The following is a 72,089-nucleotide window of genomic DNA, read 5'->3' as shown; positions in this document are numbered from 1 at the left end:
CGCGGATTGGGTAACGCAGAATGGACGCGGAAGCCCACAGCGTGCGTCCGCGTGAGTTAGGGCACAGAGTTGGCCCAAAAGTGGCACCACTCTCTGGTCCTTGACCCAGAAAGCTAAAATGTGCAGCCTACGCGCGCGCGCACTATGCGCTTGCGCGTGGCTGGTGACTTTTTTTTTTCATGAGCATAAAAAAGAGCTCAATATCCTCCTAATCTCCTCTAAGACTCTAAAACCAGCTAAGATGCAAAATTAAGCACATTTTGAAATATTGGGGATTTTTCAAACAAATTGAGGAAACTTGCAATCCAAGCAAAAACTCAAACTCAGAGAATCATCCCTAATTAAAGCATAGAATGTATAAACACCTTAGCAAGCAAAGCAAAATATACTAAGAAGTAAAGAAATTATATACAATGGAATTCAATTCATTCATTCATTATATCTACAAGAGAATGGAAAGAGTTTACCATGGTGGGGTATCTCCCACCAAACACTTTTGGTTTAAGTCCTTAAGTTGGACAATTGGGAGGCTCCTTGTCAAGGTGGCTTATGCTTGTATCCATCCTTGAACCTCCAAGAGTGCTTGTCCTTCGATCGGTTGTCAGAAGTTCCAACCATTTTCACCAAGCTTGGGTGAGGTTCTCTCCAAGATATGAGCTCCCAAAATTGACTTCCGAAGTGTGATCCAGGATCTCATATCTTATCTTCGCACCCGTCTTCTGGTTGATTGCCTTGACTCTGTCCGGGTGACGAGAAAGCAGAATTCTCATGAAAGTACCAAACTATTCTCCTAGACCCATTTAATTGAGCATTACACCAATCTATGCTCTTCAATTTTGAGCTTCCAACCATAATGAGTCTAGACTTACAACGCCAACCACTAAACATCCTCCTCTTTCGCTTAATTCCACAAAGCGCCCTAAGTTGGCCATCCGTTTCAAGCAAACCATACTCAAGTGGGATAATAAAGCTGAGAGTTAGAAGTTTTACCCACTCAAGCAAAGGATTGGATGGCGAACTAGGTGGAGGAGTTCCCAAAGATCTTGATAAAGCATGCTCTACTCCCGTCTATCCTCTTCTAGAGGCTTCCACCACTTGGCAAGGTTTTTCAAGTTTCTCCTCTTGCCAAGCTTCCTCAAGTTCACATTCTTCTTCACCAATTTCTTCTATCTCTTTCCCATCACTCTCATCATAGATAGGAGGTCTTGTGAAGTCTACCTCATCATCAAGTTTAAGCATTGTGGGGAAGGACTCTTCAAATTTGAAAGGATCATATGTTGATGCGGAATCATCATAGATAGGAGGGCTTGTTGCTTGGAACACTGCTTCCGGTTCTTCACTTACAATAGGTCTTGGAGGTTGCACATCCTCCTCAACCTTGCTTTCTAGTCCACTGGGAGAAAGCTCAACAAGATCGTCAAGGGAATTGGTAAATGTGGGCAAAAAATCACTAGTGATGGAATCCACTCCTTGATCAATTTCCTCCAACTCTCCGTTTACTTCCGCAACTTTACTCTCCTTTTTAACATCTCTTCCAAACTCCTTGGAAGATGGATCTTCAACTCGAGATTCATTAATGTGCTCAACATATCCCAAACATCCACCCACTACTTCCTTTTGTTCGCTAATCTCTACCTTCTCCTTTTGTTGCACTTCTTGCTTCAACTCTTCTTCCTCACCATGGAGCTTCAAGTTCACTCTCTCACTAGGCTCCTTGATTGTTTCTCCACATTCAACAATGGGGGTACTTAGGGTACATAAGCTTAGGTGGGATGTTAAGTGACTCACGGCTTCTACTATGCCGGCCATCCTTGCTCTTAGCTCCTTAAACTTAGTTTCATCCTCCTCTTGTCGCCTTAAGATACGAGATTCAAGGTCTCTCAGTTCTAACATGAAGGCTTCATCGGGAGGTGGTGGTGGAAGATAGGGTTCATTGTTTGAAGGAAGATTGTTAATGTTGGAAGGTATTTCATATTGGTGGAATTCTTGAGGTGGTGTATGTGGAATTTGTGGTTCTTGGGAGTATTGGTGTTGGAATGGTGGTGGCTCTAAGTATGGTTCATATGGTGGTTGGTATGGTAGGTATGGTTTAGGATCATGTGGAGGTGAATGGTGGTATGAGGCTTGTGAGTATGGTGGAGGGCTATATTGAGGAGTGGGATCATATACATATGATGATTGTGGTTGACAACCACAATGAGGATCATCACACACATTAGATTGGTATGCATCAAGATTTGAATTGTACCCATAAGAAGCCGGAGGAGGTTGTTGCCAAGAAGGTTGTCCATAAGCTTGGGGTTCCTCCCATCCTTGATTTCCAAATCCTTGATGTATATCCTCATTGGAGCTTCCATTTCCTACAACATAGTTTGAACTACACTCATAGCCAAAAGGATGAGAATTCATAGTGAAAGAGAAAATAAAAACAAAGATTAATATGAAACAAAGAAAATAAAATCCTAAACTAGCAAAAACTAGCAAACAAACCAAGATTCAAGCTATTCATAATATATACAATAGCCAATAACATAGCACCATTGTTTCCCCGGCAACGTTGCCATTTTGATGGACGAAAATTTGTCGTGTCGGTCTAGAATTTATCTTCTTATAGGAAAGAATTACTTCGTTGTGAGCATAACTCCGAACCGACAAACAATCCTCGCAATTAAAAATTTGTGGTTCTGTCACGAATAACAAACCCCTAATAAAAATTAACCGAAGTATTTAGACTCCGGGTCATTTAGGGGTAAGGGGGGTTTTGGTTCATAAGAGGGCAAGAAAAGTAAATTAAGCAAGTAAGTAAAGAAAGCAAGATAAAGAACTCTTGGCTAAGACTTAGGTAACTGAGATCACCATCCTTGTCAACAAATCAAATATTGATAATCATGAGAGGCCAACCTATTAAGTCTACTTCCCAGAAGCCTTAAGTAAGTAATGTCGACTCCTAAGCTTGAAGTACATCAAATAGATTTGATCACTCAACCCTTAAGTCCCAACCTACCTACTAATTAGCTTAGTAGTGGGTTAGCGTCAATGGGTATCAAATTGATCACCAAGGGTTCTTAAATCATCAAATCCATCATACCCAATAACTCAAGTTTACCTAATTCCCTTGGCTTAGACCAAGAGTTGACAAAACTACTCAAAAACTAAAGGAAACATTTCATCAAACACATAGAGTGCAATAGAAATAAACATCATAAATTGCAAGAAATAGTAAAATCTACCAAATACTATTGCAAGGAAAGTAAGATCACAATTCAATTTATCAATAAAATGAAACATCAACATCAAATTGCATTAAATGTAAACCAAATTCAACATGAGTTCATCTTCACAAAAGAGAGAAAATTGAGAAATTAACTTCACAAATAAGAGAATCAAGATGTAGAAATGAGAAATTATAAAACAAACAAGATGAGATCAAGTTATTGAACATGGATCTAAGACAATCTAACATAATCCTAACCTAATTCTAGAGAGAAGAGGGAGCTTTTCTCTCTAGAAATCTAACTAAAGGCTTATGTTGGCTAAACTAATTGCTCCCCCTTTGCTTGGACTTCAATTCTGCATGAAATACACTCAGAAACAAGTTAGATTTGGGCCTGGGCAGCTCAGAAATCGCCCCCAACGTTTTGCCTTTAAGTGGGCCACGTGAGAGTATCGGCGTGTATGCGCCATGTGCGCGTGCACGTCGATTGGCAAATTCTTCATCCGCACAGACGCGTCATGTACGCGTGCGCGTCCATTGATGCATTCCCAATCCTTGTTTCTTCATGCATTCTCCCCTTTGTATGCTTTTCTACTCATTTCTTCCATCCAATACTTGCCTTATGAACCAGAAATCACTTAACAAACACATCAAGGCATCGAATGGAATTAAAGTGAATCAAAATCACCAATTTAGGGCCTAAAAAGCATGTTTTTACACTTAAGCACAATTCAAGGGAGAATTACAAAACCATGCTATTTCATTGAATAAATGTGGAAAAAGGTGGTAAAATCTCCTAAAATAAGCACAAGATAAACCACGAAATCGGGGGTTATCACTCTCTAATACACGGACCGAGTCCGTGAGATTATGATCTTCGTGGTAGAGGCTAGAACCAATTGGCAGCCATTCTTGAGATCCAGAAAGTCTAAGCCTTGTCTGTGGTATTTTGAGTAGGATCTGGGAAGGAATGACTGTGATGAGCTTCAAACTTGCGAATGTTGGGTGCAGTGACAGTTTGCAAAAGGACAAGAGTCCTATTCCGATGCTAGCGGGAACCGACAGATGATTAGCCGTGCGGTAGCTGTACTTGGTATTTTTCATCCGAGACGAGAAATCCAACAGTTGATTAGCCGTGCAGAGATCGTACCTGGTATTTTTCATCCAAGAGGATCATACAGCTTGCCATGGAAGGGAGCACGCATGATTAGAAGAAGGCAGTAGGAAACCAGAGGTTCAGAAGCAACAAAGCATCTCCAAACGCTTATCTGAAATTCCCACCAATGAATTACATAAGTAAATTTATTTTATTTTATGTTTTATTTATCTTTTAATTATCAAAACCTCATAACCATTTGAATCCGCCTGACTAAGATTTATAGGATGACCATAGCTTGCTTCAAGCCGACAATCTCCGTGGGATCGACCCTTACTCACGTAAGGTATTACTTGGATGACCCAATGCACTTGCTAGTTAGTTGTGCAGAGTTGTGAAAAGTGTGAATCACAATTTCGTGCACCACGTATGCAGACATGGTCTCGCGTACGCAGACATGCAAATTTAGACGCTCGCGTATGTGAGCAGTATATGCGACACAAGAATCCCCCACTATTTTGAAATCTCGCGTATGCGGACATAGTCCCACGTACACAGAACCCCTGTTTTGGCCAAATGTGATATTTTTGAATGTTTAACCAAATCTCTAGCTTTCTAAACCTCTTTTACACTTGTTTAAGGTCTGTTAGTGAGCTTTTAACCCTTAGAATGAGGATGAGTTTGTTAAATAAGTTGAAGAGATATTTGGAAGGGTTTTGTGAAGTGTTAACTAAATAAATGAGGCATTGGTAACATTGAATGAGAGGAGATTGATGAGGATGATGTAAGTAATGATGAATTGTAATTAGATGAGATATATGTGACCCCGGGTAAGAGGTAATGATATTGTCCCACCTGCTTCTGGTAAGAGATGAGGAAGAAGAATGATGAAAACTGAGTTTAATTATGAATTTTGAATGAATATGAAAGAATTGAAATGTTATTGAGAATGAAGGATGACGAGGATTGAATTGAATGATATTAAGGTATATGTGATCGGGTAAGATACAGGGGCGTTGTCCACCTACTCCAGGTTAAGTTGAGACTCCAGGTAAAATGTAGTGGTATTTTCCACTTGCTCCGGGTAAGAGTCGAGACTCTGGGTATGATACATCGGTGTTATCCACTTGCTCCGGATAAGAGTTCGAGACTTCGGGTAAGAGGCAAGGGTTGAGTTTTGTCGCTGCTTGCTCTGGGTCGAGAACTATAACACCGCATGGTTAAGAGGCAAGGGTTGCAGATTGGTCTCACTTGCCTCGTGTTTGGTGTTCTGTCTAGGGTTAGCTACCGGATATGTCAGGTTTGGCTTTCTAACCGACAGATGAGACTCATCGGCCATAAGGCAGACATGCATCATGTGCATTTGTGTGATTTGTTTGAGTATGATTTTTTTTGCTTTCCTAATTTGTTTAACTGTAATCAATTTCTACTTGTCCTATCAGCTGTAACTGTTATCTATGCTTGTGCTTTCCTTGTCTGTTTTGTATGTGTTTGCAACTGAGAGATCCCTCATGCTGGCAGAGGTGACGCTGAGGGTAGTTCTACCGGTGTTCAGAGGGTTGGAGAAGACGTGAAGTGAAGTGTTAGGTTAAAGGTAGATTTAGAACTTGAACACCTTAGATGACTTACCTAATTTATGGTTTAGAATACTTTCTTAAGTTTAATTCTGAGTGTCGGAGTTCTAGGATTGTCTCTGGCTTTCCCGGGACCTTTTATATTAACTATGTGGGCACCATTACCATGCTGAGAACCTCCATTTCTCATTCTATACATATATTATTGTTTTTCAGATGCATGTCGAGAGGCACCTCGCTGAGCATCTAGAGATCTCCTGAGCAAGCGAAGTTTCAGTTTGGGATGTTTTATTTTGTTCTTATACTATGTATATATGTATATAGATTCTCCTCTGTATGTACTTTGTGTTTGTCTCTCTTAGAGGTGACTTGGAGAAATAGGTTGTCGGTTTTCTATTTTGTGATTTCTGGATATATATATATATATATATATATATATATATATATATATATATATATATATATATATATATATATATATTTTTTTTTTTTTTTTCCGGCCAGTCTTAGTTTCGCAGGTCGAGTCTGGAGTTCGATATTTTGTATCATTTGGTATTCTGCTCTTTATATACAAATGCTTTAGCCTTTCTTTTTATCCGGTCATTCGTTTACCTGGGCAATGCACTTTTCTTTTTGCGAATTTTATTTAAACTCTTCTTAAAGGCTCCTAGTTACGCACTCTTTCGACTATGTCTATGAATATATTTTATTTTAGAGGTCGTAATACCTCACCATCTCTGTTTTACAACTTAAGCGTAAAATTTTGAATGGTAGAGTATTACACGGTGTATAGTGAAAAATTTCTATCACTTTAGTGGGAGCAGTGATAGAGCTTGAAAATAAAATTTGAGGGGCCAAACGCCAAAACATGTCAAATTTGAAAAAAAAAAGATTAAAGTGAATGAGAAGAGTTTGCCATAGCTGGATGTGGTAGTTCATTTGATTTTTGGTCTATTGCAATATGTCGAATGTGAGGGAATATGTTTTCAACTTGTCAGAGCCTTAATACTTTGCCATTTGCTAGTATGATGTATTAAGTCAAGAGTCAAGACTGATGCCATGGTTTTGGCAGGCTAATTAGTGTAGGCGAAGCATCCTTCATAAGTCTTGCAGTACTTTTTATAGATGACAATGCTCCTATTGAACAGGTTAGTCTTATCTTTTTCATTTCCATCAGAATTAGGTGAATTTAATGTCTCCACCAATCTAGAGTTGCAGCTTTACTTGTATTTTTATTGATGGTAGAAAACAGCATGGCTTGCTACCTTCTATATGTATATACCAGCTGGGACAGCTTTAGGCTATGTTTATGGTGGATTGTAAGATTAATACTCATAAAATCTAGCTTGTTAGATGGTTCTCTTATTGTTTTCTTAGTTTGCTGGTTTAAATAATCATTTTATTTGTCATGAACTAATGTTGTTTGAGTATTAGTATAGTTGTTTATGAGTTCATTTACTGCAAATTTATGGGCTTGTGTAATGCTAACTTAAAGAACTGTTCATTGAAAAATTTTCTATACACTTCGCATCTATTATTTTTTTGAATGTGTCATCTGCAAATGAGCCAGCTTCAAAAATTTAAATAATGTGTAGGTTGGAGGCCAATTTAATTGGCATATTGCATTTTGGGTGAGGCAATTTTGATGCTTCCTTTTTCTAAACTAATACTGACATCTAACGAATGTGGAGATACTGTCAACTCTTGACAATTATGTTGGTAAAATTATTTTTTTCTATAACCTTTGTTGTCTTTTAGAATTTCAAAGGGTAAAATGAAATTTATTTTCTGATGCTCAAAGTTAGAGGTTTTCCTTATAGATGGTGAGATGCTTGTTGGAGATCAAGGCTTTATCAAAGGATCCAAGTGAGTTAAAACTGAAAATCTAGTAAATTTAGAGGAGGAAATTTATTAATAGAGTGGATAATATTAACTTTAAGAAAATTTTCTATAAAATTTTTATGTTATAGTTTTATTTTACACTCATTGTGTGTAACTCATAAAAAGTTATTGCAAGTTTGAGACAACAATGACAATTATGTTACAAATAGACCAGCTAAAATATTATATTTTACCTTTATGATTGATATTTATGTTTCTCAGGTCACTATTCATATTGAGGGATCACATCACCAGGTTCTCAAAAGATATGCTGGAGCTTTTGCATGACCAAGTGTATGTCATAAATATTCTAGATATTTACTTTTTTACTAACTGGGAGATAATTAATTTTTTTCATGAAAGTTTTATTGACAATATTACCTGAGGAATCAAAACAAAATTTTAATTGAAGATTTGATAATTGAGTCGTCAATTCAGAACAATTTCAAATATTCTTACTTAAAGAGTTTAATCATTGCTAGATTATATATCATACAATTTTATTATTGGGCCTACTCGTACTAGGGACCAAAGGCAAGATATAGCATTTATCATATAGTATGATAATGCGCTTAAATATCATATACTTCATATCAAATATTAGGAGAATTCATTACAAAAAGATATATTGGATGGAATGGCACTTTTATTTTATTTTATTTTTTAATTTTATAAGATAATCTTGGTCCTTATGTCAAGATATACCCTTGTTAGTTAATCTCACTCTTCCTAAAAGTCCCAATGCACTTGGTCGAATTATGATTTTGCGTAGGCTTAGCAAAGTTTCTCAAATACAGAGGATGGTCAATGATTCTTGCATAAATGTGAAGGTCTTTTATTCTTCATCCCAAACTAAATTTGTTTTACACTTTTGTTAAGTATTATGTTAATTTTCTTCTATTGCTGCAATTTCGTACGAGACATGCACTTGAGCAGATTATTACTTTTGGTGATAGCTAAATCTAATCAAATCCTCGGATACAATCCCTTTGGCACAAGCAAAGATGGGAGATTTCAATAGAAATTGTTTCTTTTTGTATTTACATATATTTTGTGTATATTGCATCCTGCATTCAAAATCAGCTTTCAATATGGTACTTTAATGTTTTTCAGCAGATGATGTTCAATAGGGCACTCTGTTTACTGATTGTGGGAGTCCCGAAAAATTTTCTTAGAAGATGAGAGTTTTCTATTATGTCATATATCTGATTGCTTCTTTAATGTTTCCCTTTCCACGTGTATCAAGTTGCATTAGAAGATTAATGTAGATTTACAAGTTTAGTGTTCTAAGATATGAGTAGTAAATGTACCTTGTACCATGAATTTGGATTGTAGATTATAAGCCATCAATGTACATTTGGATTGTGGATCATAAATTTAATGTATTTATGAATTTTGTCTCTTTTAATTTCTTTATTTCGATATGGATATTGTAAATATTTATGAATTTTTGTCTCTTTTAATTTCTATATTTCGATATAGATACTGTGAATAATTAGTAAAATTCTATAATTAGAAAATCAGTAACAGTGACCGATTGAGAGACCAATTTTATATTTTCAGGTCAGACATCAGCGACCGATTTTATTAGCAACCGATTTTTTCAGCGACCAATTTAGCGACAAAAAAGTAGTCGCCATTTAGTGACCGATTTTAATTATTAGCGACCGATTTAGCGATCAATATCGTTTGGTACTAGTTTGGTAGCATTAGTTAAAAATCGGTTGCTAATAGTTAGTGATTGAAGTTAGTTGCTATTTTTAAATTAGCGACCACTAGAATCGATCGCTAAATCGATCGCAAAGAGTTTAGCGATTAATTTTTAAAAAATATCAGTTGCTAAATCAATCGCTATTCTAATAATTTTTGATAGTGAATGAGAGTTGAACTTAAAGTACCTGAATTAATTATACTCTTTCATATAATTCTACTAGTTCCTTTATAAAATGTTTTGAGGAAGAGGGATAGCCCCATTGTCTATGACGAGAAACTCCGCGCCTAGTGGAGAAGATTGCAGGTAGATAAAAGAAATTATATCAAATAAAAATAAAATCTAAGTTTGCATTTTTTCTTTCCCACACTCTTAATAGTTACTTGTTATTTTAAAATAGTGTGAAAAGTATAACTCTTTATAATTGTTTGAGGTTTGTTTGCAAATTCTAAAAAAAGTACAATTGCGTTACTATTTACTTTTTAATTCAAGTGGTACATAAAAAAATTAAGTATATGGTCTAAACGTTTTTGAAATTTGCTTATAGAACAAAAATTTATGTTTTGTTTTTTATACTCAATTCACCCTTCTTAAGTATATTTGTGCATTCTAAATTCAATTTTACTAGAAAGATAATAAAAAATTTTGATAATGTGAATAATGAATTGGATGTTTAGTCTAATATATATATAAAAATACTTCACAAATTACTTAAATTAAAAAATCCACTCAGTTATTCCAAAAAAAATAATCATCCTAAATCTTAATTTACTAAAATATTTTACTTCAATACTCTCTTTTTTTTTAATTGGCTGTTATCCCCATCTTTATTAATAATTATTCCACTTCACCGTTGCTACTTGGCTTGTCACACGCTGTCTCCGGCATCGTTCACCCTTAGTGAAAATAACCATTTACTTAAGGATAAAAATAATCATCTGCATACCTAGTGAATAGAACATCCAATATATTTTAATTATATATAACTAACCCAATTCAATCAAAATAATCATCCACATAATAATTAAAATAACCATCTACATACCTAATAAAATGACCATTTTAAACTGGCCATTGAAATAGATTCACTGAAAGGCCATGTTAAAAACGACGCAACGACTATAGTTGATGATGTGATAATGAAATTAAATTGATGAATAAATGGTACGTATATAATAAGATCTAATAATCAATCTAAGAACTAGTTGAATAAATCTATAGTTAGAGTTTGTGGTGAAACATAGTTTGAAGGACTAGGCATGACGAAAGCGGCACTGTTGTGAAACATAGGGCTCAAATCATGAAAGAAGCTAATTATGCTTGGATTCGAAGAAGAAGAAGAGCATGGTGGTATCATCGGTGAGAAGAAGCTTAAAGGAATGGGAGAAAGTGAAGCCGGTTTGGAAGAGTAGTGTGAAAACAGCAGTAACAGCATTGGGCTGAGCATCGAAGGGCGTGCGTTGGGCTGACCAGCGGAAGTGAGAGCAGTGTCAGCGGGAGGATGCGGCGGCATCGGTATGGCCGACGAAAAGTGCAGCGGCGCGAGGTGAGAACCGGAGAAGATGATGGCGAGTTTTGGACGTGTATTGGAGGTTATGGTGAGATTATGAAGAACCGTACGTAGTGAAAATGAGTTTAAATGCTAATTCTAATTTTTTAAATTTTAAAATTTGATATTAAATAATTAATTAATGATCTCATTTTTAATTTTAATTTTATTTTTTTTAATTTATTGTTCACATTGTTCACAATTAACATTGTTTTTCCATACTTTCTCTTCTGAATTAATACGAAATAACGTATTTTACTGGGACTAAAAATTTTTTAAAATGTTTTTTTTTTGTGACTTAAAAGAAAACAAATAACAACAAAGAAAGAAATAAAAATAAACAAGAAACTGGTTAAGAACGGCAGTACCGCTGAATACTACTCTCAAACTCCTTCCAAGGCAACGGAAGCTCCACTTGAGGAGAAAGGGTCCTCATTGCAGTCTTTGTCATGATGTCTGCTACTGTGTTTGCATCTCTCAAGATCAACCGGAGATCAGCACGCCATTTCCAAGACATGATATCTCAGATTTTTAACACCAAAAGATCAATAAAATCAGAATAATCCTGTAAATTATTGACAATAGTAAAGGCCTCTACACAGTCTGTCTCACATATAATGTCTCTTTGTCCCGAGTCTCATGCTAAAAGAAAGCCTCTCCAAGTAGCAAACAACTCTCCTTGAAAAATGCTACGACTCTCAATTGTTCCCAGACAGCCTCGTTGCCACCTTCCCTTCCAATCTCTGCTAACACAAGCAAAACCAATCCGAGCACCATTGCCAAGATAGCTAGCATCACAATTAATCTTAAAGGTACCCACTGAGAAGGGAATCTAAGAGCCACTAGTGGTGGAGGTGATAGACAGTCGTTGCAATTTAAAAATATTCAAAAGCTCCTTTTTCAAGGATAAAGCCATACCAGTCACCTTGTCTGTGGTCCAATGCTCGTGAGGATGAAAGATCTCGTTATTCCTCGAATGCCAAATCCACTAGAGACTAGAAAAGAATCTAAAGGGGCGCTGTTTGCTATTATGTAGGAACCAACTCATCAAATCCACTGGTTGACCGGAGATCCCAAAACTTGCCAAACTAGCTCGACTTTTGGACAATTCCGAATGCAATGTAAAACCAATTCTTGACCTGAGAAACATCGTGGACAGCTATCCGTGTACGAAATGCCCCTCCTAAAATAAAATGCAGCAGTAGGAAGAGCCTCCCGAAGACATAGCCAGGCTGAAAATTTGTACTTTTTTGGAACATGTTGACGCCAAAGTCATAGTCAAAGCCAATTACTCCTATCCTCCCAACTAAACATCTTCTTACTGAGTCACAAATAACCACTACGAGTGTCATAAACTTTTGAAGTCGCATCAGTCCAACACCAACCGACCTCTGAACCAGCTTGAACATCCGGGTTGTAAGAGTTAATGTTGCTCTGCAGGGACTGATTCAGAAGAAAATAGATATTCTCAAGGTTCCACTGTCCAGATGACCAAAGGTCCAAGATCTTGAGATCCGAATCAGAAATGTGAACATAATCCATCTCATGACACAGTCACCCCTCTCTTCTCCATTTATAAAATCAAAAGTTCTGTTCTAAATTCCCAATGCACCAAATAAAACCTTCCTTCAGGATATCCCAAACTCAACATATAATCTTCCAAATATAAGATTCCGTTCCTCGAGACCGACTGAAACAATCATCCTTAGAAAAATGGTATTTCTCCATCAACAGTTGAACCCATAGCTTGTCAGGATGGTGAAAAAGTTGCCAAACTAGTTTTTTAGGAAGAGCAATATTAGCACAAATAGGATCTCTAATTCCCAAACTCTCAAACTTCTTAGGGGTGACCAACACCTTCCGGTTAACTAGATTCATGCCTCTACCATCAGCCTGACCCTTCTATAGAAAGTTTCACATCATGGATTCTATCTTATTAGTTACCCCTTTAGGGAAGAGAGATACTTGCATGCAGTAAGTAAGAATCGCAGTCACTATCGAATTGAGCAAACATAGTTTACCTGCCTTATTAAAATGTTTAAAATGTTTTAAATGGTTTAATGTAAGGGGAAATGTAGATAAATATATTTTATAAAGTAATTCTTCGGTTCTTCCTTGAAGAAATGGATTCAGTATCTAATATCTTAGTTAAATAAGGAAGATGGTTGACAATATTGTACATAGTAGGTAGCTTGTTTTCTATATAAGGTCCTACATGGCTGAATGTTTCTCCCCATCATTCGAAATCATCATCATCTAGTAGTGTTTCTTTAGTTTCTCTAAGAGATGGCACTTACTGGTAAGCTTAGCTTTGAAACTGTGATCCGTTCACCTGCTGCAAAGTTCTTCAACCTCATGGCAAGGCAACTCCACCATCTTCAAAATATTTGTGAAAGAATCCATGCGGCGAAACTCCAAGTCGGTAATGACTGGGATAGTGTTGGTGGTTCAGTTAAACACTGGACTTATATCATAGGTAAATCTTAAGCTTCTATAATTGATTTTAGTCTTTACTTAACTTTAATTTTCGAAACTACTCAATAATGGAAGTAATTGTTACAATTAAATTTTACCTCTATTAATCAGCACTCGCATAGTCAAGTTCAACAAATTTATGTACTATTTCTTTTTGAGAAATAATTCATTAATTTTCTTATTTAATATAAATTTAAAATTTTAAAACTAATTAACCAAGTTTCAAACATTTTTTCAGATCTTTTAATAAATTAGTTCTAGGTGTTATTAATTAACAGAAATATATAAAAAAATATAAAATTTAATTTTTTAATGTATTTGTTATTTATTTATTGAAGTAAAATTTTTATTAATTTTTAATAATAATGACATTAAAAAAGTGAATGCAAAACATTTTAAACATTTTTTCTTTCATCCTCTTTCTTCTGTTCGTTGATGTTGATTATAATAACAGATGGCAAGGTGGTTACATGTAATGAGACGATTGACATCATTGATGAGCAGAAATATTTGGTGATATACAACCTCTTTGATGGAGATATCAGTAAAAACTATAAGGTTTTTAAGCTAGCTTTTCAAGTGAGTGACAATAGTAATAATAGCGGCACTTTAGTTACCTGGAGTGTTGAATATGAGAAGATCAACAATGATGTTGAAGCTCCATATGGCTACATGGAGTATCTTGACAAGTCCACTAAAGAAATTGATGCTTATCTTCTCAAGGCATAAGGGTGATTATCAAGTTAATTGCTTGTTATGATCTAAATAATCAGTGTGAAGAATAAGGATGTTTCCAATGTTTGTTCAATTGTCCTTCCTTTGAATGTCTTAATATGAAAATACAGGTGCAGTAAATTTTATATGAAGTTGATAAATGAGAGCCATTAGATAAAAATTAAGTCAAATCAATCAAATTATTTAACGGTTCTTAACTATTAACTTCATATAAAATTGACTGTAACTGAATTTTCACTATGTTTTAAACTTGAATATGTGTATGTCATCGATAGTGGATGATTCTCGTTGATTGCGTTATGTGTTATGTGTAATAAAAATAATTGGATATTTATTTGTTGTCGCAAGCTTTTAAATTAAATTATAAATAGTTTTACCTAGCTAATGGTATTTGCTCAACAATCGGTAAACAATTAGGACATAAAATTAAGGGATTAATTAGTTCGTGAAAATATTTTTTACTTTTATTGAAACGTGATTAGTTTGTTGAAACATGTTTTGTTTTCAAATAGAAAAAATATTGAAAATATGCTTGATTTTAGTCATTTTCAAAAAAAAGAAAAATCAATTTTAAAACTAGAAATAACATAATTATATTTTTAATAAAATTATAGAATGTATGAATATATTTTAGTTTCATAATTTAGTTAATCTGCTACAAATAATTGTATTATGTTATTAGTTTGATTGCATGAATTCAAATCAAAGCAAATGATTTAAGAAAAATTGTCATTAAAAATTGTTATTTATATCCAGTGATATTGGGATGTAGACAAATTAAAAAAAAAATAGAATTTTGCAATAGAAAAAAGATAATTTAAACAAGAACAAAATTACTACTAATCACCAAAAGAATAAACAAACAAATGTAATATAGTTAGTTCATTTCTTGTATTTTTTCTGTTTAATTTTTTCTAATTTAAAAAATTTTATTATAAATTATTTAGATTGCAAGAATTTATTCCTTTCATAAATTTTATCATGTGTATAATGATAAATTATTAATTTTAAATTTTATTTTAAAAATAAAGAGGTAACAATAATACAAAATAATAATAAACTAAAAAAAAGGGTAAAAAACCGTAATAAGCTAAGGGTAGTTTCGCATTACGTAAATAAGCCAAAAGCAAAATCGTTTCAGCAATGAGCCAAGGCCTATTTTTATGTAATTCGAACCAGCCTGGTTCGAACTACATTCCTTAGTAATTCGAACCAACCTAGTTCGAATTAGGAGAAGAAAAAGTTGAACGTAATTCGAACCAAGGTGGTTCGAACTCAAGCTCCACATAATTCGAACAAGGCTAGTTCGAATTATGCATACTCTAGCAAACCATGTAATTCGAACCAACCTGGTTCGAATTACCCTTCTCGTGGCTCCTTAATAATTCGAACCGAGCTGGTTCGAATTACTAGTGATTCGGCTATATAAGGAGTTCGAATCATCCTCATTCGAACTATTCTTCCCTTCCCCTACCCCACCAAATCCCAGAGAAAACGACCCAGATTCCATACGACGAAGACCTGAACGGAATACTCTGCTGATGGGGGACGATCCGGCACGGTTACATCGCTTGGACGGAGTTGCTCATATAGCCGGGGTCATCAACGAGGAGGTTAGTACAGAAAAAACTTCGTGGTAGCGGTATATGTGACTTAGTGGTTTTGCATGCAGGTTAGTTGGTGGTTTACTTGGTGGTTTATTTAGGTGGTTTATGTTAGTGGTTTATGTTAGTGGTTTATGTTGGTGGTTTATGTTAGGGGTTTATGTTAGTGGTTTATGTTGGTGGTTTATGTTAGTGGTTTATGTTAGTGGTTTATGTTATGCTATAGTTGTTTTATGTTAGCACTTTTAAGTTAGTGGTTTATGTTGGTTTCTTATGTTGGTGGTTTATGTTAGTTGTTTTATGTAAGTGGTTTCTGTTAGTTATTTTATGTTATTGGTTTGTGTTAGTTGTTTTATGCTAGCTGTTTTATGTTAATGGTCTTAGTTAAGCTGTTTTATGTTAGTGGTTCTACTTAAGTTGTTTTACGTTACCAGTTTAGTTGTGCGGTCTATGGGTTTGTTTTGCATGTGGTTGTTGTTCATGTATTTTTATGCGGTTTTATTTAGTATAATGTTTTGTTGATGATTTATCGTGTTGGTTATGTCTGTCGTTTGTTATTAACCTGGTTCTAACAATGCGGTGCATTTCATGCGCAGCCTCAGCGATGCATCAGGAGCATGCGGCGGCAGCAGGGCATGCGACTGGATGACAGATACGTTCCGTACTTGCAGATGGCCGGTCTATACCATCTTGCAAGGCTGAACGATAGATGGTTCCGGTTAGACGAGGCCCTTGTTAGTGCATTCGTCGAGCGATGGCGTCCGGAAACGCACACGTTTCATATGCCGTTCGGAGAGTGCACGATCACACTCCAGGACGTGGCATACCAGTTGGGTTTGCCAGTGGACGGGCGTTACGTGAGCGGCTGCCTATCAGAGTTCCATATATACATCCAGGGTGGGCGTCCACCCTGGGAGTGGTTCCAGGAGTTGCTTGGAGTGATACCTCCTCCTAGCCAGGTTCAGAAGTACGCAGTGAACTGCAGCTGGTTTCAGGAGACTTTTGGTGAGTGCCCTGAGGGAGCCGATGACGAGACTGTGCGCCGATATGCCCGTGCATACATCATGATGTTGTTGGGCACGCAGCTGTTTGCGGACAAGTCCGGCAACCGCATTCACATCAGATGGCTTCCGTACGTAGCTAGGCTGGAGGAGATGGGTACCTACAGCTGGGATTCTGCAGCACTGGCATGGTTGTACCGGTGCATGTGCCGAGTGGCGAACAGACATGTTGTCAAGCTAGCGGGACCACTTCAGCTACTTCAGTCATGGATCTTCTGGCAATTTCCTCGGTTTAGGCCTGGACGGTATGAGACGTTCAGCTGGCCATTGGCCTCGAGGTAGTATACTAACCCTTCTTTATTTCAATTTAATATATATAACTCCGTGTTTATTAATAATGTATTACATACCCTAACCACACATTTAAGTAGCCGTAACACATGTTTATGATGCAGGTGGTCCGGGTACAACCCTTCCGGTAGCGAGAAGGGTCCTAGAGTGCAGATGTGGAGGCAGAGGATAGACCAGTTACAGGACAGGGAGGTTAGTACGCTACTTAATAAGTTTCTCTATTTAACCACACTTTATGAGTTGAGTCCATGAGTTGCCCTGACATTGGGGAGTTCTCCGTGCAGTTTATCTGGATGCCGTACAGCAGCCCTGACGTACTTCAGGTTGTGCATCCAGAGGCTTTGGAGCCTCGGCATATGGCGTTGTGGCGGTCTGTGACGTCCCTGATCTACTTTGCTGTCATAGAGTGGCATCAGATTGATAGGGTTCTTCCGCAGTTCGGAGGGGTGCAGCCCCGTCCGAATCCCGCCCTGAACATCGACTTTCTGATGTCGAAGGACGGCAGAGGCGGTGATCGATGGTTTCCGTACCATTTGCAGAAGTGGCATCTATATTGGGATGACCGTGCGGAGACCGTGCTGAGGTTCGATGTTGTTGCCGACCCTGGACCATCGCATGAGTTCCTCGAGTGGTGGAGTCAGCATGGAAAGACGTTCTTGTCTCCGGATATGCACTTGGGGGATCCGAGAGCCGTTCCTATTCCAGTTGAGGCCTCACAGCGGGGTGCTGGGCGAGTTCCTGACATGGATCGTCCTGAGGATGTGCCGGACAGACGGCGGGTTGAGAGGAGAGCTCGTGTGGGGACACGACGGAGCGGGCATGACTGGAGATGGCTTGAGCATGCTATGGACGATGATGACGATGCAGGTCCCGCTGGAGCCAGACGACGAGGCTAGCGAGGGAGACGGAGAGGGCGTGGTGCGGCGGAGCACCCTGGTTGTGACGACGACGACGATGACGATGATCAGCATGGGCCCGTGGGCGGGGATGGTGCAGGGGCAGTGGCAGTTGCTGGTGTTAGTACCCACGATGGCAGACATGGAGGTGAGTGGTATGGGTCATGTATGGGTGACGGGGCTGACCCTGGTGACGCTCGACTCGGGTCGGGGCCTCTTGGAGATTACTTCGTTGGTGTACCCGCCTATGACCAGCCTCAGCAGGAGGGTACCCCATGGGTTATTCCGGGATCACAGTGGTCAGACTTCCTTGCCTCAGATACGCTTGATGCAGACTTCGGGGGTCAGCAGTTTTTAGAGGAGATTACCACCATCATGTAGGAGGACATGTCGGCCCGGAGACGTGGTCAGACCTCTGGCACGCAGCCACCTTTAGATGTCGATCTGAACGAGCCTCCTACGACATCTGTTGCCGACCATTTTGGTTTGGGAGGTACCCCACCCTCCGCCTACACTACTGCATCACATTCAGTTGCCGGGCCGTCTGTGGCACCCATCCATTCTACGCCACCTGCACAGCCTGCCCCGGATGAGGAGGAGGATGAGATCGAGGACGAGGAGCCGCTTATCCGCAGAGGTCAGAGGACACGTGTACCCCGTCATTGCTTTACGGGCTCGCATCTGTTTAGATGATTCATGTTTCATGTATGTTGGCCATGTTTACTTTTGTTGTTTTCTTAGCCAATTTCACTTTTGTTGTTTGGCCATGTTGTTGTACTTTGAAAACGGATGTTTAGAGGTTATATCATTGAATATCAGATTCATTTGTAGTACGCCACAATGTAATATTTTGATTTACTTATTAAAAATTGCATTCACCAGACTTGTTGAAAGACTCAAAACGAAACATAACATATTCATTAGTTAACGCACAGCATGCACAATACAACACACAAAGCTCAACAAGTTACATGAGTGCTTAAATAAAACATCGAAACGCGAAACTTAAAAAAAAATTCCAAGACTAAGAACATGGCTACTAATGGCCCCCTATGTGAGACGATCCAGCTAGCTATGGGCAACTCCGGCGTGTGTGCCTGGGTTGGCGACATAGGCCACACCTCTTTGGTCGGTTCGGATCCGCCTCATCCATATTCGTCCGTATCCTAGTGGACCTTGGACGACCCTCTCTCGCACGCCTCTTGTTAGGGTCCGATATCACAGTGGGCCCGTCGTATGGTGCCCAGAAACCCTCCGGGATCGGAGGTGTGAATCCAATCCGATACACACTGAATACCGTACTAATCCGATAGACGCCGTGAACATAAGAGGTCCAGGTCACCTGTGAGTAGGCACAACATGCAAGTGCGTGCTGACACAGGAAATGAAGTGCCTGGAAGTACCCGCAATCACATGTCTGAGAGGCAAGCGATACTCTGTAGCTACCCAATGAGAAAGATCCCGTCGGAGTGGTCTCTGCTACGGTGAACTCGGAGTTATCCCGGTCATACAAAGTCACTGTGAAGCACCTGGCCGTCTTCAAGTTGGCCTCAATACACTTCACCAAGTGCTGACTGGATTGTTGTCCGGTCCCCATATGGGCTTCAGCCTCTCTCCCCTTGCGAACAAAGAGTTCCGCAAGCCTTCTATATGTTGCCTTCACCAGAGAGCATACAGGGAGGTTCTGACACCCTTCAGAATTGAGTTCACACACTCGGAGATATTAGTCATCATGTGACCGAATCTCCGTCCCTCATCACGATGCTGAGTCCACAAGGAATAATCAATCCGGTTCGCCCACTCACACATCGCCGGATCTTCAGACCGAAGAATATCAAACTAGTAATCAAACTCAACCTCGGTCTTGGAATATTCCGCATTCACTAGAAGCCTTCGTGCGTCTTTGCCCTTGAAGGTAAGGGCAAAATTAGCCGCTACGTGTCGAATGCAGAATGCACGGTATGCAGATGGAGATAACCAACCTCCGTCAGGAGCCTCAAGCGCAGCCTTGATGCCGTTATGCCTGTCCGATATAACCAACAGACCTGGCTGCGACGTCACGTGCTGTCGAAGGTGGGAGAGAAAGAATGACCAAGACTCTGCATTCTCACCCTCTACTAGTGCGAATGCAACAGGTAGAATGTTGGAGTTCCCGTCCTGTGCAATTGCGATGAGCAAAGTACCCCCGTACTTCCCATACAGATGGGTGCCGTCAATGCTAACTAGCGGCTTGCAATGACGAAATGCCTCGATGAGCGGTGGAAACGTCCAGAAAAGTCTGTGGAAAAAAGCTTGAGACTCGTCTACTTGTCCACCAACTCGAACGGGGCTCGTCTGTAGGATTGCAACAGTACCGGGCATCGTCAACTGGACTCCCAACACCCACCTGGGGAGCTCGTTGTATGACTCATCCCAGTCACCGTATATGAGGGCAATAGCCTTCTGCTTCGCCATCCAGACCCTCCTGTAAGTCGGCCTAAATCCAAAGTGTGCTGCCGTGGCATTTAGGAGCACCTTGATGCTGACGGATGCATCAGCCCTAACCATTGGCATAATGAACGCCGAAATCACATGATAATCCAAGCTCATGTGGTCACTCGAGATGGAGGTCGCAAGACAAGTGTGAGGTCCATTGTACCGTTTGACCTCCCAAATGCCCTTGCGCTGCCGGAGACTCAGTCGAATCAACCATGTGCACCCATTCCCAAACTCAGAACACTTGCCCACATAACGGCGATGATCAGACTCCACTACCTTGTACTGTACCCCTCGCCGGATGCTATAAGTCTTCACGCTTAACAGGGCCTCATCTTTATCCTGAAATTGCTGACCAACCTGGAACTCTGTCAGACCAGCAGTCCCTTCCGCATCTCTAGCTCCGAATCCAATAGAGTGCCCTGAAACACCCTTCTGCCTCATGGCATCCAGGTCCAAAGAAGAAAAATGTGGTGGATACTGCTGTGTGCTAGAACTAGAACCACCGACCGCCAATGCAGGCTCAGTCGCTCCAACTTCGTCGCCGCTGTCATCCTCAATCATATCCGGCTCGACGTCGTCCTCCTCTACATCACCCAACAATCCGTCTCCGATGCTAACCGGTAGAACGCCCTGTAAAGCGTTCGGCAAAATATCAAATGATCCTGCCACGTCGCCTACTCCGTCATTGAGATCAACAGCAAAAGACGGGGAGGCGACAGGTTGGACTGCTGGCTCGTACACAGGGACGAACGAAGAAGCAACGGCAGGCCTGGAACTGGAACCGGCTGCCGTGGCTACAGTGGTGGTATTCCGGTTCGAACCCCCTGAACTGGATACCACATCAACCAGCTTTGCCAACAATTCAGGTGTCCTCACCTCCGGAAACTGCCTCCGACAAAGAAACATGACTTGCAGGTCCTCATCACTACCAATCGTGAAACAATCATACTTCACGGTATCCTGCAAGACCGTGATTGGAATGCAATAGAAAAACTTCTTAACCCGCTTCGCACCTTCCAGACCAAGTTTCATCAGCACAGATCTAACAAGGTCATCATAGCTCGTCGTTGGGTTCACGACAATACAGAAAGGATCCTTATCTGTGAACTTCACACCGGAACGAGTTTTCCTCTTAATGGATCCTCTGTGGTGAACCAAAACAACAAAACTCTCCTCACTAGTCATCTTACACCCTCTAATGAGAGCAACTCACGTTTACAACCTTATATATACTGCTCTGTCTACCACTAAATCGAACCAGCCTAGTTCGAATTAGGGATTGTGTAATTCGAATCAGCTTGGTTCGAATTACTTGATGCATATTCTCTCTCTATAATTCGAACCAGCCTGGGTCGAATTATATGATGCAACCTTCTCTCTCTATAATTCGAACCAGCTTGGTTCGAATTACTAGCATTGATAAATCGAACCAACCTTGTTTGATTTACTTTAACCAGCTTCTCTATGTAATTTGAACTGTATTGTTTCGAATTATATAAATATGTGGTTTGGCTCATTACTGAAACGATTTTGGTTTTGGCTTATTTACGTAATTTAGGCCTGGCATTGGTTTATTATAGTTTTTTACCCTAAAAAAAAAAAACTCAAAATGAAAGTGGATGGAATTGAACTCTCATCAATTACACGCGCACCTTGTTTAAAAGTTAAAACCCACTAAATAAAGTATCGCATTGTGGAGAAAAAACGTTAGTTCTTTGTGGTATAATGCAAAATACTGTACTTTCAACCCAAAATGTTTTCAAAAAATTTAAACTTAAATATCTAAAAATACTAATTAAAACACAAAAACATTGTTTTCAATTTCATGTGAGTTTTTGAAAATATTTTTTACATACTTTCAAGTTTCTTTTTTATTTTTACTGAAAATGAGCAAATTAATCATACTCTAAACTTTTTTCTTTTTCAAAATTGAAATAATTTATTAAAGTTGATTTTTAAAATATAATTTTTTAAAAGCGATAGCATTAATAGTGTTTGTTTATATGAAACTAAAAATGATTTTTCATCAGTACAAACAATGACAATTATATTTGTTAAAATAATTTTTAAATTTAAAAAGACCATAATAACTATAAATAAAAATATAAATTTGGATATTTATTAAACTTTTTAATTTAATAAATATATGTTAATTTTGAAAATTAAAGCATGCCCTTAAGTACTTCCTAAAGAACTACTCTTAACTTTCAAAAACAATAATTACAAGCGCATGATTTTCTTTTTTGTCTGCTAACCACAAATTAAGAAGCTTGTGCATTTTAAAAGATTTCGAAAAAGTTTTACCGAATCTAGCTAGACCTTAATTAAACTACACGTATAACCATATAAAAAGTATGAAATTGTTTTCCAAACAAGAAGTGCATGCATGACATATATATTACATTATAGAAATACTTTATTACACATAATTTTACATTTAAAATATAAAACAGAGGTGGTGAGGCGTTAAAAAACAAAGGTGGTGAGACGCTATAACCTCTAAAAGTATATATATATATATAAATAAAAGAGTTTTGAAAGAAAATAAGGCCTTGTCAGTATAACTTTCTTTTGATTATATAACTTTTTTTTAGAATTCTACTTTCATATATCTGTCTCTTGGTTTTTTGTATAAGTTTTTTATTCTTCTGTTTCTAGTAAGTATTGTACTCTGGATTTTGTTTTCGTCGTACCCCTTTTCTTTTAAGGCTCTTAGATATATTATTCTTGTTATATATACATAAATATTTTTATTTTTAGGGGTCGTAGCGCCTCGCCACTTCTGTTTTATATTCTAAGTGTAAAGTTTTGTGTGACAGGGTGTTACAATACTCATATGCGCCTAATCTTTTCTTTAAATTTAAATATTTTTCTTTCTTTTTTATTCATAATAAGTAATTAATTTTGAATTAATTTAAAAATAATTCTGATTTTTTCTTATTCTAAATTATATGTTTCTTTTTTTTATTTTATATCAATCTTATTTTAGTTGTTATTATCTTTGACCGGCCAAGATTTTATTATAACAAATTTTAGATTATAGTTCAAATAGATTATAAATCATCGATTTTTTTAAATTTAAAAATAATAATTATTTCTAAAATATAATACATAATCATTTATATACTGTCTTTTTTCATTTTTTTAACATTCATTTTTTATTATATAATGTGTATTTTATTTCATTTTTAATTCTTCTGCATTTAAAGATGTTATATATTAACACAATATATTAAAAAATATTAACATCTATATTTAAAAAAAAAAATAAAAAATTGACCATTCATATATTCATATTTTAAGTACATAACTTTACATGAGTAAAATAAATAACATTCAAATATTATAATTTCATCATTTTTAGATCACAAAAAAATTTATGTGAAAATATAACATCTGAAAATTTAAGATTTAACATCCAAAAAAACATGAATAATAACATCCAAAACAACCAAATCCTATCACTTCAACTTCTCTAAATTTGGCTAGGTCTTGCTTATGTGTCACATATTATCCCATTCATAACTTCTATTATATATATAGAATAGAATGCATTAGCCACCAACTTTTTTTATAAAATTAAGTAATTATATTAATTAATTTTTAAAGAAAAAAAGATACCTAGCTATAACATTAAGGTAATTAATATCTAATATCATAGGATCTTCACATAAAAAAATATAAATATAATATAGTATAACATTTAAAATTTATCATTTTTAACATCCAAATTTCTCAATTCCAACATAAAACAATATAATGCACCATAACATCCAAACGTCTTATTATTAACATCCAATTATATAACACATTAACATCCATAAATAAATTAATATTTTGGTGTAATTAAATTCCACAGTACCTAAAACAATTATCTACAAAAATAAAGACAAATAATAATAAATTAAATCTGTTCTCAAAGTGGCTGAAGCCCTCTCTCTGCCTTGGAGTTTTACTCGACCTTTTTGTGCAATAATTACGCCAAAGGCCTCCTTTCAAATTGTTCCACACACTCTAGAAACCTCCTCTTTTCAAATGATTTTGGATATGAGATTGGGTAATGGTGTGAGTAAGAAAAAATATAGAATATTTGATTGATGACAAGCATAATAATTGCCATAAATCTAAAAATAACCGTTTATTTATTATTTCTTTAATCATAGATGTTACACGCGCCTATTGTGAATTTAGGTTTAAAAACATAACAAATTAAATATAAGCTCATCTGTGACCTCAATAAAGATTTGATTGATTATTTGTTAATATTTTTTGGTTACTTAGCACTATTGCATGTTAGAGAAACAAAAAAAAAATTAAACTTATTTTATTTAGTATTCATTTATTCTAATAACAATTAATAAATGTTAGAATTAATGAATATTTAATAAGACAAATTTTAATTATTTTTGGATTTTAAATTTTAAATTTTGAAAAAAGAGAATTTTTAAAATTAAAAAAATTAATCAATATTAACTAATTAAAAAATAATTTCCTATACATGTTCTTAATTTGTTAGTAGCTTCTCAAATGAAAACTACCATAGATGGCAATGCCAAATTGCCAATAAAAAACTATGTAAATGCGATGCAATTTGCAAGAAATTGGAACCGACGCAAATTAAAAGGGGTTTGAAGTGTGAAATTACCAAAATTACCAAAATTTGCCAATATAAAATTATTTATTGATTGATGACAAGCACAATATAGAATATTTCATTCATGACAAGCATTTATAACCGTTGAAAAAGGGAGGAAATAAACATTGCCTTTAGTTGTAGATTTACAATTGGTCTAGCCTTTTGCCGTGGCTTAAATGGGTAAGGAAGGATTTAACCGAACGATAGTTAAAAATGGACAGCAATTAAAGGAAAATAAGACAATCTTTTATATGGGGAAAAAATCTACGAGCATTATATTATAGCGTCAACTAAGCATTGATTCTGCTACGGTAGAGTTTGTTGCTAATTAGTGACTATCTTTTATAGGGGTGAACACAATTTGGTTTAGTTTAGGTTTATGATAAAATTAGAATTGAACCGATTAAAATATAATTGGTTTGGTTTGGTTTAGATTTATATTTTTTTATATATATACTCGAACCAAACCAAACCGATTAAAAACGGATTGATTCAGTTCGGGTAATTGGGTACTCAATGACTTTGAAATTCATAAAAAAAAAACTAAATTTTTATCTTAAAAATTTAATAAGTACAATAAACATGTAACATCAATAGAAATAATCCAAACATATTAAATATCAAATACATTAAAAACTAAACTCATTAAAATTCAAACATATTAATAGTGAAAAATTTTTGTCTAATGAAAAAGTCATATATATTTTTTATTTTTTTATTTAATTAATATATGATCAGATTCGCGGGTTGGTTCGGGTTCCGTACCCCTAAAACCGATACCCGAACCAATCACTAACAAAGATCATCGGTTTGGTTCGGGTTGGATCCGATTACCCGTTGGTTCCAAAACCAATTTAATTGGTTCGGTTCGGATTCGGACGGGTAATCGGGTACTCGCTACCCGTGCTCACCCCTAATCTTTTAGTCTATTTTTTCTATGGAATTTGCGATGACATTTTGCGATAGTATTGCAACTAATTGACTACATATTATTTCCTAGCAAATTAGCGACTATTTCATAACTTTACTTTCTCATTTCGAATATCTTTGGTTTAGCGAAAACAATCCTACAAATTTGATTAACGATTTTCGAAGATTAACTATAGATTTGGTACAAAATGTGACAGATTTGCGATCATATTAGCGGACAACTCGCGACGAGTTAGGTTCGGAAAAATTTTTCGCTAATTAGCGTCAACTAAGCATTCTATTTCGTCTACGAAGTTAGCTTGCATTTAGCGATGACTCTGTCGCAGTAGAGTTTGTCGCTAGTTAGCGATTACCGTTTAGTCTATTTTTTCTATGGAATTAGCTTTTACTTTAGTGATGAATTTGCGACTATCTATTTGGTAGCTAAAAAACTTTCCAATGAATTAGCGACTCTTGTCTTTGCCTCACTAATCTGCGACTTGCAATTAGTGAGGAAAGCATTAGTTGCTAGGCGGTAGCTAATCCATCACAAATTATATTTTGCGTCAGATTAGCGATGATTTTACGACTCTTTTTGTGGTAGCTAATTGGTCATATTCTTGTAGTGCCTCTTCTCTCTAGAATTAGGGTTCTTAGTTTAAGTTTCTCTTTAATTTCACCCTTTAATTCTTGTTTTAGTATAGTTTCATTTATATTTCCATGCTCTATTGTCTTAATTGTCTTATTAATTTCTCATTTTTGTCATTTTTAGTTTATAAACCCTCTTTTTAATTTCACTTAATGCAATTTGATGTTTTGTGTTTCCTTGTTGCTTAATTGAGTTGTTGTTATTATTTTCTTGCATTTGGTAGCTTTAGATTTTATTATTATTGTAATTTAATATGCTTTTCTTTTTATGCACACCAAGTATTTGATAAAATACTTGGCTTAGTTTTAGAGTAGATTTTTTTGCATTCTTGGCTTGGAAAGAGAGATTAGGCAATCTTGAGTCATTAATACCCAATTTGGATTGGTGATCTAGAGTTTTTAGTTAATCTTGTTCCCATTGACACTACTTATGGATTGGGATTAATAGGCCAAATGGATCTTCTTCCGATGTGAAGATAACGTAATAAGCTTAGCTCTCGGTAATTATTGTGTTATCATTAATGACTAGGATAAAAAAATATTTATTCTCAATCCTTGCCATGAATGCATCTTTAGTAATTGTTATCTTTAGTTGTTTGATTTACTTTCTTGTCATTTAAATTTCTTGCCATTAAATTTCTTGCCTTTTTATCAACCTACCCCAGTGAATCTCATAACCAATAATTGAGCATTCGATTGCGATTCCTAGGGAGAACGACATGGGAGTAATACTCTCGATTATTTTTATTGGATTGAACTTGTGACAACAAAAACTAAACTTTGATGGATAATCTATTGTTGGTCTAGATTATGCTTGTAATGAAGAGATTCTTTTTATTGAGGAATTCTAGACCGGACAAAAATTCTTTCTCATCACACTGACAGGCCAAGCCATAGTTCAGATCACAAAGACAAAGGAGCTTGGCCTGGAGTGGTTGAATCTCCTACTTTGAAGGGAGTAATAAATTACATTTCAGGAGGCATTGCAAGATGAGGAGCAACCAATATGGCCAGAAAGAGAAGTTACCGAGCCATGATAACAATGGACGGATCTTGCCAAAAACACACACACTTTACCTCCAACAAAACAAATCACCTTCAATGCGTTTGATCTCAAGTCGTAGAATCCGAACTTGGACGATCCAGTGGTAATTTCAATGCACATAGGAGAACAGACAGTCAAAAAGGTCCTACTTGATCCCAGAAACAGTGCCGACGTGTTGTTCTACTCCACTTTCAAAAAGATACAACTCAAGGACAAGGCCCTACAACCCTTAACACAAGAATTGATAGGATTCTCCGGAGAAAGGGTACCCATATCAGGTTATGTATGGTTAAGAACAATACTAGGGGAGTTTCCGAACTCAAAAATCCTGGATATCCAATTTTTAGTGGTTGATTATGCTAGTTCCTATAATATCATTTTGGGACGCCCAACTCTTAATTCTCATTTCTACTGTTCACCTTTGTGTAAAGTTTCCTGTCTAGGACAATATAGTAGAACTAGTGTATGCCGATCACATGGAAGCTTAACAATGCTACAATGTAGGCTTAAAGACCATTCCAAAGGAGATCATCCCAAGAGTCCAATCTGTCTACAGTGCGGAGAGCAAACCAACTCTGGCCGAGATGGACCCCCGAAATAATAGCAGTCGACCCTCTCAAACAGGCAACATAGAAAAGGTACAATTAGGAGAAACTGACCAATTTACTAACATCGGTTTTGTTTTCTCTACAGGAACAAAACAACACCTCATCGAAATATTGAAATCCAATTCCGACATTTTTGCATGGACACCAACTGACATGCTAGGAATTGATCCGAACTTTATATGCCACAAGCTAGCAGTCAATCTCAATGTCCGACCCATACAACAAAAGAAGAGGAATTAGAGCACAGAAAGAAGAGACGCAGAAATAACGAAAACACAGAAATTGCTCGATGCAGGCTTCATCCGATAATTTAGATTTTTATCATGGCTAGCAAATGTGGTAATAGTTTAGAAGAGCTTGGGAAAATGGTGTATGTGTGTAGATTTTTCAGACTTGAACAAAGCATGCCCGAAAGATTCCTATCCACTCCCGAACATTGATAGATTAGTAGATGATACTTCGAGGTTTCAAGTGCTTAGTTTCATGGATGCCTATTCTGGCTACAATCAAATACTAATGCATCACAGCGATGAGGAGAAAATAGCATTCATAACCGATCAAGGTAATTTTTGTTATAAAGTCATGACTTTTGGGCTGAAAAATGCAAGGGCTACTTACTAGCGATTGATGGACAAGGTCTTCAAGGACTATATTGGCCAAAACATTGAAATATATATTGATGACATGGTGGTCAAATCAAGCTCAGAAGAATAACATAAAACCGACCTTAACGAGGTATTCCAACAACTTCGAAAATATAACATGAGACTAAACCTGAAAAAGTGTACATTCGGAGTGCACGGAGGCAAGTTTCTCGAAGTTTTGTTGACACACAGGGGAATAGAAGCCAACTCAGACAAATGTCAGGCTATAATACAGAGACAGTCACCTCGGTCGATCAAGGAGGTACAACAACTCACGGGTCGCCTGGCGGCCCTGTCACGCTTCTTGCCCGCGGTGGCCACCAAATCATATCATTTCTTTGACACCCTCAGGAAAGGCGAGAAGCTTGTTTAGACAAATGAATGTGAAAAAGATTTTACCGATTTCAAAAACCTTCTCGATTCACCACCTATACTCTCCAACCACAGCAAGATAAGGCTCTTTACTTATAACTTTCAATTTTTCCTAACACTGTCAGTTCTATGCTTGTAACAGAAACAGAAAAAAATAACATCCAGTATATTTTGTGAGCAAAGTCCTGTAGAATGCCAAAACGAGGTAGCATTCGGCTTAATCATTACAGCTCAGCATTTGCAGCACTATTTCGAAGCACACCAGATAATAGTTTGGACTGGTCAGCCATTATGTCAAATATTGGCAACACTAGATCTAGTAGGACGACTCACAAAGTGGTCAATAGAACTTTCAGAATTTGATATCTGCTATCAATCACGAAGATCCCCCAAATCGCAAGCACTGACCAATTTTATTTCAGAATTCACCACTGTTGAAAATGGGAGTTATATGTAGACGGTGCATCAAACAAAAATGGATGCGGAGCCGAAATCTTACTAAAAGAAAATATTGGAGTGCATGCCGAGCAATCAATAAAATTCCTTTTTCAAATGACCAATAATCAGGCCAAATATGAAGGATTACTAGCCGGACTAAGATTAGCAAGGAAATTCGAAGTCAAAAACCTAAAAGTATACTGCGACTCTCTCCTTGTGGTGCAATAGGTAACTAGTCATTTTCAGGTATGAGATCAGCTCTTAGAAAAGTATTTAAATTCTGCAAAAGATATTATACAATATTTCCAAAATTTTGAAAAATCATATACCTAGAGAGTAAAACTGTAGGGCTGATATTTTATCTAAATTAGCTACTTCCCGAATCAACAGATATAATGTCACATCTCACACTAACAAAACTGAGTTTAGATATCAAGTCTGTTTTAAGTGTATCACAGGAAGAAGATTGGTGAAGTCCATACATTCACTATTTAAGAATTGGAAAACACCATACAATGAACAACCGAGGTCATTTAGATACAAAGCAAGCTATTACACTATCATGGGAGATGACCTGTATAAATGGGGTTTCTCTCGACCATTACTGAAGTGCCTCAGACAATCAAAAGTCGAAGCCACCATAACCGAGGTTCATGATGGCATTTGTGGCCACCACACTGGAGGTAGGAGCTTGGCCATGAAAATTTTACGAGTATGATACTATTGGCCGACCTTGCGCAAAGATTGCATGAACAAAGTGCAGAAATGTGACGCATGCCAGAAATGTGTACCACTCATTTATAGTCCGGTAGAACTACTACATACTTCAGATATTAGCTGGATTTTTTACAAATGGGGGATGGATATTCTCGGACCATTCCCATAATTGCTAGGACAGGTAGAATTTCTATTAGTAGCAATTGATTATTTTACTAAGTGGATAGAAGTACAGCCACTTGCAAAAATAACCCCGGACAAGGTACGCACTTTTATTTGGAAATCAATCGCATGTAGATATAGTTTTCCTAGAGACGTTTTTCTGATAATGGTCGGCAGTTCATTGATAAGGAAATTGCATCATTTTTAACAGACCTCCACATTAAGCATCATTTCTCCTCTGTGGAGCACCCACAAAGTAACGGGCTCGCAGAGGCAGCTAACAAGATCAGCTTGCAGGCCTTAAAGAAAAAAAAAATTAACAGATGCTAAGGGACGCTGGACTGAGCTAATACCAGAAATAGTATGGAGCTACAACACAACACCACAATCCACAACCAATGAAACCTTGTTCCAGTTAGTATACGGCACGGACTCTATGATCCCAATAGAAGTCGGTCAAGACTCAACTTGGTCCGAGCACTTTGATGAAGATGCCAATATGAAAGTGAGATCATCCAAACTCGACACAATAAATGAAGAACGATGCCTGGCCAAAATTTGACAGAAGTCCATGTAATTAGCTATGCAAAAGAAATATAACAAAACAGTATGACAAAGGGCACTACAACAAGGAGATCTGGTGCTGAGACAAATAGAAGAAGTTCGAAAACTTGCAGGACATGGAAAATTAGCAACAACCTGGGAGGGGCCTTTCTGAGTCTCCAAAGTCATCGAAAAGCGGGCTTTCTGCCTCGAAACATTAGATGGGACGACCTTACCCAACACTTGGAAAATTTCATCACTGAAATTTTATTATAGTTAATTTTTCATTGTAAATAAATTGAAGTGGGCATGTACTCTTTTTCCTGATCACGGGATTTTTTCCTAAAGAGGGTTTTACTCGGACAAGTTATAACGAGGCCGACCACTCTACACCTTACAAAATTGAAAGGTCTTTTCCATATAACAAATGAAGTGCATTCTTTTTTCTCTATTTGCTATATTGTTCTATCTACTAAGTCATTTCATTCAAACTAACACAAGGTCAAAAAGTTAGAAACAACATCTCAAAACAACATGAAACAATAAACATTCCAAGTTCAAACCAACATTATACATCGGATAGCAGTTCACAAAAATTCACCGATACCAAATTGGTAATCAAACCAAATATTCCAAAACACAAATTCTCAAATTATTAATCTTTTTCAAGAGGGGAGAGGAGCATTCTCATCATGCTCCTCACCCGCCTCATCTTCAACAAGTTCCCCATCCACCACAATTTTTGTAACGTCGAGCCTCCCAACATCATATTCAGGCGCAAACATAGCAATATGGCTTACAACTCGGTCGAAGCCGGTAGAAAACATTTCTAAAACTTCATTCTCCAGCTCGTGAATACAAGAGGTCATCTGACCTTTGGACTTGTCATTTTTCTTAATTTCATTTTGGAGAAGACGGATTTGATCTTGAAGCCTGCCGACTTCTTCCTCTATGTCCTTCATCTTAGAAGTCACATCAATGATGACGCTCTCTTTTTCTTTCATTGATCGCTCCAAATTCACAACCTTCTCACCAACAGTACCTTGCTCCGCACCTAGTAGTTCGGTAGCATGGCCAACGCATAGTAAACACGAGGCCACAATCTACGGAAAAAATAAAAGAAAATATAAAGCATACATACAGGTGACAACACCCAAATAACAACAAAGATATACTAACCTGGATAAACTTTTCCATTCCTTCCATACCCGTACGACGAGTTAGTCACATATCCCCAAGATACTGAGAAACCCTATCAGCAAGTTCGAAGACGGGATATTGATCACTCCAAAGGGATTTAGGGTTCACTCCCTCTATAAACCCATGAAGCTTCCTCTGCTTCTCAAATACCGACCTATCACCTTTATTTTCCTCGGAAAGCACTTCCAGTGACTTCTCGGACTCGACTCTTTTTCTCTTGGGAGAAGGATGAGGTCGGGCACCGGAATGAGAGGCATCCCCACCACCTTCATTCCCTACCCCCGAGCCGTTACCAACTTTTTCACTTTTCATTTTTAGAAAAGATTGCAGACGAGAAGTGGACGAATTAGGCACTCTACCACCTACAAAACAAATGAAGTGTTACGTTAACAATTAGCAACCAACCAGCAAAGAACAACAAAAATACAATACCTATATAAGCCTTCAAGAATTTGTCTTCTTCCTCATTCCTCTCCACGGCCTCAAGAATTTGTATGGGCTCCGGACACCAATACAAGGGAAACCTCTCTATCAACTCACCATCTAAAAGGAAAGGGTATTCAATCTCTAGCGACTGAACTTTCACAAACATAGACTTGAAAATTTTAAAAGATTTATATAATAAGAAGATGGAATGACCGGGGAAGCTGCTAAGGTAAAACCACGAACTAACCTTTTCGCACCCCCTTAGATTAAAATAAAGAAAAAAATATTTAACGACGCAGGAAATTTCAGAAAAGCCATCAAACATTCAGAAGCTCAGAGAAAAGCCCAAGAGTTTGGGTGTAACTGCGAAGGAGCACAATTTAGTTGCGTCAAAACTTTGCACTAAAAAAAGGCATTTCAAGTAAAGTTTTGTAAAACGGGGGTATACATATAGAAATAAGCCCAACCCGCCCTTCCTCTCACAAACCCTCTCCTCACTACCACAAGGGAGAAGTTCGATGCCAATAGCCGAACCCTCTTTGATCAGTTTCAGAGCCCTAAGCTCTAGCAATGAGTCGTTATCACAATAGGCAAAAGAACGAGTTTTAACATCAACATGCACCCAGTGACGAGGATTTTCACGTTTGACCTCCACCACTTTTTCCTTTTCTTTTTCCCTAGCCATTGTAAAAAACAAAAAATACAAAGAAAGACAAAAGACCTAACCTTTTGAAGTCTTGTCTCTTTTGTGAACTTAAGCAAAAAGACCAAGGTCAAGAGTTCGTGTCTCTTTCTAAGATGAAAACGGTAATAAAGTATGAATACTATCTACTAACTTAGTGGGTAATTCAAAATGTAACTATTCACATACCATGATGAAAATAACGGTCCAAATCTCATTTAAGGGACAAATACGAAGTTATTATAGTCCGGTTTACAAGGTACAATCATTATTAATTACCAATTTTCAATTAATATTATCGTTATTATTTTCAATATTTAATTTGTTTTAAAACCCTAGCTTGAAAAATAGCAACGTGCGTTGAGTTTGGGGGCTAACATATTCGTCGATAACTGAGGTATAACTATACGACAAAAGCTCAACTTGCTAAAGCGTAAATTTGGCAAGTCAAGCTTGGGGCTATGTGCTGTATCCTTAATACATCGGTGAAACCGGGTTATATCTCGGTAGGTCAAATAAATTCAAATTAATTAATTCCTTATCATAACAAACTTCTCCCCCAAAATCTCGCACTTAGTCGGCTACGACTAACGGACCGACGAATAATTTAACTATAACGGCTATAAATTCGAGGGGAAGCTGACAATAAGGAGACGAAAGATTGGCCAACGCAACAAACGATATTATACTCGCTATTTAAGATATTTTACTGAATCGAGTGTCAGAGTCCTTTTTGTAGGTACTATGTTTGAGTTCAAGTTTACGAGGATACTGCACTTCTAAGCCAAAAATTTCAAAAGCTCTCAAGAATAGAATGGAGCCAACCTATAGCACAGAAGAGTATCCTTGCCAGAATATCACGTGTTTTTACTAGGACTAAAAATTGCTTAGATTATTTTAAATGTTTTAAATGGTTTAATGTACGGGGAAATGTAGATAAATATATTTTATAAAGTAATTCTTCCTTGAGAGAGATGGATTCATGATCTAATATCTTAGTTAAACTATGATGTGCAGACATTGATACGGGACATCACACGACACGGAATATGCCGACACGCGAATTTTAAAATCTTATAAGACACGGGGACACGCATATATATAAAATATAAAGTAATTTTAGATAAATCTCAATAATATTTTGATATTTTATTGATATAAAATATAAATTATTTTTTTATTTATTTTTAATTTTTTATTTTAATTATATCAAGTATTTAAAATATTTTTTATTTTAATAAATAATAATATATATTATATCTAAATTTATTTCAAGAATATATGTTAAAAATAAAACTGGACACGCTGACACGTGATGGTATTTAGGTGTGTCCAAGCATATCCGAAGAAGAATTTTTCTTTTTATTAAGATACGGTTGGACACAGCAAACACGCGTGTCGAACGAGTGTCGATAAGTGTCGTCTCCAAAATTCGTCGGACACGTAGACACGACAACTCAGCGAAGTAACCGTGCTTGGTAGCAGTTAAATAAGGAAGATGGTTGACAATATTGTCATAGGAGGTAGCTTGTTTTCTATATAAGGTCCTACATGGCTGAATGTTTCTCCCCATCATTCGAAATCATCATCATCTAGTAGTGTTTCTTTAGTTTCTCTAAGAGATGGCACTTACTGGTAAGCTTAGCTTTGAAACTGTGATCCGTTCACCTGCTGCAAAGTTCTTCAACCTCATGGCAAGGCAACTCCACCATCTTCAAAATATTTGTGAAAGAATCCATGCGGCGAAACTCCAAGTCGGTAATGACTGGGATAGTGTTGGTGGTTCAGTTAAACACTGGACTTATATCATAGGTAAATCTTAAGCTTCTATAATTGATTTTAGTCTTTACTTAACTTTAATTTTCGAAACTACTCAATAATGGAAGTAATTGTTACAATTAATTAAATTTTACCTCTATTAATTAGCACTCGCATAGTCAAGTTCAACAAATTTATGTACTATTTCTTTTTGAGAAATAATTCATTGATTTTCTTATTTAATATAAATTTAATATTTTAAAAGTAATTGACCAAGTTTCAAATATATTTTCAGATCTTTTAATAAATTAGATCTAGGTGTTATTATTTGACAAACACTACGTTGGTCATCAAGTGGTAAGAAACTCTTTCCTTGTTTAAAGTTGTGGAGTTTAAATCCTTTGGGAGGAGAAACAAAAAACACAAAAAAATCATTGCACTATTTTAAAATAGACAATCATAGTTTCTCAAATCAAAATAATTATCTGATTACTAAAAATAAATATCGAATAAAATATGCCTGTGTGTTTGTCCTAATCTTATTTAGAATAATATCATGGTACGTGTATTCTAAAATGATTTAAATTTTTAAAAGCATACATGATTAAATTTTAAAATAATCTTATATGGAGTCAAATAGGTTTATTAAATTTTCAATAGGGTGAACGCAGATCTGATCATTCGATTAGATAGGATTAAAATTTCAATTCGATTCGCACTAGCTAAAATTATCAGATCGGATCCAATATTTGCGTTTTTAAACTTGGATCAAATCCAATCTACACATTTGTGGATCGGATATCGAATATATTCGATCCGCAAAACATAAAAATATTTTTAAAAATTTATTTTTATTAAAAATATCAAAAGAAAATATTTTTTTCCATTCTTTTAAACATATCTACTCCTAAAATATTATTAAACATATTTTTTAAATAACAAAAATAAAAATTACAATATATATGATAAATATTAGTTTAAATAAAATATAAAAAAAATATTTATTTATCTATTGTGGATCTACAGATATACAAATACCTACTTGAAACTGCAATCTGATTATATTAGTGTTTAGATTAGATTAATATTCACAATTTTTGAATCAGATTCTGATAAATACCATGGATATACGGATTGAATCTGATCTATACATACCTTTAATTTTTAGAGTGATCTTTTCAATTCATGACTTTCATCAATTTAATTTCTCATCTCAATTTTATTATAGTGCTCTTTGAAATTGAACTCTAAGAACTATAGTGATTTCTGAACTCTTTTTTTATGTTGATTAAGCAAACGCACTAAAAACACATGTTAATGTTATTAATTAAAAGAAATATATAAAAAATATAAAATTTAATCTTTTGATGTATTTGTTGTTTATTTATTGAAGTAAATTTTTTATTAATTTTTAATAATAATGATATTAAAAAAGTGAATGCAAAACATTTTATAAATATAAAAAATGTGTTTAAACAACTTAATTTTTAAATTAGTTTTCGATCTTGTATATCTCCTTCAATTTAATTAATATATACATATATTCTCTTTTCCTTTCATCCTCCTTCTTCTGTTCGTTGATATTGATTATAATAACAGATGGCAAGGTGGTTACATGTAATGAGACGATTGACATCATTGATGAGCATAAATATTTGATGATATTCAACCTCTTTGATGGAGATATCAGTAAAAACTATAAGGTTTTTAAGCTAGCTTTTCAAGTGAGTGACAATAGTAATAATAGCACTACTTCAGTTACCTGGACTGTTGAATATGAGAAGATCAATAATGATGTTGAAGCTCCATATGGCTACATGGAGTATGTTGACAAGTGCACTAAAGAAATTGATGCTTATCTTCTCAAGGCATAACGGTGATTATCAAGTTAATTGCTTGTTATGATCTAAATAATCAGTGTGAAGATACAGGTGCAGTCAACTTCATGTAAAGTTGATAAATGAGAGTCGTTAAATAAAAATTGAATCAAATTAATCAAATCATTTAACGATTCTTAACTATCAACTTCATGTGAAATTGACTGCAACTGAATTTTCACAATGTTTTAAACTTGAATATGTGTATGGAATGATTCTCGTTGATTGCGTTATGTGTTATGTTGTGTAATAAAAATAATTGGATATTTATTTATTGTCGCAAGCTTTTAAATTAAATTATAAATAGTTTTACCTAGCTAATGGTATTTTCTCAACAATCGGTAAACAATTAGGACATAAAATTAAGCGATTAATTAGTTCGTGAAAATATTTTTTACTTTTATTGAAACGTGATTAGTTTGTTGAAACATGTTTTGTTTTCAAATAGAAAAAATAGTGAAAATATGCTTGTTTTAGTCATTTTCAAAAAAATTTCAATTTTAAAACTAGAAATAACATAATTATATTTTTAATAAAATTATAAAATTTATGAATATATTTTAGTTTCGTAATTTAGTTAATCTGCTACAAATAATTGTATTATGTTATTAGTTTGATTGCTTGAATTCAAATCAAAGCACATGATTTAAGAAAAATTGTCATTAAAAATTGTTATTTATATCCAGTGATGTTGGGACATAGACAAATAAAAAAAAATTTAAAATTTTGCAATAGAAAAAAGATAATTTAAACAAGAACAAAATTACTACTAATCACCAAAAGAATAAACAAACAAATGTAATATATATATATATATATATATATATATATATATATATATATATATATATATATAGTTAGTTCATGTCTTGTATTTTTCCTATTTAATTTTTTCTAATTTCAAAGATTTTATTATAAATTATTTAGATTGCAAGAATTTATTCCTGTCATAAATTTTATCATGTGTATAATGATAAATTATTAATTTTAAATTTTATTTTAAAAATAAAGAGGTAACAATACAAAATAATTAAAAATTAAAAAAAACCCTCAAAATGAAAGTGGATGGAATTGAACTCTCATCAATTACACGCACCTTGTTTAAAACCCACTAAATAAAGTATCGCATTGTGGGAAAAAACCGTTAGTTCTTTGTGGCATAGTTATCAGAACAGAATCGGTAATCGAACTGGTCAGGTTACTGGGTCACTGGATCACTGGTTTAATTGATGGGTTACTGGTTGAACCGGATAATCCGGTCCTATGTAAATAAAAAATAAAAAAAGTCAAAAGTTTAAAATTAAAATTTAAAATACATATTTTTACTAACATTTTAAAAATATCAAGTTATTTTAAAACAATATGGAATATGAACAATAAATATTTTATTATTTTTACACTATCATAAATATTTTTATTTTGTTTTTATATTAAAATAACTATTATTTTTAAATTTTAATAATTTATTAATTAGTTTATATCTATTATAATGTTATATAATTATAAAAAAATAAGTGAGTTTATAATTATTGTTAAATAAAAATATAATTAATTTAAGAATGAATAAGTTTATAATTAAAATTAAAATAAATTAAATAAAAATAAATTATTTGATGAAAAATATCTATATGTATTATAATTTGCATAATTTTTAATGAGAAACATAGTGGCCTTGTGGTTGTAGACTTCTTTTGTTTCCTTGAGGGCAAGGGTTCAAACCCTACCTTAAGCATTTTGAAAATATTTTCACTCTCAAGCAGTTCGGTCGGACCGGTTCGTACTAGTTTGATTCTTTGTACGGTCTAAACACCAGACCGAACCAGTATAAAATCTGGTTCACTAGTTTTTCGATTGAACCGACCAATCCGATCCGATTTTTACAACAATGCTTTGTGGTATAATGCAAAATACTGTACTTTCAACCCAAAATGTTTCCAAAAAATTTAAACCTAAATATCTAAAAATACTAATTAAAACACAAAAACATTGTTTTCAATTTCATGTGACTTTTTGAAAATATTTTTTACATACTTTCAAGTTTCTTTTTTATTTTTACTGAAAATGAGCAAATTAATCATACTTCTAAACTTTTTTCTTTTTCAAAATTAAAATAGTTTATTAAATTTGACTTTTAAAATATAAATTTTTAAAAATTGTAATACTAGTATTTGTTTATATGAAACTAAAAATGATTTTTCATCAGTACAAACAACGACAATTATAGTTGTTAAAATAAATTTTAAATTTAAAAAGACTGTTACGGCCCAGCCCAGCTAGGTGTGAAGACCGACCCGGCCCAAAGACCTACCGACCCGATTGGGCGAGTCACCGTACCCGCCCGTCTGGCGACCCGGCCATGCACCTTCCTTGCCAGCTGCATAACAGATGGGGAGAAGAAAACTTCCTGAAAAGAGGCCTTCTCCTATGGGGCCCACTTTTCTAACAAGGTATATAAGGGGAGGGTCCTACCCCTCCCCCAAGGTACGTCACACACATCATCTTATCCCTTTCTCACCTGCACACCTGTCTGACTAGAGCGTCGGAGTGTCTTTGCAGGTGGCACCCCCCTCCACACGAAGAGCTCGTGAAGTCGGCTGCTCCAGCCTCACTCCCACATCCTTGAACCAGGCGAAACCCCACCTTTCCAACTCTGCAATCTCCCCGAACCGTCCGGTACCCGAGCTACCGTACATTGGCGCCATCTATGGGGATTGCCTAAATGGACGTCATACGGGGTCCTAGAGAACTTGGCCGCGGGGTAGAGCCCAGAGGGGCAGCCTCCGTGGCCTCCTCCTGGGAGCACACAAGGTCCCCTCCACGACGACCCGAGCCGTCTTCACGATCCCAAGAGAGACGCCCATTTGGGGGAACAGGCAGCAATAGATCCAGAATAATGCAGGAATTACGTCATAGGATACAGAACCTAGAACGCCAGCTGGCAGATCAGGAACATCATCAAAGAACTCCCGAGCCAAGCCCTTCCCGGTCTACCGAGGCGCGCGGAAGAACTCCTCAAAAAAGTCACTCCCGGCGCATGCCTAGCCCACGATCTGAATCTGAAAGCGCTTGGGAGGAACAGGAACGCCCAAGAAGACGTCGTGATCTCGTGACATACACTCGGCCTGAAAGGAGATGCGCCACAGGGCGTGAGCGGGAAGACGGCGGAGAAAGGCCGAGGAGAATGCGGCGACCCGTGATAATGGGCGCAACCCCGTTTCATCGTTCCATCCTCGAGGTCCGGCTACCAAAGCACTTTGATAAGCCGACGGACATGAGGTACGACGGAACCCAAGACCCCCAGGAGCATCTTACGGCCTTCGAGGCCAGAATGAACTTGGAGGGAGTAGGCGATGAAGTAAGGTGTCGCGCCTTCCCGGTTACCCTGGCAGGACCTGCAATACGGTGGTTTAACAGCCTCCCACAAGGCTCCGTCGCTAGTTTTTCGGACATTAGCCGCGCTTTCTTGGCCCAATTCACTACCCAAACCGCGAAGGCAAAACACCCAATCAACTTACTCGGGGTGACACAAAGGCCTGGCGAGCCGACCAGAAAATACTTAGACCGGTTCAACGATGAATGTTTGGAGATCGACGGGCTAACTAATTCGGTGGCCAGTTTATGTCTGACGAATGGACTCCTGAATGAGGATTTCAGGAAGCACCTCACCACGAAACCCTTATGGACGATGCAAGAGATCCAAAGCGTGGCCAGGGAATATATCAACGATGAAGAAGTCAGTCAAGTTGTGGCAGCCAACAAACGGCAGCCCGCCTACAACCAACCCTGGCAGCATGGTTGCGGGGAAAGGCCGAAGGAGCACGCCAGAGACGGCGGGCCGAGCAAGACATCCAGGCCGTTTCTCTGAGTCAGAAAATTCACCAACTACACCCCCTCACCGTTCCCATCGTAGAAGTTTATCAGCAGATAGCTGAGAAATGAATTCTATCAAAGCCCCGACCTCTCAAGGACAGAACAGGGAGGAACAAGGGCCTCTATTGTGATTATCATAAGGGCTATGGACACAAGACACATGACTGTTTCAACCTGAAGGACGCGCTAGAACAAGCGATCTGGGACAGAAAGCTGGCTGAATTCTCCCACCTCATCAGGGAGCCAAGGAGACGAGATCGCGACCGCGAGGGAGAGGAAAAGACCCGCGCAGTGAAGCGATGTCAGGAGCCAGAGGACAACGAGCACGACTTTACCATAGTAAACGTGGTAACAGCAATAGACGCGGCTCCAAGGTCGAGGTCAGCACACAAGAAGGACGCCAAAGTCCTGGCGATCTCCTCCTCTTCCGTGCGAAGCTCCAAAAAGGTTCCGCCCATCTCGTTCAGTCAGGAGGACCAGTGGTTCGATGAGGTCGCGGAAAACCCTCCCATGGTCATCACGGCCAGAGTGGGAACCGGCCTTATCAAGCGGATCCTCGTAGACACCGGGGCCGACTCGAATATCATGTTCCGTAATGTGTTCGACGCCTTGGGTCTCCGGGATGCCGACTTAAGGACTCACCAGCACGGTGTAGTAAGTTTGGGCGACCACTTCATCAAGCCCAACGGGATAATCTCCCTACCAGTAAAGAAATTTATAGAATTAATCGTGTTGTAAGTATAGTTTCTAAACCAACAGAGAATCCTTTCGTACAAAAGTTTGGTTGTCACAAGTAACAAACCCAATAAAATTTATAAACCGAAGTATTCAAACCTTGGGTCGTCTTCTCAAGGAATTGCAGGGAGGTATGATCTGTTATTGGTTATAGAAAACAATATTTTTTTGGGTTTGAAAAGGTTTGAACAAGGGAAATAAATTGCAGGAATTAATAAATTAATAACTAATAAAACTCTTAGCAAGGTATAAAAATTTGGAAGTCCTATCCTAGTTATCCTTATCGATGGTGATGAGAATTGAGTTTTAATCCCACTTAGTTAACCTTTACTAAAGTAAAGAAAAGTCAAGTGGATAAATCAATTTAACACCTAAAGTCCTAGCCAACTCCTAAGGAAAGACTAGAGTTATAGGAATTTAAATCAATCAGCAAAGATAACAATTATCAATCACGACCACTACAAAAAAAAGGTTAAAATGGCGGTTATTTTTGGAAATTACGGCGGTTAGAACCGCCATTATTACCAAAAATGGCGCCTCCAAGAAACGCCGTTATTCTGGGCGCCATTCTGGTTATTACGGCGGTTTTCAGAAAACCGCCACAATTACCTTGGTTAAAACGGCGGTTTTTGGATAGGTTAAAACGGCGGTAATAAAATGACACTTTCTGATTGGTTAAAACGCGCGATTTTTAAATGGGTTAAAACGGCGGTTCAAACCGCCATTATTTCCAGAGTTAAAACGGCAGTTCAAACTGCCATTTTTACCCTAATAGTGTTGTTTTGATTGGTTAAAATGGCATTTTTGAACCGCCATTTTTACCCTCACCGCCATTTTTGTAGGATTAAAATGACAATTACAAACTACCCTTTTTCACCGAAATATTTTTTTATCGTTTAAAAAGATAGTTTTTACCGTCATTTTTACCACGTTAAATAAATAATTTTTTATTAAAATTTCACAATAAAAAAATCATAATCCATAAACAAAATATAGAAAATAAACTCTATTTTGATTACTTTTTTTATTCCAAATTTATCTAAATATTATACATTGGTTCTCATCATTTAATTTTCTCTACACATCAAAACCCAACCAAAAAAATAAAGAGCACGTCACCTAATTTACATTTAAAAGTACACACCTAACTTAATACATTTACACCAACCATGGTCAACAAAATCATGGGTACACACTCATTTTCATTGACAATTTCAAGCCTGGGAATCTTAATTTTCAAAACTTCATTGCAAATTTGGCCCATTGAGTTGTAGAATGACAATAGATTAGATAATTATTTCAGACATTTTTTCCATAACCTTACTTGCCAATTTCTCTCTTTCTTGATTCAACTTCAGTCTCTCTATGTATGGCCCTGCATTCCTCACTGTTGCACCCTGTATTCAGATATGATTTCACCATCACCTCCATAGGTCGAGCAAACTGAAACCTAATACTAAAAAATGGGATTAGAAATATATTTTCATGTACACATCATGTAAGAAAACCTGCATAAGAATAAAGAATAACTAACAAATTAATATAAGCAATTGATAAGAACATAACTAATTATTCTCAAAGGTAAAAATGAGGCAGGTATCAATAACTCAAGAGAAAATGCACATGCCAAATCAATGTAGAAACTTCTTTGGAAGACATAGGTCAATGCATCAATCATACAACACATTATTAAGGTTTTTTTATTTTTTTTTACTTCATATCAGGTAGCAGGGCATACAAATCAAGAAAAAAATGATATCATCTCCCCTCAGACATATAACAAATTACCTATGAGAACAATCCAAAAGGTGTTTGTTCAGTCCTCATCACCTGACCCCTCCCATCACAAGTTGAACATATTTTCATTTTAGAGCCAATCTTTGCTCCAGTACCACTACAGACTTCACATGTTTCCAAATGAGAAAGGTCAAATTCTTTCTCTATTTCGAAAATTGCCTCAGAAAATGTCAAGGAGAAATCATACCTGTTGACATTTGAATCAAACTTTTAAACACGGATAACATTTACCTTATGAAGCTAAGTATAAAAATTATTGAACTGACTAACATGGGCACAAGAAATACCCAACTAAATGCTGCATAACTTACTGGATGTCTTGACCCTTAGTAACAGTACTTCGACATGTTCCAAATCCAGTAGAATCCATGCCACGACAAAAGCCACCCATACTTAGCCCAAAAAAGTCTCAAATAAATCAAATGGATTGGTCTGCAAGAGAAAAGATTATTACATATGAATTCCTAGAAAAGCAACTAAAAAATTAGTAAATAAAATAAAACACAACTTTAACTGCCATGCATTCCAACCCGGAGCAATGGCCAAATATTTAGTAGTGTACTTTTCATGCACACCTCATAAGCAGCACTAGTCCAATTCCAATTAAAATATTTTAACAATTATATCTTACTATTCATAAATATTTCAATTTAACACAATAACGTATAAGTAGTTATCAGTTATTACAGGTCCTCCCTTGCAACCACAAAATAATTGGCCATGGTTTTGAAAGCCATAACATATAAGTAGTTATTTCAATCTTCCACTCTATAAGGACTCTTGTAAAGCCAAATCAAATAGAACATCATTTCCCTTCTCTTTCACACACATACTAACTCTCTCACATAGTTACCACATTCCTGCAGACATGCTATTTCATTTTTTAATATCTGATTTAACTTTTACTATATACGCTCTATTTATTATTATATCATTATTATCATTACTAGAGACTAGAGACATCAAAGGCATGTTCACAAGTAAAAGCCGCAACTGAAGCTAAGTATCATATAATAATAATAATAATAATAATAATAATAATAATAATAATAATAATGATGTAGTAACCAATACCAATGAACAAGAGAGATGTATAGGGGGTATTCATTTTATTTTATTTGTGATACTAATTAACTAAGCCATAGATAAAGGAACTACATGAAAATTGTGAACAAATTGCAGTTCAATTATATTGCAATTAGAAATTCAACAAAGAAAGAAAGGGGTTAAAAGCTATTTTTCCAAAACAAAATTTACATGCAGCACCTTCCAACCATAATGATCCTGAAGTTTGTTCAAAGCATGAGAGCAGCATCTTTTGATATCATCACTGCAATCATTGAACCACTAATTGAAAATAGTTGTTACAAGTATTTTGGATGGTTGATTGGAGGGAATTTCACTAGAGATAGCTGCATAATTATAACAGTGAAGCATTAGAAACTGCAAAAGTGGTCTTAAAACTTGTTTAATAAAGAATAACAAACTACTGTTTAAGATGGAAACAATGAGATAATAGATATGCATGTTCTAATGATGAAACATACTACTTAATTAGCATTTCAATTTAGAGTTGTATATCAAGTTATTTCCATGAACATAGAGACTTGAGATATACAATTTTTGGGTGTTATAATAATTTTGAAAACAAAATTTCATATGCTGAAAGAGGAATAAGAGGTTTATGCTTACCAGCTGAGCAATCAACAAGGCACCTAGTAGGAGAAGACCGGGTCTTTCGACATATGACCAGCTGCGAGACCTAGTGAAATATACACTAAATATACACCACCAATTACTGAAATTCAACAATGGAACACAAGAATGGGGCTACAAACAAAATTAATTCCAACCTTGAAGAGGATTAAAGAATGAAAATCAAAACCATAAAATAAAAAAGGAGTAGATCAAGTTTCAGATGCAATAATCACATATGAGCATTTGAATTCAGCAAAATCAAATCACAGATCAAGTGCAAACCAAGAGAACAAAGGAAAAGAGGGAGAACCTACCTCGTGAGTCTGCCGAAAGAGAATCTCACAGCACAGTAGCTCGATGGACGAAATTCCCGACGTAGGAGAATGCCATCGGAGAATTTCACAGCACAGTAGCACATATGATAGAATGATGTTGCGGCTGTCCAAATCAAGTCAACATGTCAAACTCAAATTCTAACTTTAAAATTTCAAAATCTAATTGAGCTAAACGATGCTGCGGCTATCCAAATCAAGTCAACATGTCAAACTCAAATTCTAACTTTAGAATTCCAAAATCTAATTGAGCTAAATGATGTTGCGGCTGCCAGCTTAATTATTTATATATTCAGAGAATAAAGTAACTTTATTGTTACACGAAGCAATAAACATCACAAGTACTGCGCAGTCAAAACTAGGCCAGTAATTAAAACCTGTCACATAAGCACAAAATCTGGCATATAAAATTTGGTTCCCTAAATACTAAAAATATTTCAACAGATAGCACAGAGGAACAAAACTATTTTGCTTCTATACTGCCATTATGTGTACAAACTATGACTAAATCTAACAACAGAGACGTATCAAATTTCAGCAGATGCTCTATACCTCTTCCTTGAGTCTATTCTCAACATAGAAACCAGACAATTGCTACATACTGAACTAACACACTAGCAAAAGAGAGCAGCACTACTGCACGAGAAGCTGCAACTTCTTCATTCCATTACTAACTCTCATGCTGTAATTCATCCTTTCTTTCTTTTCAATTTCATTGAATCTCCTAAATTTAGAAAATGTTCATTCAGTATCCTTACATTCAGTATCCTTAGATATCTTTAATTCCAAAATAACTGGATAAAGGAGAATTCAAAGATGTAACTTATTACAAATTTATCTATGATAGGAATTAATTAATTCCAATTTCAATTCCTTATCAGCATATCCAATTTCACAGAAGCAAAAAGCAGAGAAATAATTTGCACTTTTGAACCCTAGAATGTAAAAAAGTAGGAAGCTAACCTGCCATATCCAGAACGAAAGGGAGGCGTTAAAGATTTTCGCGGAGAAGACATATAGTTAGGACGACAAGGAGAGGAAGCTGAAGGAGACGTCACCGAAGGAGATCGCGGCTGAAAGAGATGTCGCCGAAGGAGGTCGTCGCTGGATGAGATATCATTGGAGAAGATTGTCGTCGGAGAGAAAGAGGATCGGAGGTCATCGCACAGGCCAGGGGCAGCGACTATGGAGAAACAACGTCGGCAAAACGTGGTTCCATGACGTGAGGAAGCGACTATGGGGAAGAAAGCGCGTGTGTGGCTTGGAACCTTCAGTTTCGTTGGAGGCAGCGATGCTGAAGTGTGAAAGCGTAGTGGACGAAGCAACATAGACGAAAGAGAGAAGGGAGAGGCCACCGTATGCGTAGTGTTAAGGGTTCTGGAATTAGGGATTGCAAATTTTTGCATTTTATACCTACGTGATAATGGCGGTTCAAAACCGCCAGAATTACCAGAACCGCCACCAAATACAAGTTAATTATGGCAGCCACAAAAAATGCCATAATGTTTGAATATTACGGCGGTTTTTCAAAACTGCCGTAATATAAATGCCATTTTAAACTCTTTTTTTTTGTAGTGGATGAGTTTGACAACTCAAGAGTCACCAATTAATCAACCAAAACTAAAAGGGAAAAATCTAAATTATTTATATAAATAAAGGAAAGTAATCATAATTCTGAAATACCTCGATTTATATTAAATAAAGAAAATTCTAACATGAATGGTTCGTAAGCCAATTTGGCAACATAAGTAATCAACAAACAAAAGCATTAAAGTATCTGAAAGCAGAAGAGAGATATAAAGTAAAAGGAATATTGAACCTGAGAGGAAGTTGAAATCCTAAATCTTTTAAGAGGAATCCTAATCCTAAAACCTAAGAGAGAGGAGAGAACCTCTCTCTCTAAAAACTACATCTAAATTATGAAAAGTGAATAATCGAAGACCTCTTATGAATGGATGCATTCCCCCACTTTATGGCCTCTAATCTGTGTTTTCTGGGCCGAAAACTGGGTCAAAAACAGCCCAGAAATTGCCCCCAGCGTATTCTGGTACGTACAGGTCGCGGGAAAGTGACGCGGAAGCGTCGTCCACGCGTTTGCGTGGATTGCGTTTCTGCCAGGTCATGCGTCCGCGTGATCCACATGTTTGCGTCATCTGGCTTCGGGGCAGCTATGGCAAATTATATATCGTTGCGAAGCCCCGGATGTTATATTTCCAACGCAACTAGAACCATCTCATTTGGACCTCTGTAGCTCAAGTTATGACCGTTTGAGTGTGAAGAGGTCAGGCTGGACAGCTTAGCAATTTCTTCAACTTCTTGTATTCCTTCCACTTTTGCATGCTTCCTTTCCATCCTCTGAGTCATTCCTGTCCTGTAATCTCTAAAATCACTTAACACACATATCAAGGCATCAAATAGTAATAAGAGAGGATTAATATTAGCAAATATAAGTCCAAAAAAGCATATTTTCAATCATAGCACAAAATCAGGAAGGAGAATGTAAAACATGCATTTTGTATGAACAAGTGTGTGAAAGATTGATAAAATCCACTCAATTGAGCACAAGATAAACCATAAAATAGTGGTTTATCAACCTCCCCACACTTAAACAATAGCATGTCCTCATGCTAAGCTCAAGAGAAGCTATAAGGGAGTGAAGAGGAGTGGTAGAATGTATGAAATGCAACCTATCTATATGAATGCAACTACATGCAAAGATGTTTCTATCTACTTGGTTAAAAGTAAATAAGCTCTTCAAGACAAACATAAATCAGATTTCACTAATTCAAATTATACAATAAAAGACAAGTAAACTTGTAAGAAGACAGCCCATGAAAGCAGGGAACATAGAATCAAGCATTGAACCTCACTGGTAGTGTATATCACTCTAACTCTCAAGTGTCTAGGGTCAATCACTCTACTCTTCCCTAGTCATGCTTTCTCAACCTTGTTCTTCATCTAACCAATCAACAAATATTTAGTATACCAATGCAAACATCATGAGGTCTTTTCAGGGTTGTAATGGGGCTGAGGTAAAGGTATATATATATATATATATAAGGCTAAGTGAGCTAACAAAGTGAATTCTTGATTAGTCTAAGATCTCACCTAACATATACATACTTTATATAATTTAAAATGCTTTACCTAGCTACCCAAAATTTTCCCACTTTTGTATTACATGCTCATGTATCAAACTTATTTTTGAATTTTGTCCCATGTGCATTGATTCTTTTTATTTTGCATTTGGGGTAATATTATTTTTCTTTTTTCTTTTTTTTGTATCCCCTTATTTAATTACTTAATATTTTTTTTAATGCACATGCTAATTTAATTATTTTGATTTCACATGAGCATGCTTCCCAAATTTTCAAATAACTTATTCAATTTAATTCCCTTTTTTTTTCTATCATCTCATATTCCCATAAAATTCTCCATACTTAAATTATACACAATATCTATCTTAAGCTAACCAAGGATTTAACTTGGGATTTTTATTTTGTTTTTCTGCTTAAGGCTAGTAATGTGGTTATGGAATAGAGGGGGTTTATTTGGGAGAAGTGCGCTAAAACAAGTAATGGCCTCAATCGTATGCAAGCATGTAAATACACTAAATAATGGACATATAGAGTGGAACAAGGTAAAGATTGCAATTATAGAGAAGAAAACACACAAGAATAAAATATTTATGGTTAACTAATGTAACCATGTAATTAATCTCAAAATCTCACAGGTTGTGTGTTCTTTGGCTCAAAAACCATGTTCCACATACAACTTCAAACAAATTTAACACATAGAAAATTTTAATTTTTTATTTAAATTAGTGAATTTTTTTTTCAAAAATAGGGTCCTAGAAAGAAACTTATTATTTTTCAACTAAGTAGTATTTAAATGCAAACAATCAACTACACATGCAATCTATTATGCAATGCAACAATGAACTAATGAAGAAAATAAGACATTGGTGTTGAGAAGAGAATAACTAACCCATGGAGATCGGTATCGACCTCCCCACACTTAAAGATTGCACCGTCCTCGGTGCATGCTAAGATGTACAAGTGGACGGGCTGCTCCCACTGATGCCTTTCTCTATAGATTGTGCAGATTGACTTGTCTGTCTCTCCATATAGAAGTTCTTCCTTTTCCCTTCCTCGGTGGCCATCCTGAAAGAAGAGGAAAAGGGAGAAAAGTAACCCAGAAATAAAGATAAGAAAAATAAATAAAATATGGGTTGGTAATGCCAAATAATAAAGGTTTCAATTACATGGTAGCTACAACATGCAGTGAGAAAACAGTAGAAGCATACGACATATCAATAGTGCAAGAATTGCAACAATGGGGAAGAGGGTGTGGGTAATGCAAAATAGTGTAAGTGCGTATCAATGCAAAAGGAATATCAGTATTATAAAAATTAGCATTGACTTATGAATAATAATACCCAATTAGAATAAAACAAGTCATGAAGCACCAGAATAATTCAAAAAGATGTAACAGTTGAATGAGAAAAATTTTAACACCAATGAAAAAATAATAATTTTAGAAAAGAAAATAAAAATATACCCAAGGTTAAAATGCAATGGATGAAAGTATGTAAATAAACTAAATAAAATAGAATGGAAGTAAAGAGGGATGAGAAGTTAAAAAGATGAAGTAAGAAAGAAAGAAGAAAGAAGAAAAGATAGAAAAAATTAGGATTAGAAAAGAAAAGATAAGATAATTGGTGCTGATTTGGATAAGTTGTGCGGCACATGCGACGCAGACGCGTGGTTCACGCGTTCGCATGATTGGCAAGGGAAATAAATTACAGAAATTAATAAATTAATAACTAATAAAACTCTTGGCAAGGTATGAAAATTTGGAAGTTCTATCCTAGTTATCCTTATCGATGGTGATGAGAATTGAGTTTTAATCCAACTTAGTTAACCTTTACTAAAGCAAAGGAAAGTCAAGTGGATAAATCAATTTAACACCTAAAGTCCTAGCCAACTCCTAAGGAAAGACTAGAGTTATAAGAATTTAAATCAATCAGCAAAGATAATAATTAGCAATCACGATGAGTTTGACAACTCAAGAGTCACCAATTAATGAACCAAAGCCAAAAGGAAAAATCTAAATTATTTATATAAATAAAGGAAAGTAATCATAATTCTGAAATACCTCGATTTATATTAAATAAAGAAATTCCTAACATGAATGGTTCGTAAGCCAATTTGGCAACATATGTAATCAACAAACAAAAGCATTAAAGTATCTGAAAGTAGAAGAGAGATATAAAGTAAAAGGAATATTGAACCTGAGAGGAAGTTGAAATCATAAATCCTTTAAGAGGAATCCTAATCCTAAAACCTAAGAGAGAGGAGAGAACATCTCTCTCTAAAAACTACATCTAAATTATGAAAAGTGAATAATCGAAGACCTCTTATGAATGGATGCATTCTCCGACTTTATGGCCTCTAATCTGTGTTTTCTGGGCCAAAAACTGGGTCAAAAACAGCCCAAAAATTTCCCCCAGCGTATTCTGGTACGTACAGGTCGCGGGAAAGTGACGCGGAAGCGTCGTCCACGCGTTTGCGTCATCTGGCTTCGGGGAAGCTATGGAAAATTATATATAGTTGCGAAGCCTCAGATGTTATCTTTCCAATGCAACTAGAACCATCTCATTTGGACCTCTGTAGCTCAAGTTATGACTGTTTGAGTGCGAAGATGTCAGGCTGGACAGCTTAGCAATTTCTTTAACTTCTTGTATTCCTTCCACTTTTGCATGCTTCCTTTCCATCCTCTGAGTCATTCCTGTCCTGTAATCTCTAAAATCACTTAACACACATATCAAGGCATCGAATAGTAATAAGAGAGGATTAATATTAGCAAATATAAGTCCAAAGAAGCATGTTTTCAATCATAGCACAAAATCAGGAAGGAGAATGTAAAACATGCATTTTGTATGAACAAGTGTATGAAAGATTGATAAAATCCACTCAATTGAGCACAAGATAAACCATAAAATAGTGGTTTATCAAGGAGATCGGTAATGGCTGAGTTCGTGGTTCTGCGAGACTCCACGGCCTACAACGTCATCCTAGGAAGAAAGACTATCAACGATCTTGGGGCAGTGATCAGTACAAAGATGCTGGTAATGAAGTTCATCGCTAACGACGGATCCGTTGGATCCATAAAGGGGGACTTGGAAACGGTAGTCGCTTGCGACAATGCCAGTCTTTCCTTAAGGAAGAAATCTAAAGAAGCATCGGGAGTATTCCTCGCCGACCTGGACGCTAGAGTCGATGACAAACCCAGACCCGAACCGGAAGGGAACTTAGAAAGGTTCAGGGTTGGCGACACAGAGGAAAAGTTCACTTTCGTGAACAGGAATCTCCCACACGACCTGAAGAAACCTTTAATGGAAATGATCAGGGCTAACGGCGACCTGTTTGCCTGGTCACCAGCCGACATGTCGGGGATAGACCCCCAGGTTATGTTGCATCGCTTGGCCGTCAACGCGAGGGCCAAGACGGTCACTCAGAGGAGAAGGAAAATGTCACAAGAAAGTGCAGAGGAGGTGGCCAGGCAGACGGCCAGCCTTCTCGAAGTGGGATTTATCCGGGAACTCGACTACTCGACTTGGCTGTCGAATGTAGTTCTGGTTAGAAAGCACAATGGGAAATGGAGGATGTACGTAGATTACTCCGATCTTAACAAAGCATGTCCCAAAGACTCCTACCCCCTCCCCAATATAGATGCGCTCATCGACGTGCCGGCGGGATATAGGTATCTGAGCTTCATGGATACTTATTTTGGCTACAATCAGATACTGATGCACCGGCCAGACGAGGAGATGACAGCGTTCATAACGCCGGGGGGGACATATTGCTACAAGGTAATGCCGTTCAGGCTGAAGAATGCAGGGGCCACCTACCAAAGGTTGATGAATAAGATATTCAGCGACCTCATAGGCAAAACGGTGGAAGTATACGTAGACGATATCTTAGTAAAGACCACCCGACCTGATGACCTCATAGGTGATCTGGAAAACGTATTCGCCTCCCTCCGACAACACGGCATGAGGCTCAACCCACTTAAATGTGCCTTCGCCATGGAAGCAAAAAAGTTCTTGGGATTTATGATAACCCAAAGAGGGGTAGAGGCCAATCCAGAAAAATGTGAAGTAATACTCCAGATAAAGAGCCCGGGATACATTAAAGACGTCCAAAGGTTGACAGGGAGGCTCACCGCGCTATCACGGTTCCTTGGAGCGTCGGCTACTGGGGCGCTACCATTCTTTAACCTGATGAAAAGGGGATAGCATTTGAATGGACCCCGGCGTGTGAAGAAGCATTCAAGCATTTCAAAGAGATCCTTGCAACACCACCTGTTCTCGGGAAGCCCAAGGTCGGAGAACCGCTATACCTGTACTTGGCTATAATGGATGAAGCGATGGCAGCAGTGTTAGTGCGAGAAGAAGGAAAGATCCAACAGCCAATTTACTTTGTGAGCAAAGCACTGCAAGGGGCAAAATTGAGATACAGCAAATTAGAGAAGTTGGCACTTGCGCTCCTGACCTCTTCCCGTAGATTACGACAATACTTCTAGGGTCATCAAGTGGTCGTGAGGACCGACCAGGGAATCCGCCAAGTACTCCAGAAACCCGACTTAGCGGGAAGAATGATGACTTAGGATATCGAGCTATCCTAGTATGACTTGCAATATGAACCCAGGCATGCGATTAAAGCGCAGGCCATGGCCGATTTCTTGGAAGAAGTAACGGGAGACCCAACCGAGGCGACGAGCATACGATGGAAGCTCCACGTAGACGGGGCTTCCATCCAAACGTTCGGAGGAGCCGGAATCATCTTGGAAAGCCCAGCCGAGGTCATATATGAACAATTGATCAAGTTCGAGTTTCCGGTGTCAAACAACCAATCGGAGTACGAGGCCCTTCTGGGCGGCTTAATCCTGGCTAGGGAGGTCGGGGCCACAAGGATAGAGGTATGCAGTGACTCGCAGGTCGTTACCTCTCAGGTCAATGGGACCTACCAAGCCAGAGATCCACTGTTACAGAAGTATCTGGAGAAGGTCAAAGAGTTGAGCAAACAATTCGAGGAGGTCACGATCCAACACGTTTCAAGAGAAAGGAACACACGGGTAGACCTCCTGTCCAAGCTAGCAAGCACAAAACCAGGGGCAGGTAACCAGTCTCTCATTCAGGGTTTAGTTAAGGAACCAGCTGTGGTCTTGCAACTGACTCAATCAGAACCCTCTTGGATGGACCCGATCGTTGATTTTCTGGAGAAGGCGAGGCTCCCCAGCGACGACAAGCTGGCCAAAACGATAAGGCGGGAAGCGGCCAAGTATGCAATCATACAGGGCCAGTTGTTTAAAAAAGGGATCAGCCAACCTTTATTGAAATGCCTGCATCCCGATCAAACAGACTATGTGCTTAGAGAGGTCCACGAGGGGTGCTGTGGTCACCACATCGGGGGCAAAGCTTTAGCAAGAAAGCTCATTAGAGCAGGGTATTACTGGCCATTGATGATGAAGGTCTCCAGAGAATTCGTAAGAAAATGCGTCAAGTGCCAAGAGAACACTGGTGCACGAAATTGTGTTGTCCAGTTCTTTGTACTTGTGTGAGATTAACAATATATAATTGTATTGAATCCTCATTGTGGCTCTATGTGTGGACACAACTCCGTACAACTAACCAGCAAGTGCACTGGGTCGTCCAAGTAATACCTTACGTGAGTAAGGGTCGAATCCCACGGAGATTGTTGGTATGAAGCAAGCTATGGTCACCTTGTAAATCTCAGTCAGGCAGATATAAAGTGATAATGATGTTTTCGAATATTAATTAATAAAAGAGGGATAGAGATACTTATGTAATTCATTGGTAGGATTTTCAGATAAGCGAATGGAGATGCTTTTCGTTCCTCTGAACCTCTGCTTTCCTGCTATCTTCATCCAGTCAGTCTTACTCCTTTCCATGGTTGGCTTTCTGTGATACATCACCACTGTCAATGGCTACTTTCGGTCATCTCTCGGGAAAATGATCCAATGCCCTGTCACGGCATGGCTAATCGTCTGGACGCATCACCCTTGTCAATGGCTTCATCTTATCCTCTCAGTGAATAATATGCTCACGCACCCTGTCACGGCACGGCTATTCATCTGTCGGTTCTCGATCATGCTGGAATAGGATTTACTATCCTTTTGCGTATGTCACTAACGCCCTGCAATCGCGAGTTAGGAGCTCGTCACAGTCATTCAATCATTGAATCCTACTCGGAATACCACAGACAAGGTTTAGACTTTCCGGATTCTCTTGAATGCCGCCATCATTCTAGCTTACGCCACGAAGATTCTGGTTAGGAGATCTAAGAGATACTCATTCTAGCTTATTTCGTGTAGAACAGAAGTGTTTGTCAGGCACACGTTCATAAGGGAGAAGGATGATGAGCGTCACACATAATCATCACCTTCATCACGTTCTTGGGTGCGAATGGATATCTTAGAAGCGAAATAAGAAGAATTGAATAGAAAACAGTAGTACTTTGCATTAATCTTTGAGGAACAGCAGAGCTCCACACCTTAATCTATGGAGTGTAGAAACTCTACCGTATGAAAATACATAAGTGAAGGTTCAGGCATGGCCGAGATGGCCAGCCCCCTAAACAAGATCACAGGATCAAAATACGATCCAGGATGCCTAATACAATAGTAAGAGGTCCTATTTATAATAAACTAGTCACTAGGGTTTACATGAGTAAGTAATTGATGCATAAATCCACTTCTGGGGCCCACTTGGTGTGTGCTTGGGCTTGGGCTTGAGTGTTACACGTGTAGAGGCCATTTGTGGAGTTGAACGCCAGTTTCTGTGCCAGTTTGGGCGTTCAACTCTGGTTTTGGATCCTTATCTGGCGCTGGACGCCAGATTTGGGCAGAAGGCTGGCGTTGAACGCCAGTTTACGTCGTCAATTCTTGGCCAAAGTATGGACTATTATATATTGCTGGAAAGCCCTGGATGCCTACTTTCCAACGCAATTGGAAGCGCTCCATTTTGAGTTCTGTAGCTCCAGAAAATCCACTTTGAGTGCAGGGAGGTCAGAATCCAACAGCATCAGCAGTCTTTTTTCAACCTCTGAATCTGATTTCTGCTCAAGTCCCTCAATTTCAGCCAGAAAATACCTGAAATCACAGAAAAACACACAAACTCATAGTAAAGTCCAGAAATGTGAATTTAACATAAAAACTAATGAAAACATCCCTAAAAGTAACTAGATCCTACTAAAAACATACTAAAAACAATGCCAAAAAGCGTATAAATTATCCGCTCATCACAACACCAAACTTAAATTGTTGCTTGTCCCCAAGCAACTGAAAATCAAATAGGATAAAAAGAAGAGAATATACTATAAATTCCAAACTATCAATGAAACATAGTTTCAATCATATGAGCGGGACTTATAGCTTTTTGCCTCTTGAATAGTTTTGGCATCTCACTTTATCCATTGAGGTTCAGAATGATTGGCATCTATAGGAACTCAGAGTTCAGATAGTGTTATTGATTCTCCTAGTTCAGTATGATGATTCTTGAACACAGCTATTTTATGAGTCTTGGCCGTGGCGCTAAGCACTTTGTTTTCCAGTATTACTACCGGATACATAAATGCCACAGACACATAATTGGGTGAACCTTTTCAGATTGTGACTCAGCTTTGCTAAAGTCCCCAATTTAGAGGTGTCCAGGGTTCTTAAGCACACTCTTCTTTTGCTTTGGACCTTGACTTTAACCACTCAGTCTCAAGTTTTCACTTGACACCTACACGCCACAAGCACATGGTTAGGGACAGCTTGGTTTAGCCGCTTAGACCAGGATTTTATTCCTTTAGGCCCTCCTATCCACTGATGCTCAAAGCCTTGGGATCCTTTTTATTTGCCCTTGCCTTTTGGTTTTAAGGGTTATTGGCTTTTTCTGCTTGCTTTTTCTTTTTCTTTCTATTTTTTTTTCTATTTTTTTTTTCGCCCCCTTTTTTTTCTCTTTTTTTTTTCTGCAAGCTTTGCTCTTTGCTGCTTTTTCTTGCTTCAAGAATCATTTTTATGATTTTTCAGATTATCAAATAACATGTCTCCTAGTCATCATTCTTTCAAGAGCCAACATATTTAACATTCTTAAACAACAACTTTAAAAAGACATATGCACTGTTCAAGCATACATTCAGAAAACAAGAAGCATTGTCACCACATCAATATAATTAAACTAAGTTCAAGGATAAATTCGAAACTCATGTAATTCTTGTTCTTTTGAATTAAAACATTTTTCATTTAAGAGAGGTGATGGATTCATAGGACATTCATATCTTTAAGACAAAGTTACTAACTACTAATGATCATGTAATGGAGGCACAAACATAGATAAGCACATATCATAGAAAACGAAAAACAGAGAAAATAAGAACAAGGAATGAATCCACCTTAGTGATGTCCTTGAGCTCTTCTATGTCTCTTCCTTGTCTTTGCTGCTCCTCCTTCATTGCTTTTAGATCTTCTTTGATTTCATGAAGGATGATGGAGTGCTCTTGATGTTCCACCCTTAGTTGCTTCCAATAATTGTGTGGAAGAAAATGTATCCCCTGAGGTATCTCAGGGATCTCTTGATTTGCAGTCAAATGTTCTACCACTGAGTTATAGACCCTTGATGGAAGCTTTTGTCTTCCCTTTCCTCTTTCTAGAGGTTTCTCTGGCCTTAGGTGCCATCAATGGTTATGGAAAAAAAACAAAAAAGCTATGCTTTTACCACACCAAACTTAGAATGTTGCTCGCCCTCGAGCAAAAGAAGAAAGAAAAGAAGAATAAGAAGGATATATGGAGGAGATGGATGGGAATGTGTATTCGGCCATATGGGTGGGATTGGGTGAGAGAGAGATCTTGAATTTTGAAGGTAGTGGGTGTATGGATGTGAGTGGTAAATGGAAAGTAGAAGGGATGATCATGAATGGGAAGAGAGATGATGAGGTAGGTGGGGATACTGTGGGGTCCACAGATCCTGAGATGATCCTGTGGGGTCCACAGATCCTGAGGTGTCAAGGCATTTACATCCCTGCACCAATTTAGGCATGTAAAATGCCCTTGCACACAACTCTGGGCGTTCAGCGCCAGGTTGGTGCCTATTTTGGGCGTTCAACGCCCCTTTGCTGTCTTTTCTGGCGTTGAACGCCAGGATGCCCCCATTCTGGGCGTTCACTGCCAGAACTATGCTCTGTTCTGGCGTTTGAACGCCAGACAGATGCTCCTCCAGGGTGTGATTTTTCTTCTGCTGTTTTTGATTCCGTTTTCAATTTTTATATTTATTTTGTGACTCCACATGATCATGAACCTAAGAAAATATGAAAAACAATAAAAATAAGAATTAGATAAACATTGGGTTGCCTCCCAACAAGCGCTTCTTTAATGTCAATAGCTTGACAGTGGGCTCTCATGGAGCCTCACAGATGTGCAGAGCTTTGTTGAGACTCTCCAACACCAAACTTAGAGTTTGGATATGGGAGTTCAACACCAAACTTAGAGTTTGGTTGTGGCCTCCCAACACCAAACTTAGAGTTTGACTGTGGGGGCTCTGGTTGACTCTGCTTGGAGAGAAGCTTTTTCTGCTTCCTCTCCATGGTTGCAGAGGGAGACCCTTGAGTTTTGAATACAAGGGAGTTCTCATTCCATTGAAGGACTATTTCACCTCTGTCAACATCAATCACAGCTCTTGCTGTGGCCAGGAAAGGTCTTCCTAGGATGATGGATTCATCCTCTTCCTTTCCAGTATCCAGGACTATGAAATCAGTAGGTATGTAAAGGCCCTCAACCTTTACTAATACATCTTCTACTTGTCCATAAGCCTGTCTTCTTGAGCTGTCTGCCATCTCCAGTGAGATTTTAGCAGCTTGCACCCCATAGATTCCCAGTTTCTCTATTACAGAGAGGGGCATGAGGTTTATTCCTGAACCAAGGTCACACAGAGCCTTAAAGATCATGGTGCCTATGGTACAAGGTATTATGAACTTTCCAGGATCCTGTCTCTTCTGAGGCAATGTCAGTTGATCCAGATCACTTAGTTCATTGATGAACAAGGGAGGTTCAACTTCCCAAGCATCAATGCCAAATAATTTGGCATTCAGCTTCATGATTGCACCAAGAAACTTGGCAGTTTGCTCTTCAGTGACATCCTCATTCTCTTCAGAAGAGGAATACTCATCAGAGCTCATGAAGGGCATAAGGAGGTTCAATGGAATCTCTATGGTCTCTAGATGAGCCTCAGAGTCCTTTGATTCCCCAGAGGGAAGCTCCTTATTGATCACTGGACGTCCCAGGAGGTCTTCCTCCTTGGGATTCACGTCCTCTCCTCTCCTCATAGGTTCGGCCATGGCACTTATGTCAATGGCCTTGCACTCTCCTTTTGGGTTCTCTTCTGTATTGCTTGGGAGAGTACTAGGAGGGATTTCAGTGATCCTTTTACTCAACTGGCCCACTTGTGCTTCCAAATTTCTAATGGAAGACCTTGTTTCATTCATGAAACTTACAGTGGCCTTAGATAGATCAGAGACTAGATTTGCTAAATTAGAAGCATTTTGTTCAGAGTTCTCTGTCTGTTGCTGAGTTGATGATGGAAAAGGCTTGCTATTGCTAAACCTGTTTCTTCCACCATTATTAAAGCCTTGTTGAGGCTTTTGATCCTTCCATGAGAAATTTGAATGATTTCTCCATGTTGAGTTATAGGTGTTTCCATAAGGTTCACCTAAGTAATTTACCTCTGCTATTGCAGGGTTCTCAGGATCATAGGCTTCTTCTTCAGAAGATGCCTCTTGAGTACTGTTGGATGCAGCTTGCATTCCATTCAGACTCTGAGAGATCATATTGACTTGCTGAGTCAATATTTTATTCTGAGCCAATATGGCATTCAGAGTATCAACTTCAAGAACTCCCTTCTTCATAGGTGTCCCATTACTCACAGGATTCCTTTCAGAAGTGTACATGAACTGGTTATTAGCAACCATGTCAATGAGTTCTTGAGCTTCTGCAGGCGTTTTCTTTAGGTGAATGGATCCACCTGCAGAAGTGTCCAGTGACATCTTTGATAGCTCAGATAAACCATCATAGAATATATCCAGGATGGTCCATTCTGAAAGCATGTCAGAAGGACACTTTTTGGTCAACTGTTTGTATCTTTCCCAAGCTTCATAGAGAGATTCACCTTCTTTCTGTCTGAAGGTTTGAACATCATCTCTAAGCTTGCTCAGCTTTTGAGGAGGAAAGTACTTGGCTAAGAAAGCCGTGACCAGCTTATCCCAAGAGTTCAGGCTGTCTTTGGGTTGAGAATCCAACCATAATCTAGCTCTGTCTCTTACAGCAAAGGGGAAAAGCATGAGCCTGTAGACTTCAGGATCTATTCCATTAGTCTTAACAGTATCACATATCTGCAAGAATTCAGTTAAGAACTGAAAAGGATCTTCAGATGGAAGTCCATGAAACTTGCAGTTCTGCTGCATCAGAGAAACTAATTAAGGTTTCAGCTCAAAGTTGTTTGCTCCAATGGCAGGAATGGAGATGCTTCTTCCATGTAAATTGGAATTAAGTGCAGTAAAGTCACCAAGCATCCTCCTTTCATTATTATTATTTTCGCCTGCCATCTCCTCTGCCTGTTCGAAAATTTCTGAAAGGTTATCTCTGGATTGTTGTATTTTAGCTTCTCTCAATTTTCTCTTCAGAGTTCTTTCAGGTTCTGGATCTGCTTCCACAAGAATGTTCTTATCCTTGCTCCTGCTCATATGACAAGGAAGAATGGCCAGAAAAATGATAATAATAATAGAGATCCTTTATACCACAGTATAGGGATCCCTTTGTAAGTAGAAGAAGAGGGGGAGATAGAGGATGTGATGTAAAGGAAGAAACACAACTGTGAGGATTGGAATGTGAGATGAGATGTTAGGACATGAATGAATAAATAGAATGAGATGGGGGAGGAATAATTTTCGAAAATTATTTTGAAAAAGAGTTAGTGATTTTGGAAAATTGGTTTTTTGAAAATTAGTTAGTATTTTTCGAAAATTTTTGAATTCAAAAATAAAAAATAAAAATAATTAGTTAATTAAAAAGAAATTTTTGAAAAAGATGGAAGATATTTTCGAAAATTGAGAGAGAGAGAGTTAGTTAGGTGGTTTTGAAAAAGTTAAGAAACAAACAAAAAGTTAGTTAGTTAGTTGAAACAAATTTTTGAAAAGATAAGAAGTTAGGAAGTTAGAAAAGATATTTTGAAAAGATATTTTTGAAAAAGATAAGATAAGAAGATATTTTGAAAAGATATGATAGGATTAGTTTTGAAAAAGATTTGATTTTTAAAATCTCAATTAATGACTTGATTCATAAGAAATCACAAGATATGATTCTAGAACTTAAAATTTGAATCTTTCTTAACAAGCAAGTAACAAACTTCAAATTTTTTGAATCAAAACATTAATTGATTATGTTATTTTCGAAAATTTGTGATAAAAATAAGAAAAAGATTTTTGAAAAATATTTTTTTTGGAATTTTCGAAAATAACTAATAATTTTGAAAAAGATTTGATTTTTGAAAAAGATAAGATTTTCAAATTGAAAATTTGATTTGACTCATAAGAAACAACTTTGATTTTAAAATTTTTTGAAAAAGTCAACTCAAATTTTCGAATTTGATGAGAGAAAAAGGGAAAGATATTTTTTTGATTTTTGAAATTTTTATGAAAAACATGAAAATTATGCAATGCATGAAATTTTTAGATCAAAACAATGAATGCATGCAAGAATGCTATGAATGTCAAGATGAACACCAAGAACACTATGAAGATCATGATGAACATCAAGAACATATTTTTGAAAAATTTTTTTAATGCAAAGAAAACATGCAAGACACCAAACTTAGAATTCTTTAATGCTTAAACACTAAGAATTTCAAGAATGCATATGATAAACATGAAAAGACACAAAACAAAAAATCATCAAGATCAAACAAGAAGACTTACCAAGAACAACTTGAAGATCATGAAGAACACTATGAATGCATGAAATTTTCGAAAAATGCAAGATGCATATGCAAGTGACACCAAACTTATAACGTGACTCAAGACTCAAACAAGAAACAGAAAATATTTTTGATTTTTATGATTTTCTAATTTTTTTGGATTTTTATTTTATATTTTTCGAAAATAAAAAGGAAAAATAAGGATTCCAAAATTTTTAATATGAATTCCAGGAATCTTGCCATGTTAGTCTAAAGCTTCAGTCCAGGAATTAGACATGGCTCACTAGCCAGCCAAGCTTTCAATGAAAGCTTCAGTCCAAAACACTAGACATGGCCAATGGCCAACCAAGCTTCAGCAGGTGATCGTGGATCAACAGCGGGTAGATCAGGAACAGTAGCAGGTGGATTAGCTCCAACTAGCTTGCTCTTGATAACCAATTGCAAGCCTCAGTCCAAATGAATTTAGACATGGCTTTACAGCCAGCCAGGCTGCAACATATAATTACATGGGCTGGAGTGATTAGTTGAATACCAATCCCAAAGTAGTTTGGGTATGGCTTTACAGCCAGATATGATTCAACATATTTCATGAAACACTAGAATTCATTCTTAAAAATTTTGAAGCCATAGAATAATTTATTTTTGAAAACATTTTTATTTTTTTTCGAAAACAGATGAGAAAATTTTAGAAATATTTTTTTTTGAAAAATTTTTGAAAATAAAATAAAAATAAAATTACCTAATCTGAGCAACAAGATGAACCGTCAGTTGTCCAAACTCAAACAATCCCCGGCAACGGCGCCAAAAACTTGGTGCACGAAATTGTGTTGTCCTGTTCTTTGTACTTGTGTGAGATTAACAATATATAATTGTATTGAATCTTCATTGTGGCTCTATGTGTGGACACAACTCCGTACAACTAACCAGCAAGTGCACTGGGTCGTCCAAGTAATACCTTACGTGAGTAAGGGTCGAATCCCACGGAGATTGTTGGTATGAAGCAAGCTATGGTCACCTTGTAAATCTCAGTCAGGCAGATATAAAGTGATAATGATGTTTTCGAATATTAATTAATAAAAGAGGGATAGAGATACTTATGTAATTCATTGGTAGGATTTTCAGATAAGCGAATGGAGATGCTTTTCGTTCCTCTGAACCTCTGCTTTCCTGCTATCTTTATCCAGTCAGTCTTACTCCTTTCCATGGCTGGCTTTCTGTGATACATCACCACTGTCAATGGCTACTTTCGGTCATCTCTCGGGAAAATGATCCAATGCCCTGTCACGGCACGGCTAATCGTCTGGAGGCATCACCCTTGTCAATGGCTTCATCTTATCCTCTCAGTGAATAATATGCTCACGCACCCTGTCACGGCACGGCTATTCATCTGTCGGTTCTCGATCATGCTGGAATAGGATTTACTATCCTTTTGCGTATGTCACTAACGCCCTGCAATCGCGAGTTAGGAGCTCGTCACAGTCATTCAATCATTGAATCCTACTCGGAATACCACAGACAAGGTTTAGACTTTCCGGATTCTCTTGAATGCCGCCATCATTCTAGCTTACGCCACGAAGATTCTGGTTAGGAGATCTAAGAGATACTCATTCTAGCTTATTTCGTGTAGAACAGAAGTGTTTGTCAGGCACGCGTTCATAAGGGAGAAGGATGATGAGCGTCACACATAATCATCACCTTCATCACGTTCTTGGGTGCGAATGGATATCTTAGAAGCGAAATAAGAAGAATTGAATAGAAAACAGTAGTACTTTGCATTAATCTTTGAGGAACAGCAGAGCTCCACACCTTAATCTATGGAGTGTAGAAACTCTACCGTATGAAAATACATAAGTGAAGGTTCAGGCATGGCCGAGATGGCCAGCCCCCTAAACGAGATCACAGGATCAAAATACGATCCAGGATGCCTAATACAATAGTAAGAGGTCCTATTTATAATAAACTAGTCACTAGGGTTTACATGAGTAAGTAATTGATGCATAAATCCACTTTTGGGGCCCACTTGGTGTGTGCTTGGGCTTGGGCTTGAGTGTTACACGTGCAGAGGCCATTTGTGGAGTTGAACGCCAGTTTCTGTGCCAGTTTGGGCGTTCAACTCTGGTTTTGGATCCTTATCTGGCGCTGGACGCCAGATTTGGGCAGAAGGCTGGCGTTGAACGCCAGTTTACGTCATCAATTCTTGGCCAAAGTATGGACTATTATATATTGCTGGAAAGCCCTGGATGTCTACTTTCCAACGCAATTGGAAGCGCACCATTTTGAGTTCTGTAGCTCCAGAAAATCCACTTTGAGTGCAGGGAGGTCAGAATCCAACAGCATCAGCAGTTCTTTTTCAACCTCTGAATCTGATTTCTGCTCAAGTCCCTCAATTTCAGCCAGAAAATACCTGAAATCACAGAAAAAAACACAAACTCAGAGTAAAGTCCAGAAATGTGAATTTAACATAAAAACTAATGAAAACATCCCTAAAAGTAACTAGATCCTACTAAAAACATACTAAAAACAATGCCAAAAAGCGTATAAATTATCCGCTCATCAAACACCAATTTCCACAGGGTGCCGGCAACTGAGCTAAGCCTATTGACGTCTTTCCAACCTTTCTCACATTGGGGAGTCGACCTCCTGGGACCCTTCTCGGTCGGTCCAGGGCAGGTCAAGTACCTTATAGTTGCTATCGACTACTATACCAAGTGGATAGAGGCTGAGCCACTAGCCAGCATATCCTCATCCAATTGTCGGAAGTTCATGTGGAGACAAGTGGTAACTTGATTCGGCATCCCTGAGGTCGTTATCTCTGATAACAGGACGCAGTTCACTGATAAGAAGTTCGTAGAGTTCCTCGCCGGTTTGGGCATAAAGCAAAATTTCTCGTCTGTGGAACACCCCCAGACAAACGGCCAAGTTGAGGCCGCGAATAAGGTCATCTTACTAGGCCTCAAAAAGCGGCTTGATAAGAAAAAGGGAGCATGGGCTGATAAACTCGCCACCGTCCTCTGGTCCTACCGCACAACCCAGCAATCGTCCACAGGGGAAACCCAATTCCGCCTGACATACGGGGTGGATGCTATGATACCCATAGAGGTCAGCGATCTGAGCCCGCGATTGCTTCTGGGAGGAGTAGAGGAAGCGGTAGATAAAGACCTAGTAGACGAGGTGAGAGAGATGGCCCATTTGTCGGAAGCAGCGCTGTAGCAAAGAATGACCCTGCGCTACAATGCCAAAGTACTCAGGAGAGAATTCAAACAAAATGACCTGGTCCTACGGCACAACGACATCGGGATGCCGACTCAGGGGGAAGGTAAGCTTACGGCTAACTGGGAAGGCCCTTACAGGGTCAAAGAGGTGATTGGTAAGGGCGCCTACAAATTGGAAAGACTCGACAGCAAGAAAGTCCCGAGAACGTGAAACGCGGGTAACTTAAGAAGATTTTATTCTTAGTCCAAACATGCCAAATAGGTGACCTGACCAGCTCAGTAAGACCCGGATTTCGCTTTATCATCAAATAATTTACTTATGTTAAATACTTATCATTGCAATAGACTTGTTCAATTGCCGATTAATGTTCACTTGCTAAATTTACTTTTTCCCATTTATACATCCCACGACAACAAATTTCTTATGATACACGCTAAACGAGGCAATGACACGGTACCCTGGGACTGATCACCCTGGAAACCCACTAAGTTAATGCCATAACAAACGGCTGCAACAATAATGAAGCCACGACTTGGCTTCGTCAAATTACCAACACAATGGTAAACAAACGCAAGAGACAAGCCAATACCAACAAAACGGTAATAAAATAGAACGAAAATACACTACCGAGTAAGCGGGGAAAAACTGTGATCATAAGCCGACCAAGCGACTACTAAAGCAGTTCAAGTTGCAAGATCCAACATGCACAACAACAAAGTTCATCAAACTACACGACAAGATCTACAAAAACAAAAAATTACAAAATTTATACAAGAGTTCAGAGATCACTTCTTCGGCATATCGACAATCTTGCCGTCCTTGATGGTTTTAAAGACCCCGATTGCCGACGTGTTGAAGTCAGGGGCCACGATCTTAACCTGGGCTTTAAGGACCTCTTCAGTCATCAGTATGGCGCTCTTTTCCTATTTCACAGTCTCTTTGTACTTCTTCTTAAACTCTTCAGCTTTGTCTTGAGCAGTCTTAGCCGACGAGATAGCCTCGTCACGTTCTTTCTCCAAAGCAGCCACCCGACCCTGCGCAGCATTAAGCTGGCTCTCCAAAGTCAGCTCCCACTCGGTTAGCTGGGAAACGGCTGCATCAGAAATGTTCAATTTCTCCTCAGCAACAGTGGCCTTCTCCTCTGCAGCTTTGAGCTTCTCCTTCGCTTTGGACAGTTGCTCCCGAAGTGTCTCAACTTGCACCTTAAATTGATTGTTGGCCTTAATAGAGGACTCGAGCCTCCTCTGCACCGACTGCATTCCAAACAGCTCAAACTTGGCCTTCCAGGCTATGGTAGCACCATGGAGAAGAGAATGGTACATCCACCTCGCTTGCCCAGGGAGATCCGAGCCATGGAAATATTCCTCCGTGCCAGGAAACAACTGGGAGTCTATAAAGTTCCCGGCATCAAAGTTTCTCTACATCACAGTGAGGGCTCCTTCAGGGCTGAAGGAAGACTTCCTCCTCTTTGGGTTGTGGATAATCTTCACATTATCCTCCTCGAATTGAGGGTTGGATGTCGAGCCCTCGCCAGGACCAACCGCCTCACCATAAACGGGAGAGGCATGCGCCTCATCAGCATTTTGGTCCGACATCTCGGCATCATAGGGAGGGGACACCACCTGTTTCTCATTATTTTCAGGTGGAACCTCCTATTTCTCGTCAGCCATTTCCTCATCGCTGTCGCCAGCCAGAAAGGTATTATATAAATTCTCAAGGCCTGTCACTTCGGCAGACATTCCCACTACAGCAAAACAGTGAAACAGGTTAGTCGTGAAATCGGCATAACAAATCAAAGCAATAGTAGCGCAAGAAATGCAAGTTAAAGCTACTTACAAATATAATTTCTAGCGACCTCCCGATTACCCATAAGGAGATGGGGGTTCACATGGTTTTTTCCAAAAACAGCCAACAACACATCGGCAATCTTTTTGTCCACAGAGGACATTCCTTTGTATGTTTGTTTGATAAAGGTATTCGACCCCGCCCCAAAACTCCAATATGTCAGGATGAGGCGTTGCCCCTCCAACGACAGCCAGAAGGGATGGCGACCTTTGACTGGCCGCACCTTGAAGTACTTGTCCTTGAACCCGTGGTAAGAGTCCTCAAACAAGCCAAAAATCCTCCGACCCTAGGCAGATCGGAAGGACATGAACCCTTTCTTCGCTTTCCCTTCTTTGGAAGGATTCGTAAGGTTAAATAGATAAAGAAAAATGTTGACAGACACCGGCAGCTCTAAATATTCACACACCATCTCAAAACAGCGGATGGAAGACCAACTATTCAGATGCAACTGCGACGGCGCCACGGAACACCGGTTAAGGAGCACCATTTGGAAAGAAGAAAAAGGAAGGCGAACCCCCAATTAGGTAAATATTGCCTTGTAGAACCAGATCCAATCGGCAACTCGGGGGGAGTGGGGGTTGAGTTCGTATATCCGTTCGTGAGGGGCGGGCACAAAAACATCATAATTAGATTCCTCATCAGTCCCGCCGCACAAGTACTCGGCTTGGCGGAACTCGGTTAGCTCCTCTTCACCCATTTGGTTTGGGGAATCCTTTACATCGAAAGTCACCCAGGCATACCGGTCGTAAGCCGCGCTTGAGGCAGAACCTCGTGTGACGTGACGTGGGGCCATACCTACAGTGGGGGCACCACTCAGTTAGTCTACAAGGTCGGGAGTTCGAAAAAAGTCCAGAAACTACATTTAGCCTATTCAATAACTGCAACCAAGCATGGCCGAAGCAAATCCTAAGTGAAAGCCTAAAAACTAATACCTTGGAATGGTAACCCCCTAATGCACCTACCTAACACTATTGTCATCCAACATGCAAGTCAAATCAGAAGAGCAACATGCGTACAGGAGCATAGACAATGAAGATAAAATAAACATGAAGCAAAGAGCGAGGGATGAATGCTTACCAGGACAATTGTAGGGATTCAAAAGGAAGTACGAAGGCGTAGGAATGCAAAGTTACAGTAGGGAATTTGAAGACGAAGAAGATGGAAATAGAATAAGCAAGGAAATGATGTGGAAATGAAAAACGAAAACTGACGGGGGATTAGAAAACTAACTCAAGAAGTGCGAAGGGCAAGGGCAAAACAGTCTTTGCAGGCAGGATTTTGAAATAACCCATTATAAGTATTAAATGCTTGACACGAAGAACGAGGCAACGAAAAGTTATCCCCACAACAAACAGACACGCGCGCAAGAGGCATGTCCTCTCCACGAGCGGCCGACCTGGCGACAACACACGAGAGAAAACATAGCACGCCACCAACGGCACTCACGACCATTGCTGGTGCATTGGGGGCATTGTTACGGTCCAGCCCAGCTAGGCGTGAAGACCGACCCGGCCCGAAGACCTACCGACCCGGTTGGGCAAGTCACCGTACCCGCCCGTCTGGCGACCCGACCACGCACCCTCCTTGCCAGTTGCATAACAGCTGGGGAGAAGGAAACTTCCTGGAAATAGGCCTTCTCCTATGGGCCCACTTTTCTGACACGGTATATAAGGGGAGGGTCCTACCCCTCGCCCAAGGTACGTCACACACATCATCTTATCCCTTTCTCACCTGCATACCTGTCTGACTAGAGCGTCGGAGTGTCTTTGCAGGTGGCACCCCCTCTCCACACGAAGAGCTCGTGAAGTCGGCTGCTCCAACCTCACTCCCACATCCTTAAACCAGATGAAACCGCACCTTTCCAACTCTACAACCTCCCCGAACCGTCCGATACCCGAGCTACCGTACAAAGACCATAATAACTATAAATAAAAATATAAATTTGGATATTTATTAAACTTTTTAATTTAATAAATATATGTTAATTTTGAAAATTAAGGGCAAAAAATTTAATAAATGTATGTTAATCTTGAAAATTAAAGCATGCCCTTAAGTACTTCCTAAAGAACTACTCTTAACTTTCAAAAACAATAATTACAAGCGCATGATTTTTTTTTTTTTTTTTTTTGTCTACTAACCACAAATTAAGAAGCTTGTGCATTTTAAAAGATTTCGAAAAAGCTTTACCGAATCTAGCTAGACCTTAATTAAACTACACGTATAACCATATAAAAAGTATGAAATTGTTTTCCAAACAAGAAGTGCATGCATGACATATATCACATTATAGAAATATTTGGGAGCCAAAAATAAAATAATCAAAATAGCCTAAAATTACTATTTTTATGTTTTTTAATTAAAGTATAAACATTAAATTAATATTTATTATCTAACGATACGTTGAATATAAACAAATATTTGTAATACTTTATTACACAAAATTTTATATCTAGAATATAAAATAGAGGTGACGAAGCGCTACAACCTCTAAAAATAAAAATATATATGTATATATAACAAGAATAATATATTTAGGAGTGTTGAAAGAAAATAAGGCCTTGCTTGTATAACTTTCTTTTGATTATATAACTTTTTTTTGGAATTCTACTTTTATATATCTGTCTTTTGGTTTTCTGTATAAGTTTTTTATCATTCTGTTTTTCGTAAGTGTTGTATCTTCGATTTTATTTTCGTCGTACCCCTTTTCTTTCAAGACTCTTAGATATATTATCCTTGTTATATGTACATATCACTACAAGAAAAATACCCATTCAGCCACATTTTTTTAAGCTACATTTGAAAAGCGTAGCCTATTCTATGAATAGGCTACGCTTTTCTCCGTGTTACCTTTTTATATGAGAAAAAGATACACAATTTTGGCATCATTTAAAAAGTGTAGCCTTAGGTATTTTAGAAATCACTTATAAAGCGTAGCCGTAGGTTGATATCTATAGGTTCACTTTTTGTATCAAAGGGGACGCTTTTAGAGAGTAGCCTATTTATTAAGTTTTGGGTGCGTTTTAAAAGTGATGCCTAATGTGTCTAGAGCAAAAAATTTGACACTTAGTGAATTTTTTTCCTCTTTTCCCTGAAAGCAAAGTCACACTTAGTAAAATTTTTGTCATTCCCTCCAAATCTCACTGATCACCTCCAAAGCACCCACCTTCATCCCCTTTCGTAAACCCTCGAAAGCTCACTCAGCATCCATTGACCCTCTTCACTCTGCCTCCAAAGCTCACCATCGATCGTCGCCCCCCACTCACTCTCTTCACTCTCGCCATTGACCCTCTCACCGTCGCTCTCGCCATTGACCCTCTCACTCTCTCCATTGACCCTCTCACTACAAGAAGAAATCCTCTCAATCTCGCCAGTGACCGTTGTCGCCCCCTACTCACCACTCGCCCGCACTCACCACTCTCCACATTGCTGCACCACTGACCGTCGCTCCTCTTCGCCATCTTGCACTGATCGTCGCTGCGCTGCCCTCACCATCATCGCTGCTGCCGCTCTCACCATCGTCATCTCCGTGCTTCTCATCATCATCTTCTCTGTGCTCATATCATTGAATAGGTATGTAGTGATTTCTATTTGGTTCTGAAATTTCAGAGGCTTAGGGTTCCGATTTTAGGGGTTTTAATTTGGGAATTTTAATCTGTGAAATATGGGTTTGTGAACTGTAATTTGATAACATGCATGCTGTTGTTGATGAAGATGTGTGGTATTTTAGGGTTTGTGAACTGTGATTTAATATATAGCTTGTCTATTTTCTCTGTATTTTTGTTTGTGAGACTGAATCCAAATGCAGCGTTAATAATTTTCTCAATGAATAAGTTGGCTTCTATTTCTCTGTTTTCAGCTTCCGTTTCTCTGTTTTCAGCTTCCGTTTCTTCTAGAAAACTTGGCTTTTGACCTATCTTACATTCTCTTATAAGTTTTTCATTTTTATCTTTTTTGTGTGTTTTTCTGTTTCATTTTAAAGTTTGTTCCTTTTACTTGATCTCCATGTCTAAAGGCATTACTGTGTTATAGAACTGATTTTTTGTGGGAAAACTCCCCCTCCCCATCTTTTTTCCCTGGATCTTATGTGAGCTATGATAGCTCTGTTCAGAAGGGTATTTCAAAAGTTGAGAAGGAAGCCAAGGTAGTATTGATAATGACAAGAGATCACTAGAAACTTACCTGCAATCTTCAGTTAAGAAGTTGAAAGTCTCAATTTTAGGTGTATGAAACAAGACTGAGCTAGTTTTTAAGGAGCCTATTGTCTCTGCTAAACAGGAATAGAGAAAGAATCTGTTTTGGTTCAATATTTTATTAAGGAATGTCAAACAAAGAGAAGGGGTTGCACTCCCCGGAGAGAGATATTGAGAGCTATTTCAAAGAAAAATGATGAAATGATTAAATTAAGAACTAGCTAGCTTTGTCTCAAATTGGTTTAATGAAAATGTTAACAAATTATAAGTAAAACTGACCATCCATCAAATTGTAAATTGATAAAGTTTGAACTGAGGGCTTTTCAGTAATTTACAAGTTAACCTCATAATTGAGGCGTCTTAGCACCACCAAGGCGAATACTTTGCCAACTTAGTTTACTGAAATTTGATTGTTTTTAGGTATTTTTATACTACAATATCTAGGAATATCAATATGTATCATTTCTCCTTTTGTTCATGGTTGGTTTTTTCATTAGCTTATTCATTGAGACTGAATCCAAATGCATGTTGAGGATTAATAATTTTCTTCGTCCGAAATTGTGTTACCTTTTCAGGAGCAAAATTTGGTGGCTGCTATGAGCTTTAGATTGTTTTTATCACTCTCTCTCTGGATCTTTGATCTCAACAGGAAACGCAACATTTGCTCAGTGAGCCAGGTAACTTGTCATTTCTCAGCTCCATTATTGTGGTTGCATACATAATTTAAAGTTTCCCTTCTTATGTGTATTTGAGTAAGCACACCCGTCTCAATAAACTTGCTCTAAGTCAGACATTGTAAGTTTTCATTTTCTACCTTGTGATTAATTTTTAATTTTATGTCACGGAAAGGGTCTTTCAATTTTGTTTTCATTTTATTTTCCTTGAGGCTTTCTTGGTTGTTCTTTCTTCCCAATTTCCTCTACTCTTTATTTGAAGAGGATTTCTTTTCCTCAGAAGTCAGGTCACACTGTTCTTGTACTTCTCTGATTCACTCTCTTTCCTCCAATAATATTTCTGCTTTTATTCAAGATCTTGTACTGTAGCAGTGCGGAGTTTTTTTTTTTTTGGGCATTTATAATGTGTAGGGTGGCTAAACGATTTTATACTTGACTTTTGAAGTTGCTTATTTATTTGATCACTTATTTATCG

The 72,089-nt window shown here is 37.7% G+C and overlaps 4 protein-coding genes, 1 non-coding gene and 1 pseudogene across 5 annotated transcripts; 5 read left to right on the top strand and 1 right to left on the bottom strand.

The window, feature by feature from the left end:
- Positions 1-13,247: 13,247 nt before the first annotated feature.
- On the top strand, positions 13,248-14,362 carry LOC107611411 (MLP-like protein 43). The gene is made up of 2 exons (XM_088497109.1): positions 13,248-13,501; positions 13,955-14,362. The coding sequence occupies exons 1-2, from the start codon at positions 13,312-13,314 to the stop codon at positions 14,227-14,229; spliced, it is 465 nt and encodes a 154-aa protein (XP_088353235.1). The 5' UTR covers positions 13,248-13,311; the 3' UTR covers positions 14,230-14,362.
- Positions 14,363-17,484: 3,122 nt separating this feature from the next.
- LOC148549724 (uncharacterized) lies at positions 17,485-18,445 on the top strand (annotated as a pseudogene).
- A 16,721-nt stretch (positions 18,446-35,166) lies between these two features.
- Positions 35,167-37,273, top strand: LOC148549723 (MLP-like protein 43). Its single transcript, XM_088497281.1, has 2 exons — positions 35,167-35,407; positions 36,953-37,273. The coding sequence occupies exons 1-2, from the start codon at positions 35,218-35,220 to the stop codon at positions 37,225-37,227; spliced, it is 465 nt and encodes a 154-aa protein (XP_088353407.1). The 5' UTR covers positions 35,167-35,217; the 3' UTR covers positions 37,228-37,273.
- Positions 37,274-42,837: 5,564 nt separating this feature from the next.
- On the bottom strand, positions 42,838-47,029 carry LOC107613846 (uncharacterized). Its single transcript, XM_088496102.1, has 6 exons — positions 46,626-47,029; positions 45,645-45,768; positions 45,325-45,462; positions 44,899-45,044; positions 43,944-44,064; positions 42,838-43,819 (listed from the first exon to the last, which is right to left on the bottom strand). The coding sequence occupies exons 1-4, from the start codon at positions 46,988-46,990 to the stop codon at positions 44,997-44,999; spliced, it is 675 nt and encodes a 224-aa protein (XP_088352228.1). The 5' UTR covers positions 46,991-47,029; the 3' UTR covers positions 42,838-43,819; positions 43,944-44,064; positions 44,899-44,996.
- Positions 47,030-53,396: 6,367 nt separating this feature from the next.
- Positions 53,397-64,902, top strand: LOC148549721 (uncharacterized). The gene is made up of 2 exons (XM_088495762.1): positions 53,397-54,172; positions 64,515-64,902. The coding sequence occupies exons 1-2, from the start codon at positions 53,397-53,399 to the stop codon at positions 64,900-64,902; spliced, it is 1,164 nt and encodes a 387-aa protein (XP_088351888.1).
- LOC148549722 (small nucleolar RNA R71) lies at positions 59,822-59,929 on the top strand. The gene has a single exon (XR_015897294.1). It is a non-coding gene; the product is annotated as a small nucleolar RNA R71 (small nucleolar RNA).
- Positions 64,903-72,089: the final 7,187 nt, after the last annotated feature.

Source organism: Arachis ipaensis, chromosome B8 (genome assembly GCF_059453495.1).
Source record: "Arachis ipaensis isolate K30076 ecotype BB chromosome B8, ASM5945349v1, whole genome shotgun sequence".
Classification (NCBI taxonomy): domain Eukaryota; kingdom Viridiplantae; phylum Streptophyta; class Magnoliopsida; order Fabales; family Fabaceae; genus Arachis; species Arachis ipaensis.
This window is presented reverse-complemented; position numbering and strand designations above follow the sequence as displayed.

Bases quoted from the DNA above. Each gene is read 5' to 3' on its own strand.
- LOC107611411 (XM_088497109.1), top strand. From the start codon at position 13,312: ATGGCACTTACTGGTAAGCTTAGCTTTGAAACTGTGATCCGTTCACCT. The intron at 13,502-13,954 runs GTAAATCTTAAG...TTATAATAACAG, and splicing joins ACACTGGACTTATATCATAG to ATGGCAAGGTGGTTACATGT.
- LOC148549723 (XM_088497281.1), top strand. From the start codon at position 35,218: ATGGCACTTACTGGTAAGCTTAGCTTTGAAACTGTGATCCGTTCACCT. The intron at 35,408-36,952 runs GTAAATCTTAAG...TTATAATAACAG, and splicing joins ACACTGGACTTATATCATAG to ATGGCAAGGTGGTTACATGT.
- LOC107613846 (XM_088496102.1), bottom strand. From the start codon at position 46,990: ATGTTGCTTCGTCCACTACGCTTTCACACTTCAGCATCGCTGCCTCCA. The intron at 45,463-45,644 runs GTAGGTTCTCCC...TTTTGTTTGTAG, and splicing joins TCTTTCGGCAGACTCACGAG to CCCCATTCTTGTGTTCCATT. The intron at 45,045-45,324 runs GTAAGCATAAAC...ATAATTATGCAG, and splicing joins CCTTGTTGATTGCTCAGCTG to CTATCTCTAGTGAAATTCCC.
- LOC148549721 (XM_088495762.1), top strand. From the start codon at position 53,397: ATGGCCGATTTCTTGGAAGAAGTAACGGGAGACCCAACCGAGGCGACG. The intron at 54,173-64,514 runs GTATTACTGGCC...CTCTGATAACAG, and splicing joins AGAAAGCTCATTAGAGCAGG to GACGCAGTTCACTGATAAGA.